Source organism: Barbus barbus (genome assembly GCF_936440315.1).
Source record: "Barbus barbus genome assembly, chromosome: 28".
In the NCBI taxonomy this organism is placed as follows: domain Eukaryota; kingdom Metazoa; phylum Chordata; class Actinopteri; order Cypriniformes; family Cyprinidae; genus Barbus; species Barbus barbus.
Window position 1 is genome coordinate 8,653,895 of NC_136756.1, and position 60,707 is coordinate 8,714,601.

At 35.8% G+C, this 60,707-nt stretch overlaps 2 protein-coding genes across 4 annotated transcripts; one reads left to right on the forward strand and one right to left on the reverse strand.

The window, feature by feature from the left end:
* Positions 1-21,911: 21,911 nt before the first annotated feature.
* On the forward strand, positions 21,912-38,503 carry LOC306848289 (adhesion G protein-coupled receptor D2-like; the record flags this gene model as incomplete). Its single annotated transcript, XM_079382741.1, has 25 exons — positions 21,912-21,978; positions 22,556-22,795; positions 23,311-23,958; positions 26,338-26,466; positions 26,592-26,677; positions 27,990-28,268; positions 29,354-29,465; positions 29,547-29,672; positions 29,788-29,896; positions 30,314-30,419; positions 31,329-31,381; positions 31,485-31,608; positions 32,336-32,439; positions 32,560-32,662; positions 33,398-33,551; positions 33,654-33,787; positions 35,112-35,227; positions 35,670-35,790; positions 37,139-37,180; positions 37,300-37,353; positions 37,439-37,589; positions 37,687-37,745; positions 37,916-37,977; positions 38,157-38,303; positions 38,416-38,503. 25 exons carry the CDS (start codon positions 21,912-21,914, stop codon positions 38,501-38,503), a joined length of 3,414 nt encoding a protein of 1,137 aa, XP_079238867.1.
* Positions 38,504-39,056: 553 nt separating this feature from the next.
* LOC306848047 (nuclear receptor subfamily 5 group A member 2-like) lies at positions 39,057-50,459 on the reverse strand. 3 transcript variants are annotated; one of them, XM_079382365.1, is made up of 8 exons: positions 48,928-49,207; positions 48,684-48,805; positions 47,940-48,081; positions 46,563-47,047; positions 45,411-45,569; positions 42,700-42,819; positions 42,442-42,586; positions 39,057-39,980 (listed from the first exon to the last, which is right to left on the reverse strand). In XM_079382365.1, exons 2-8 carry the CDS (start codon positions 48,780-48,782, stop codon positions 39,724-39,726), a joined length of 1,407 nt encoding a protein of 468 aa, XP_079238491.1. In that variant the 5' UTR covers positions 48,783-48,805; positions 48,928-49,207; the 3' UTR covers positions 39,057-39,723. The 3 variants fall into 3 exon arrangements, with proteins under 3 accessions (XP_079238491.1, XP_079238489.1, XP_079238490.1); XM_079382363.1 differs by lacking the exon at positions 48,928-49,207 and adding an exon at positions 50,264-50,459 and having other exon boundaries at positions 39,182-39,980; XM_079382364.1 differs by having other exon boundaries at positions 39,182-39,980; positions 49,064-49,219.
* Between the last annotated feature and the right edge of the window lie 10,248 nt (positions 50,460-60,707).

A 60,707-nucleotide genomic window follows, 5' to 3' on the forward strand; every position in this document is an offset into this window, starting at 1 on the left:
CTTGATTTACATCTAGGGGAGAAAAGGCATGATTCTGATTATCTTGATCAAACAGTAACAGCTTTTTAATAAATAGGCATTTATCAACGGTTGGTTCTGTATACAGACTGACGTGACCTCCATGTCCCAGAGGAGATGTATGCGTCCATTAGATCAGCAGTCTAGTCTGCGGCTGCAGGGTCTCGTCAGCGGTCATATTGGGGACTCATGTTGTCATCAGCAAACACGAACACTTCAGCACATTCATATCACACATACACAGACACTCACAAACACACCGCAGGCTCCATTAACAGTTCTGCTGAGTTCTACAGAGCCACTTAAAGTTCCTTATTGTGTGCTTTTGAAGAGCACTGATGCATTCACTCTGAGGGAGTTCATTTGTTTCGTCAGCACACGGCAAGTGGACCAATAGCCGTGCTTTCATCTGGTAAAATTAGCCTGTGAAACATCTCATCGTATTGCTCACACATTAACACATTAGCAACTCTGAAAACACTTTGATTCGCCCAAGCAGGAGAACATACCACATGTAACGCCCAAAATTCATACAGAACACAGGACGTGAGACCTACATTAACATAATGGTTGACGATCACTAATGATTTGCAGGCTTTGTGTTTGATATGCTTCCTCAAATCATGTAGCACATTAAGCAGATGTATACTCTTCTAAAGCACAAACATACAGTTTTTCACCTGGTGGATGATAAAAAAGCACAAAAAAATTATTTTGACTGAAGGAAGAGCCAAATCAACTCCAGAGACCAAGAAGACATGGGCTCCTTTAAAGTGGGCCAGTAAGCAACAACTTGGAAACTACCTTGCAACGATGAAGCAATCACCCAGAATATCCCAGTAACACATCTTAGTAAATATACTGAAACAGCCTCATAACCATTGGCAACACCTTGGCAACTGATACCCACATGTTAAAAACACTCAAAACATATTAACAACTGCATAGCAACACCTTGGCAACCACCCACAACACCCTAGCAACTGCATGAGAACAAACTTACAAGTAGGGGTGTGCAATATGAGCAAAATCTTATATCACAATAGGAATAATTTTAGTTCATGATAACGATATATATATCACAATATAGTTATTTTTATTTTTTTTGCTTTAAATAAGGTCTTTATTATATCCACGTTTTTGATACCATGGAAATTTCATAATTCTTGTTACCAGTGTCAATGTCACAAAAAACTAATACAGCCTAAATTTATACAAAACAAAAAAAAAAAAAAAAAAAAAAAAACCTCAAGCTTACTGAAGGCAAATAAATAGTCAGTGATTAAATAAGAATAAGAAACTAATTACAAGCAATATGACAAAAAACTACAGTAGAACATAAAAGAAATGCTACATACTTCGTATAATCAAATATCAGAATCAGAATCAGAATCAGAATGAGCTTTATTGGCCAAGTATGTTTACACATACAAGGAATTTGTTGTAGTGACAGAAGCTCCACAGTGCAACAGAAAGACAGTAACAGGACAGGACACAGGTAATGAAACAAAATAACAGGAAATAGCCAATGACCAATGTACAAAGCAGCAAAAAAAAAAGTAAAAAATACACAATATATAATATATAATATAGGCGACTATGTATGTACAGGTCAAGTATGTGCAAATTAGAAATGAGAAAATAAAATAAGTGAGTTTGGTGAATGGATAATGTATTAGTTGTGTGTTCTACGTTTATTTATTGAGTGTTCATGAGATGTATTGACTGAGGGAAGAAACTGTTCCTGTGTCTGGTCGTTCTGGTGCTCAGAGCTCTGTAGCGTCGACCAGATGGTAACAGTTCAAAGAGGTTGTGTGCTGGATGTGAGGGGTCCAGAGTGATTTTACCAGCCCTTTTGCTCACTCTGGATAAGTACAGTTCTTGGAGAGTGGGGAGGGTTGTACCAATGATTCGCTCAGCAGTCCGGACTACTCTCCGTAGTCTTCTGAGGTCAGATTTGGTAGCTGAGCTGAACCAGACAGTTATTGAGGTGCAGAGGATGGATTCAGTGATGGTAGAGTAGAACTGTTTCAGTAAGTCCTGTGGCAGGTTGAACTTCCTCAGCTGGCGAAGAAAGTACAACCTCTGCTGGGCCTTCCTGACAATGGAGTCAATGTGAATATCCCACTTCAGGTCCTGAGAGATGGTGGTGCCCAGGAATCTGAATGACTCCACTGCAGTCACGGTGCTGTTCATGATGGTGAGTGGGGAGAGAGCAGGAGGGTTTCTCCTGAAGTCCACGATCATCTCCACCGTTTTGAGCGTGTTAAGCTCCATAAATATAAAAACACTGCATATTTTTCCCTGTGTAAATTAAATATATATTTATTCTTATTAAAGTTATAAAAGTGATTTAGTCAAGAGCAGTGAGAGATTTTCTCTCTTTTGTTGTTTTGTCAGCAGGAACATTAGACTGCTGTCACTTTAAGAGCTGCCCGGATCCAATGTACTGTTTACACGTATGTTTTCTTTCTCAGCTGTTTTCTTTCCCTTAAGACCTAATTTACTTTGTTAATGAGGATGATAGCCACATATTAAAATAACACCTTCTGCTGCCTTATCAACTGCATAGCAACACCTTTGCAACCACCCTAGCAACTGCATAACAATACACTTAAAGTTGCTTATTACACCTTAGCAGCCACATTAAAACACTCTATAACATCCTCAATGCTTTGGATACTGATAACCACACATTAAAAAACACCTTAGAACAGCTTAGTGACTGCTTTTTATAACATTCTCACAAAATACTGCTTAGAGAAAAACCCTGGCAACTACCCACAACACTGTAATAACTGCATAGCAACTGTCTAAAAAAGTATTTACAACACTTTAACCACCATGTTGAAACACCATGGTAACCATCCTGAACACCTTAGAGACACTGAGAACACTCAATTTGAACACTCAGAATGCCTTAGAAAATGCTTAGCAACATCCTAGCAACCACATAACAACACACATAAAATTACTTAAAACATCTTACCAGCCTGGTAACCATCCAGAACATAAAAAGCCACACATTAAATAAACTTAAAACACCTTAATGACTGCTTTTTATAAGCACCTTGGCAAGCACCTACAATACCTTAGCAACCACATAGCAACACAATGAAATCACTTTGCAACCACATTGAAATGCCTTAGTAACCATCCTGAACATACTGAGCTACACATTTAAAAAAACACTCAGAATACCTTAGCAACTGGCAACCACATAGCAACATACTAAAGCACTTAGCAACCACACTGAAATGCCATAGTAACCATCCTGAACATACTTATAGCTGCATGTTAAAAACACACCCAGAAAACCTTTGCAACTGCATAGCAACACCTTAGAGACCACCCACAACACCCTAGCAACCACATGGCAACAAACTAAAATCACTTAGCAGCCACATCAAAATGCCCTAGCAACCATCCTACACATACTGATTGCTACACATTAAAAAACACACAGAAAACCTTAGCAACTGCATAGCAACACCATGGCAACCACCCACAACATCCAGCATCTCTTCCAGGCAGCAGATACCTACTAGAAACTACAGGAGTGTCAGAATGGTTGACTTTTTAAAGTATGACTCTGAGCTGCGTGTGTGTGCGCAACTGCATAGCAACTGCATAGCAACACACTAAAATCACTTAGCAACCACATCAAAATGCCCCAGCAACCATCCTGAAAATACTGACAGCTACACATAAAAAAAAGAATATCTTAGCAACTGCATAGCAACACCTTGGCAACCAGCAACAACACCCTATCAATCGCATAACAACACACTAAAATCACTTAGAAACCTCAATGAAATGCCATAGTAACCATCCTGAACATACTGATAGCTGCGTGTTAAAGACACACCCAGAAAACCTTAGCAACTGCGTAGCAACACCTTGCCAAACCCCCACCCCCACCCCACCCTAGAAACCACATAGCAACACACTAAAATCACTTAACAACCACATCAAAATGCCCTAGCAACCCTCCTGAACATAGTGATTGCTACACATTAAAAAACACATAGAAAACCTTAGTAACTGCATAGCAACACCATGGCAACCACCCACAACATCCAGCATCTTATTCAGGCAGCAGATACCTACTAGAAACTACAGGAGTGTCAGAATGGTTGACTTTTTAAAGTATGACTCTGAGCCGCGCGTGTGTGTGTGTGTGTGTGTGTGTGTGTGTGTGTGTGTGTGTGTGTGTGTGTGTGTGTGTGTGTGTGTGTGTGTGTGTGTGTATGTATGTATGTATGGGGGCAGCTGTCTAGCCTTTGACTCCGCCCCTCCCCTTCCCCTCTCTCCAGCCTGTGAGTCTGATCTCTCTGTAGTTCACACCTGATCCCAAACCACTGCACTTCACACAGGAATTTTCCATTTTCTATTTTCTCTAGCAGCCAGTCCGGCCCTTCCTTCCACCCCCAGCGGCCCCTACAACTGCCACACACACACACACACACACACACACACACACACACACACACACACACACACACACCATATATGCCAGTAACAATCTGTAAAAAAGTGTGCACACTAGATCACCACAACACACCACTGTGTACTCACACCTTCATCTTAAAGAGCAACAGCCATTTATGCTTTGTAAATTGTTTTAAATTCTGAGTGTTGTTGTCTTAAATTTGGGAGGTTCTTTCAGTTAATAGGAGGCTTATGACAACATCTGGTTTTTAAAAGACATGCACCTCATAAAGTCAAGAGATGCATTGCATTTAATATGCTTTGGTCAATAATTCCTTTACTTTCTGTTCTTTCAAAGTTTTCATGACTTTACTATTATTCTAAAATTATTAAAATAGTAATAATAATGAATTAAGTGTCCACGTGTTTCACTGGTAGTGTAAGATGTCAGAATGTTGATGAGGAGAAATTTTAAGAAAATGTTTTATGTATTTTATTTATTATTTTTATAAGATGATAATTATAACTATTTTATTTTATTTTCATTTATATTTTTTATTATTTTATTCCAGTAATTTTTGACAGTAGGCGGTCATTTAGCGTGGGAATTGTGTGGTTTTATTCGGGTCAGCCGGCATGCCCTCTTACCTGTCCCTGACCCCTGAACTCCCCGTCAATCTCTCTTCACCTTCCTTTTCTCTCATTCCTTCTTCCTTCTCAATGATCTCCTCACCTCCACAATCTAAAGCCGCATCTCTCACTGCAGTGACCTCTCAATCACACCTGCTCCAAAGTAAAATGCAGAAAGCGCTTTCAAATATTTGATTGTTTTGTGTGTATGTGTGTGTGTGTGTTAGTAATTTTTGAAATTAGGTTTTCCTACTCAAGTGTACTGCATTGTGGGATACAGTATTACACACATGCAGCTGAATTTGTAATGCTATTTAATAAATTTTTAGCATGCACCTGAACTCAGCAGATGAAAAAGTTAGACAAAGAACATGCTATCTTTGCCTCATGCACGCTTCATCCCAGCAGAAAAGAAAAGAGAGTCACTTTCTCAGAGTTTAAAGCTGAGCTTAGCATTATGTAAGCCACATTGTTAGTACACAGAGCTGAAGACAAAGGTAAACCTGACACTGAGGATGCGCTGGGGTGGCGGGAAAAAACATAGCTGCTGAATACTGAGCAGAGATGTACAGTCCTTGTGAAACATATATACACTTTTAATTGTACTGCCCTTGAAGTGTACTTCAAACCTTAAAAGTATATTTTAAAATATTACATAAAAGGCTACTTAAGTATATTTAAAGTCATACCCAAGTAAAAAAGTAATATATTTAAAATGCATTTAAGTATAGTTCAAATCTATTAACATATTTATTGACATATCACTCGAAACATTAAAATGATTCAACTTTATTTGGAGTACTTCTTTTACACAATGCACATTTCTTAAAATTAAGCCTAAAACGTGTTTTAGTGACACTGTTGATGAGGATTGTATGATCTTTGAATAATATCAATCTTTAAATGCAAGATATTTAAAGTGTGCATGAAGTATACTTGCAATAGTTCCACTTTAACACAATCAAATATACACCTCAGCATATCTATAGTTGGATCTCAGCACTACTTCAGCACAATTAAAGTGCATTTAGTACAACATTAGTTGCTACAATTTAGCAGACTTTAAGAATACCAGGTTTGTATATAACAAAAGTACAAATGCAGGGTATTTTTATTAAGCACAAAAATATGTAAATGTATTTGTAGTATACTTAGCATAAAATGAATGTATTTTTAATACATTTTAGTATATTTATTTGTCATTCTGTCCTCATTTACTCACCATCAAGTTGTTCCAAACCTGTATGAGTTTCTTTCTTCTGCTGAATACAAAATAAGATATTTTGAAGAATGTTGGTAACGAAGCAGTTGACGGTAGCCATTGACTTCCATTGTATTTTTCCCCTATAGAAGTCTATAAGTCAGTGTCTAAGTCAACTGAATGCAAACAAACAAAAAAACAATGTTTATGTAGTTATTTAGTTATTGGTTATTCAGAAGTTTGTGCTCCTTTAGAAACATCAGTGAAAAAGGAAAGTATTTTCAAAATATGTTTGAAGATTACGAATGACTTTTTAATTTTAAATATCATGTGCACAGATCAATTGCTCAAGGAATCGGCCGGGAATGTGTATTAGGAAAGTGAACCAGGTGAATTTTTCATGTTGACTTTAAACTTTCTATTTGAAATGTGAGATCACTGGACACCTTAGCATTTGACTTCTTGGAAACGCATTCGGTCACTTCAGATTCGTCTCTTTAAACACACCAAATCAAATGCTCTGTCCAGCACAGACATCAGCACACAGAGAGTGATGGAGCGAGGCTTTGATGCTGTGTGTGTGTGTGTGTGTGTGTGTTTGAGGTCGGGCAGGGAGCAGGGTAACAGAACACCGCTGCAGACAGCACTTAAACACTCAGTGAGAGACACTCTCTCAGCTCCTGTTTCCAGTCACCTGTGCGGATGTGTGCGCTGAGGTGAGCTCTGCAAGTTGCTACAGGACCCCCAACAGTAACAGCACAGGGGCCACACTCATCCCAGCACTAGAGTAATGAGAGAGAAAAGTGAACGAGAGAGAGACAGTGGTTACCTCTCACTGCTGATTATCTGGAAAAAAATTGAGAAACTTAGAATTTCATACTGAAGTGCTTTTTGTTATGTGCATAATATCACAAAATTATAACAAATTACCATGTTTACATGGTTACCACATTCAACGTACTCTTAAAAAATATTATGGGAATAATGTTTACTTTAAAATAATAAACTGACACTTAATTCCATGTTATTTGCAACTAAATAAAATGCTGTTTCAATTTATATTAAAAGCAATTTAAGAATGTTATTGACCCTCTATAAAATACATCTTTATATGTTATTTAATTATTACTTGTATTGTCTTTGAAATATAGTTAAAGTGTACTGCTGAATATACTGACAATCATTTATTGTTAACTAAAATGTCATGTATTTAAATATATTTATAATTTATTATGACGAAGTTGCAATTCAATAAATTTAAAATATATTTATTTTAAATCTAATATCAAATAGAACTCTGCAGTTAAAATGATAATAAATTACTATTATGTTTAACACATCAAAATAAGTTCAAGTTCATCTAAAACACAGTGATTTAAACATTTTTAAAGTCAAATTTAAACTTCAACGTACAAACTGGGAATTTGACATTATCGCAAAGTGCTTTTTTAAAATAAACTGTTTACTTACACTTAAAAGTACACTTAACTTGCGTTTTATTTCAGAAATGCCTGCAAGAACAGAAGTACATTGCACATTCAATACAATTAAGCATGCATAGATTTTAAAAAATTAAGCATAAATATAACATTTATATAATATAAATATTTCATCATGAAATCTATTTCATAATGACAGAATTATATTATATAAATGTTATATTTATGCTTAATTTTTTAAAATCTATGCATGCTTAATTGTATTGAATGTGCAATGTACTTAATAATGACAGAATTATCATATTTGACGTGACTTTTTCTTGAATGTGCGTAGCTTCACCTTCCACTGAATAATGTTTCATTGTTATATTGCTTGCCAACCTTAAACAAACTATTCAGGCTAAGAAACTAGACTATTATGTGGCAGATAATTGTTTATAAAATTAAACATTTTATCAACACTGCTTAATTGTGGTACAATCATTGTAGTGTACAATATCTTTGTGTACATGTAGCTGTAAAAAATGATCTGAAACTTTTTTTGCATCAGGGCATGGCGCACAGCTGCCAGAGTGTGTAACGTGGTTGGCCGGATAACATAAACACAGGTGGAGAGCTAGACAGCATGAACATGCTTGTACACACACACATCTCTGAATGGTCAATGGTTACGTGTCAGTCCTCTGTGACAGGAACATTCCAGAAGAATATCGGCCTCTCACAGTGTTTTTGTCTCCATGTCTCACACTTTCTTTCCCTCCCCTGTGTGTGTGTGTGTGTGTGTGGGAAGCTGTGAGATATGGGGAAAAGCCTAGCTGTCCATCATACAGTGGTGTGTGTAGTGCTTCTGTCACACTCTGTTTCAAATACACAGAGACAGACTGTGCCTCTCATCGTACTGTTCATTCCAGCTGCATATCTCTGATATTCCTGCATGCTAATATCACTAGGTATTAAATAAACTTCTTACAGTGTTGTTTTTTTTTTTGTTCAATTGGCATTGCTGTTTTAAGAAGTCACCATAAACTCTGACTGGAATGATTGCTATTTTATATTTTCTTGGCTTACATTAACCCAAGAGATTTGGCTTGAACTTTCCTGATAAATTGGCAGATGTCTTGTTTTATGTGCTGTTTTATGTAATATAAATCACACAGTAAAAGCTTTGCAATGCCTAGTACTTTGCACCTTCTGCTGCTGTACATTATACATGTTGTTTGGATATATCGTGTCTATAATGTTGTTTCTTCAAATTCTACTTCTTTATGTCCTGCAAATGAATTTTTATTAAAACTAATAGTTTTTTTTTTTTTTTTTTTTTTTTTGAGTACCACATTAAAATTGTATTGGAAATATTTTATGATGCCTTCATCTTTCGTTTTTTTTTTTTTTTCCCAGATTAATTTTATGTACAATTAAATCATTTTATTTCTTTTTTACCCTTTAAAAAAAAAAGAAAAAAAAATATATGGCTCATATTTAGGCCAAAATTTCTACCATAACAAGTAATTTAAGCTGTCATAAGGTTTTTTTATATCTATTTCTTTTTTTGGGGGGAACGTTTTATGAAGTATATGAAATTTAAGGTAAGTATAAAAATTTAAGGTAATTGTATCACTTTTGTAATTTTGTTAAATTATGCAGAAAAATGTTAAATATTATTTGTGTGCAATTACGACACATAATGCTAACCAAGAAACTACTTTTAGCATCACAAATAATTCAGCCATTTTATCCCAAAAATGTGTAAAATGTTGTTTTCACCACAGAACTTTATCAATAAACACAATACAACATTTGAGATGCTAGAACTGTGGAAATATTCCCAAGATTCAGGGGAAAAGCAGGCATAAAAGACTGTGTCGTAAATACAACTAGATATTTTTAGTGGACAAATTAAATAGTTTATTTTCTAAACATATAGGTAAAAAGTGCTGCATATTTAAAATAAAATAAAATAATAAAATAACTCACGCTCGTATTCTGCTGCACATTATTCACACTATACTTTAGAAAATAGTATTTCTTATAAAGGTTTTTAAATAAATGGTTTTACTACCAGTAAAAGACTACCAGTACAAAGAAATATTTTTGTGCAGCTATACAAATGCAGAGCTATTCAAATCATATTGAAAGACGGGTTAAATGCCACTGTCAACTTGTGTGGCATCTTTCTTTTTGTCTTTCTGTTTTTGTACAGCACTTCTATCCCTTGACCGTGTTTCAATACACAAATGCAGCTAGCCTTTGGAAGCAGGGCAGAAATGAGGTCTGGGGTGAGGGGCATCATTACAAGGGTTTGGTTTGTCTCCATCTTAACCGAGCAGAACGAGGTATGCTTTCCCAATCCGACCCACGCTGAGCCAAACAATCCACTCTGAATGGGCAACAGGGAAACAGCATGTCGTTTTTTACAAAAGCACAGTTAGAAACAATTAGTTCCCCAGGCGGAGGTTTGATTTAGGTGGTTAATTGTGGGTGGGAGGTGGAGGCTCAGTCAGAGGTGGGCCGAGAGGCCCAGGCACGGGCGAGAGCTAAGCGATGGAGTCAGGGCTTCACAATGGCTGCCTTTCTTTCACATTCAGGTGCGACAAAGCAGGTATGCTAAAAGACTTAATCCCACATTCAGACCCCTGACAGGACAAGAGAGGCCTTTCACACAGGAAGGTGGTTCGTTTGTGTTTCAGGTATGTCCTCTCCTCCCATTCTCGCTCTGCACCTAAACTCCCTTCTCACAAGACAGAAAAACAAGCATTTGCAATTCCTCAAGGAAATAGGCTAGTGGTTGCAAGGCAGCAATATAATGTTATGAAGGCTTTGGTTCTGTGTATTGTGAGTTGATGTCGTCACAAAACTCACACGTGTCTTGTTTTCGGTCGTTCGTACACATGAATCAACACATAGGCCCGTCCCAAATGCCAACCTCAATGCTCCTACGCTTTAGATGAAGCGTTGGGTAAAAGTCAGTCACCAGTGCAGCCCAGAAGGGGGGGGGGCACCTGAAGCTTCAAGTGACAAATGAGACAACCAACACTATTAAAAATAGGTTCTTTATTGGCATCGATGGTTCTATCTGGAACATTTCCATTGCACAAAAGGTTCTTTACAGTGCAAAAAGGTAAATAAAAATTGGTTCTTTTTACTCTTAAAATGAACACTGTAGATGTAACTGTTATGTTTCACAGTAAATTACATCATTATCACTTAACAGGTTTTAACTGTGATATTTCACAATATAATACCGTATTCAGAATTTGATTGTAAAAATAATGCAGGCAGGGAAGTTTCAGGAAAAAATACTGTATATTCCGTCTTCTGCATGAGTTCTCTCGTCTCCTCTCTGGTCTCATCCGACGGATTCAGTGGTAAGTGTTGAAATGTCTAATTTTATGATAGTGTATGTAATTTGAAAGTATTAACCAAATAGCATTAGTTGTAGGTTCTGTTGTCACATTGTTAGCCTACCCGATCTCATGAAAGTATGTATCAATACCACAAGTTTCTGTTTCTATATGGCGTGCTATTTAATCGCAGAAATTGACTTTGGCGTGCATATGATACGCAGTTGTTAGGATTAGGGGTGTGGGGTAGGTGTGTATTAAATGTATGCCAAAACTGCATATCATATCCATGCCACGACATTGTGTATCATATGCACACCAAAACTCTGTATCATATGCACGCCAAACACGTGCATATCATTTGCACACCAAAGCCCATTTCTGCGTATAAATAACATGCCAAATGAAAACACAAAATCGTGTTACTGATACACATTTTCATGAGACCAGAATCTCTTAATTTTATATTTTCTTAGTGCTAACAGCATTGGGTCTTGTAATTTTCATTAAAAAAATCATTAAAAATAGTGTATATATTTTATTAAAGAATAAAAGAAAATATTGAGAACATTTCACTAATAAAACGAAGAGATATGTTTTCCTCATTTCTTTAAAGGAAAGGCTTGAACATAACTTTTGAAGTAGATAGCATTTTTTTTTTTTTTTTACAGTTGGTGCTTATGGAAAAGCTGAAGCAGTACATAAGGACTTCTGTATAATATGCTGTTTGCTTATTAGGATGCTGATATACCCTATTTTTGTTTTTTTATTATTAATATTGCTATGTTTGTCTCAGCATTTGATTTGCTGTAATATTTTTCATAATTGCCTTAAATTATGTGTTCATTGTTGCAATAACTCTCTCTCTCTCACACACACACTTTCAGACTTGTTCTTATCATACTTTTTGAATGCTGGCTACATTCCCAGTCATACTGAACACAGAAAGATGTGAGTCTGTGTTGCACAGAACCTGATCTTATAGCTTTACCTATAGCAGCAAATTCTCTCTCTCTCTCTCTTTCTCCACTTCTCTCTTTTCCTCTCTTTTTTCCTCCAGTCAGGCTTCACATACTAAGTACCCCTTACACTGAAATATCACCTGCTCTCTGCTCCTTTAATCACTTGACTTTGCATTCCTTCATGCAATTTAGGAAAGCCTTTCGTGTACAGGTAGAAGCAAAGAATTTCCAAAACAAAAAAGTGAAGCAATCCATGCAAGCCACAACTGACATCAGTCATGCACTCAGTCATCATTTTGTCTCTAAACTCAAGTGTGACAACTAGCATTATTTTGTGTTAGCCTCTGGAAATAATATTTTTTACGACAAAGAATCAGGAATAAAAATAAGAACCAAAATGTAGGCTATGTTTAAAAAAGGGCAAATTCATTTGGCAAATTTGTTCAGAATTGGCCAAATTCAGAATTTAAAGATGATTGCTGTAATTTCTGCACTACTAGTGGCACCAAATGGAATTGCAAACACAATGACTGTTTTTAAAAAAGTTTTCGAAAACACTATGGGTCAGATTTATTAAACAGGGCAAATTAGCACGAGAGCACAATTAAAAAATAGCGCAGATGAGCGTGAAAATTTCTGCGGGTGATTTACTGACAATGGGCAAATTAAAGAACACAGACGCAACATCTCATTTATACATTGACCAACGCAATATTCCTCATCGTTTATTTATTCCACATTTTGCCGAGACATTGGCATGCATTTTAAAACAGTTCAATATTACATTTCCTTGTTTTTGTTATGTGCCTTGTTTTCAGGTTTCAGGCCACTCTTAGGCCTTCTCAGCACGAGACACCGGCCCCATCCTTGGTGCTTGCGTCAGCCAACTGAGACATCAATAGGTCCAAACATCAAATGTCCGGTGACATTAATGAAGTATGTCTCCTGTGATAAGTGAGGGCATCATCAGTCATGAAAAGTTCTTAAAACGCTCATTGATCAGCGTAATGGCGTAATAACCCCATTAACATTTCTCACTGTTGATTCATGCTTTCACGGCTTATCCATCTCGCCACATCAAGCCGTGCAGCTCACCAGCTCCTATTGTGTGCACAGTCTCACGTATGTGTTGTGGCTTCCAGTTACAAAGCGTGTGTTGGGGATGGGAGAGAGGTGTTTTCTCTGTCCTGGAATGCACCGTTCGGCAGAGCCGTCCATGTCGGGTCACCGGCTGGCAGTCCGTCCACAGACGCTGAACTGTGGGTGACACCGGAGCAGGAGAAACTCTCTGGAGGTGGGCAGGGGGGTGCAGATACACGCTTGTTTTATTGCCTGAACAGAGGGGGGGGGCACAAATGGCCCTGAGGTGAAGAGGTCAGGAACATAATTCTGAAATGCACAGATAAATCAGCGTGTGCAAGCACAGACAGAGCTGCTTCAAACACCTGATGTTTCCTTTACAAACAGATCAGCCCGCTGCCCCCCACCAGAGCTGGCACCTACCGCCAGCTTTCTCCGTTTAATGCATGCAAACTCGCCTCACGGAACCCCAAAACACAGAGTCGGTCAGAAAATGCACACATTCCAAAAACAGCAAACAGGCCAGTGTTACGCATCACTTGGGACAGGGCAACATGGGGACATTCACACCTTGTTAAGTTTTACTACTTGTGCATTTGTTTGGCCCAGTACTCTATTGCCCCCTTTGATGTAAACTGCGGCTGCTGTAGCCACAGGGAAACGAGCAGAAGATCAGTCGCTCCGGCTACATTGAGACAAGACAAAGAGGAATGTACTGCAAAAGACTCCATTTGAACTACAATATACTCTCCGGGGTAGACAAGGCAGTGTGCCAATTACAATTCTAGTTCCTGGATTTAAATTGAGGTTGCAACAGGCTACAGGATTTTAATTTGAATAAATAAAGTAAAAATCATTCAAATTATACGAAATTCCAAGAAATAAGTATAACTGTTTTAACTAGTTTTTAATTATACATTAGATGATAATAATTCATCAATCAATGAAATACCACCTATATATATATATATATATATAAACTATATTGTTATTTATATATATATATATATATATATATATATATATATATATATATAAATATAAAAATTCAGCAGGGACACATTAAACTGATCAAATGTGACAGTAAAGACTTCTTTCTATTTCTATTTCTTCTATTTTTCTATTTCTACTTATTTCTATTTTTTCCAATTCTATTTCTAATAAATGGGGTTAAAATCTATCCCCATTTCTACAAAAATGTGAAACAGCACAACTGTTTTCAATATTGATAACAATAATAAATATTTCTTAAAAAGGCAAATCAGCATATTAGAATGATTTCTGAAGGATCATGACACTGAAGACTGTAATAATATTTCACAATATTACTGATTTACTGTATTTTTGATCAAATAAATGCATGAAAAATATTGAAAACAATATTATTATTCCCAGTTGTGTAACCAGACCAGTAGTATAAAGTTATTACAATAACTTTTTCTTCTCACAATTACTTATGTTTCTTATATTTGCAATTCACTTTCTTGTTGTTTCTTGTTATTTGTACACAATGCAGATGAAGTATGGATTAAAGGGTTTGTTCACCCCCAAAACCCACAATTCTGTCATCATTTATTTACCCGCTGACTTTCTTTATTGTGGAGCTCAAAATATCATGTCCCAAAGAAAAAAGGGTGAGTAAATGATTAAAAATTTCACAAATTGACATTTGCATTACATAAGTTTGAGATACAATTTCTAAGATTTTAAGTTGCATTGGCTGTTACTAGATACAAGGGAAAGAGGAGGCCTCAAAGAAATTGGTGCCTAGAGGCGTTTTAAGGCCATAATTCATCTTTGGCAAGCACGTTTTGAATTTAAAACTATTTAAAGCAAGTAACTACAAATCAAAATTGTATCTATATGGAAGCAGCTAAGTTAAATTTTTCTGAACCAGTCCATTAAGTCACACTCAGGTCCTTGTGGTGGCCTAGAGCCGTCCTTTCCAAGGGTCTGTGAGGTTTCATGACTGAGCTTCCCAAAGACTTGTCCTACTGAGCCTCAAATTACCTCAGAGCGACAGCACACGCCCTGTGTGCACACGCTGACCCCTGCAGAGAGTGTAAACACGCTCACCTGGATCACACTCAGCCCACATCAAAGAGAGGTGCCGTCTGTCTCAATAGATGAAAACGATGAGTAAAACAACTGTAAGGCTGATGATACACAGGGCAACTTTTTGAGCAATTTTGCCGGGCAACTTTTTTGGAGAAATGTTGCTTGGGCACTTTCCCATTGAGAATGGGAAATAAATCTCCATCTGGATACTTTAGATCAGTCATGGGCCCTGTGTCTAACTTGGTTGCCAAAAGTTAACCAGCATCATCAGCCTAAAACTCTTTAGCCATCAGCCATTTTTGCACTGACATTACCTTGTAATGTTTTTTTTTACACAGATATGACAAAAGTCACATGTTAGAAATATAAAAATAGTTTTCATATATAATATGTGATTTAAAACAGCACAACTGAATAGCTAGGCTACTATCAGAATTTACTCACGTCTTTGATTATGCAGCGCTTTAGACCATTTACATTTACATTTATTCATTTAGCAGACGCTTTTATCCAAAGCGACTTACATTGCATTCAAGTTACAGTTTTTACATTTTATCAGCTCCAATGGTAATTACAATGACATTAATATAACACTCTGTTATAGAGCTCAGGCTAATTGTATTCATCTGTGGTTGTAAATAAAACAAAGGTCATAATGAGGATTCGTTTCTGTCTCATGTCAACCAAGTGCCAAGCAGCATGCAAGATGGTAAAGAGAGCAGTTGTTCAGAAATGGCCTCTTGTGGACAGTTCATCCATTGCAACCTAAAAGATGATCAAAACTGTTCCAGGGTTAGTAACAGAATTTAATCACAAAATCAAGTGCATTGCTTTTCTACATTCTTCAGGCACGTGGTGCATTATATTATATTACATTATATTACATTATATTATATTATATTATATAGCCCTTTATTTATAGGCTTAACTATAGTGTTATATGTTATATAGTGTCCACCAGATATAACTACATTAAATTCCTTAGACTGATTTTTTACTTTACTAGACACTTACACTCTGTTCATCTATGGCTTAATAGCCAATTTCCATATTTCATTGAAGGAAAAATATAGACGTAGTGTTGCACTGCACTTTGCGGCCACAAGGTGTCAGTGTGTGTCAGGAGGGTGCTGTGGACTGTAGAGTGTATATATATATATATGTGTGTGTGTATATATATATATATATATATATATATATTTAAAATTATAACCTGTGTAAATTTTAAGAAATTATATTTTTTAAATAGATTTAATTTAATTTAACATAACATATTCTGATTATTCTCTTTATATTAGAAGGAGATGCACACTGAAGCCACTCCAGCTCATCCCATCAAACATGTGTCCTCCCACTGGCTCATTATGACGGTCCAAGGGTCTGAAGTCTGGGGTCAGTTAGGACAAATTGGTCATGTGACCATTCAAACCCAGCACACCTAACACCGTTCAACGTTTTCTGATTGGTCCAGTTTTTTTTTTTCTCTCACACCTCTTTGTTTTGCCACTGACACCCTCGGCATTTATGGCAGACCTTCTGAAAGAGTGTCTCTATGGTGATTTGTTGGCTGTCAGAGGGCCGGACTGATGGTCGAGGGTGAGGACGGTCATAAAGTGTGTCTGCTGTGGTCAGATAGGCCTTGACAAACATGCCGCACACAAAGTGTTTGATAGGAATGTTTGTACACGAGAGAACATTCCATTATTTTATATTCAAAAAATGTACAAATGTCAGTCTTATCAAATAATACAGTGCTGGTCAGAGTTTGTCTGAAAGTGAGGATAGTTTGTGTTGTCTACTGTCTCTCCTGAGGAGTTTTATGAAACCAGAGGTTCTTTGCAGTGAATGAAGGTTTCAATTGCTTGTAAAACTGTAAAATTACACTCCTATAGTTGTTTAACCATGTACACACAGGGCTAGGATTTTAACTTGTCCAGTGACGCTACAGCTAATGTGGTTAAGCGTAGTGATATCAACTTTTTTATACAATATGTAGAAACATGGCATTGTTCATTGACAGATCATTCAGTCAGATCTATAAGATGGACCCTTTCTAATTGGGTTATGTGACCGAAATCATGCAGGGTTTGCTAGAATATGACACACAGTTTACCCACTGACACATGTAAGCTTGAGTCCCCTTTCATTCATTAGCTTCCAGGTTTCATCAATCCTTTTCACAGCTGAGAAGTCAACAACAGGTTAAGAATGCATTAAACAATTAGAAAGACAAAGAATAAATGTTTCCACAAGCTTCTGTTCATATCAGGTGACTCTCATGTTGCATGTCTGTCTTTCCATAAGCTTAAATGCTTGTTTCATTCATCACAGATCACATGGCAGGGGTGTGAAACTAAAAAAACATGTGCAAAACTCAATCCCGTGGATTCCAGTGGGTTCTCCTGGGAAGATCTGCTTCCTCTCTTTACATGTAGGTCATGGTGGCTTTGTCTTTCCTGTTCGAGGCTGGGATTCTATTTGACGTTGTCATGCCATTGATAGAAAGCTAATGTTGCCATGGAAATGTGCAACAAGTGATGGCGGTGGTGGGCTACAGTGGATGTGAAGGGAAGAGAAAGGGGCTTGTCAGTGAATTTAAGTGTAATGTTGAGGGAAGGAAGATAAATGCCTGTATGCTTTTGTTCGCTCTGGATGCATGGGTCAAGGCAGATTAAAAGGAGCAGCTGGCTGCATTCGGCATGTAGATGGAGCCGATGCGGAAAAGAGGGAGGGACTTACTGGAAGATGAGACGTGATTTGTTGTTCTGTTGTTTTAGGTCCCACTCAAAACTCTTGATGTATCATATATCAAGGGTTTGTCTGCTAATTGCAAATATGTACGGGAATGCAAATATAAATCACTCTCATTGCAAGTTAATACATTTTTTAAGTCATTGCTCAGAGATGTTTAACTTTCTTTTTCTTTTTTCCTTTTTTTAAGATTTGTTGCTACGTGTGTTGTTTATAAAGGTAATAAATCTGGATTCCCAGTGTTTAAACTTCCCAATTCATCATTTGAACCCCATTAGCTAGTATGGAGTCGTTTTAGAAAAGCTAATAAAACAGAAAAGCAATAAACTTTTCATGAATTTTCATTTTTAATTAAATATTTTCCTGTATTTTTCTTTCCAATATTTTTTCACATTCAAGAGAGCATTTTTTCTAGTTCAGAAATTAATATTGAATATTTTTCCAATATTTGATTTTCAATTTTTTTTCCTTCACATTAGGAGGGCTTTTTTCTAATTACATAAAAATATACATTAAAAAACATTAAAAAGTTGTGAAAGTTGCAGATTTTTTTTTTCTCCAATATTTGATGTTCTGGTGTGTTTTTTTAAACACATTTAGGAGGGCAAATATATATATATACTAAAAAAAGCCTTTTTGTGCCTTGTTCTGTAACTGTAAATATATATTAGTGCTTGTGTTGCTTGTGCTAATTAATAATAATTTAAAATATACACTATACACACATATATTATGTAAACAAAAACTTTTATTTTTAATGCGATTAATCATGATTAATCGTTTGACAGCACTAACATATATATATATATATATATATATATACACACACATTAACATGAAATTAGACCATTTCCCCCTTCATTTAAGCTTCCCAATTCTTCATTTGAACCCCTTTAGCTAGCATGGGTTTGGTCTGAGTCATTTTGGAAAAGCACTAATCAGCTGTTTAGCGAGTGATTGAGCATCTGCCATGACAAAGCGACTGTTTAAAAGGTACTTCTCCACTTTTATTCACACTGCAGTTGTCTGTTGCTCTGGGTTTCCTTTGGAAAATGCCTGAACTTCTCCTCCATCTTCTAAGGCAGTAATACTCATTAAAGCCCAAAGCAGTGTCTTGCGTTTTATGACCCAGGATTCATTGCTGTAACTTAAGTTACTCTATCCAGCATGGCTGCCATCTGTAGGTGTTACAGGAGGGTCCTCGTAAAGGTCAACTGAATGATGGAACAATAACGACAACAAAACTTAGCAGAGTTTTCTCTAGTAAATAGCATTTGTATTGTTGTATTACCCTAACCGCATTAGTAACTAATCCTCCTGTTTTCTCTCTGGTGCCCCAGTCCCCTGTTTGGCAAATAAGTCAAACTGCTGTGAGGGAGCCAATATGGTGAGGACGGCTGAGGCACGGAGCCCACATTCAGGGGGCAAATGTGTGGTCACTGTGGTCTGGGAGCTTTTGTTGAGGCCCAGGGGAATCAGGCATTATGTGGAGAGGGGAATTCTGCTGGCTTTCTGAATGCCTGTCCCAAGAGATCCTGAAGCTGTTTTATGGGAAACAACTTCAACTGAAAATAAATAAATAAACTGAATCACTAATCATTTTGAAAAGGAGGGTCAAAAGTTAAAAAGCAAAATATATATAGATGAATAAATAAAATAAAAAGCAATAAACTTTCTCCTCGCACCCTAATGAAGATTTCATACATTTCATTTTTCACTATATATTTTCAATATGTTTTTTTCCAATATTTAATTTTGAGAGGTATTCTTTCACATTTAGGAGAGCATACTATTTTTGTAATTAGATACAGATTGTGGTATAACTTACCAGAAATAAACATTTTACATTATATTTTCAGTATTGTTTTTTTCCAAGATTTGATTTTCTGTTTTTGTCCCCCCTCCACATTTAGGAGGGCATATTTCACATTCAAATATGCTAAATTGTGCTATAACATAATTATCTTTATATAGATTATTAGATTATATATTAAAAAACATTGCAATATTTGATTTTTGTTTGTTTGTTCCACATTTAGGAGGGCATATATTTTTTGTAAATAAACAGATTTGTAAACCAGTGCCAGAAATGAGATTTTACATAAAGGGGCAATATTTTATTTTATTTATTCTAATATCATTATTAAGAACATTTTGTTTTTTTACAGAATCATAAACTTTCACTGTAAAACAATTAATGGATTGCATTTCATGAGAGAATATTATTTCACTCTTTCGACTTCAAAAATGTTACTTGCCATTTCTGTGTAATTATTTGAATTTACTTGCAATTTTTGCAATTGATTTTTTTTTAGTATAGGTCTGGAATAAATGTTTTTTTAGAAATATCTCAGATGTTACAAATAAAACAAGGGTATTTTGCCCCACACATTTTGAATTTTAAAGGCATTGATCTTGATGTTTGAAATGCATTACGAGATCATTCATTAGATCGTTCGTTAGTTGTGATCTCAGAGCTCTTGCTGGTGTTGATGTTGATGCTGCACTCAATAGTCTTGCATGAGCTCCTGCCTACAGTGCATACTAATAGGAGGTTTTCTTTGGCCCACTGGTGTACACTGTGCATTAGTGATGTCACTGCTTTTGTTGTCCTGCAGGACACTAAAGCTTAACCTACGCAACACAAACCAGCTTTATAAAGAGGCTTTCAATGCAACAAGCAAAAAAAGGCTGAACAAACATCATGGTGGAAATTACTTTCACTAGTGCCAGTTTATGCATGCAGCTTACAGTGTGTGTTCATCTTACTGTTTGAACAAGCGTTGTAGTACTTTACAGTGTGTGTGTGTGTGTGTGTGTGTGTGTGTGTGAAGTTTGTTCACTAATGGGCATAAATAAATGGCATTCTTCATTGGTAGGTGTCCCACAGCTCTTGATGAACTCTGAATGCCAACTTTCACATTGCTTGCGCAAGAAGTCTACTTTAATAAATGACATCCATTAGCATTACAAAGCGCAGTACTAAAATGACGGCTGAGCTGGTGGGCTGGACATCTGCGAGGGGGTCTGTGCTCACCTCCTTCCCAGAGCCAGAGACACACACACACACCGGGATCAAGGAGGAGGACAGTCCGGCTGGGATGGATTTTGGAATGGATATTATACTTGCAAGTTGAAGTAATTAGAAAAGAAATAATGTAAGTGCATATAGATAATATGAGATAGATGCAATTCCACAGCACAGTCAAAAAAAGGGGAAGGATGCTAGGACTCGAACTGTGGACGATCATCACATGGCAAGCAGCACAAGGCAGCGCTACAAATACACCTGTAAGTCAAATCTCTAAAGTTCAATACAAAATCTGATACCAGATCTAATGTTTTCTAGTACGACTAATCAAATTTCATTACAAGTCGCCTTTCCACAAACTGTACATTTAACATTATTGTACTGTATATGAACTGACCCAATAGATCTAAATAGCTTAGCAGTGAAAAAAATATCAATTGTGGCATTTTTAAAGTCTTATACAGTTAAAATGACAATCATTTATGGTGTGAATTTAATATGAAAATATTTTTCAAAATCTTAAAACTTTGTTTATTTTGTTTATTAATAAAAATTTTTAAAATATCCATTATTTGATTGCGGTCTCATACTTTTGACTCCCTGTGTACTTCAGTTATATCTGGTTTTGTGTTTCATACGACTGTTCCTCATGCTTTCAGAAATTGTTTTTTATTTACTCTTTTGTTTTAAAAAAGAATAAGGAACTTAAATTTGAGGAACAAAGTGATAGTGACTGTTTTCCCGATAGTTGGGATAACTTTTTTGCTTTGCATTCTTCATGTTGTTATTTAAAGTATTTTTATTTATTTATTTATTTATTTTTTGTCCAGATGTGAAGATGTCCCCGGTGCTCTTTGGAGTGATTTTGGCTAATGCAGTGGTAATGTTGGAATCAGATTTGTTTATCTCATTTTTTAAATTCTTCAAGTGCGATCTTATTTTGGTGTCTTTTTCTTTATGTGTTTAACAATGAAGTTTAAGGGTATGTGTGAACCAACTCAATCATGGTCATACAGGGCAGAAAGAGGACTTTTAGGTGAGTAAGCCTTGTATTTGTGCCTCTCAGACAATAATTAAGCCTATAAAGACTAAATGTATTCTGTCGTCTGATTGATAGTGTATACTTTTTAGCAAACAAAAGGCTTTTAGTTGTAAAAACATCCACCTTCAGGTCATGGTTAATGTGACTTTTTGCTGTGAAATCTGATTTTTATAAAGTAAATGTACCTATTGTTATATGTTGTTAATATGATCAGTTACCGGACTGAAGCAGCTTATACTTGATTATATACCATAGATCATTTTTTAAATAATGTTTATTAATTACGATTCATTAGGCTGTTGAGGAATATTAATTTCATTGTGTTGCATTGCATTATATGTTGAAGCTTTGATCAGAAAACGAATCATTTAAACATCATATCTTAGGGAGATATAGTGTGACAACTGACATTTACATGCTATTTTATGTAACATTTGGCCATAAATAACAACATCTGCACTAAACTGGATAATTTTGCTCCGTTTGTGCCTCTGGATAAAAGTGATGAGCGCCATATTTCTCCCTATATGGGCCATAAAATCCTGATTCACAAGATCTCAACCTGTTGCAGATGTGCCAGACCCTAACATTCTGATCCAGAAGGATGCAGTGTACCATCTTGTGAACACATCGTTCACTTTCGAACAAGCTCTGCGTTACTGCCGTGGTCAGTCCAGTGTCCTCACAACCTCAGGGGTCAAAGAGGACGAGGAGGGGGCCCGGATGTTACTCTCTAAATCTAGCCTGCAGGGCCCAATTTGGTTTGAAACCAACAGAAAACAAAACCCGACACCTCATCTGCCCAAACAAAGTAAGTTTAGTTATGATGTTGGTTATAAAATCAATATGTGACCCTGGACCACAAAACCAGTCTTAAGTAGCAGAGGTATATTTGTAGAAATAGCCAACAATACAGTATTAACGATTTTTAATTTATGCCAAAAATCATTAGGATATTAAATAAAGATCAGGTTTCATGAAGATATTTTGTAAATTTTCTAGCGTAAATATATTATAACTTAATTTTTTATTAGTAATATGCATTGCTAAGAACTACATTTGGACAACTTTAAAGGCAAATTTATGAATTTTGGGATTTTTTTGCACCCTCAGATTCCAGATTTTCAAATAGGCCTAGTTGTATCTCAGCCAGATATTGTCCTATCCTAACAAACCACACATCAATGGAAAGCTTATTTATTCAGTTTTCAGATAATGCATAAATCTCAATTTCGAAAAAAAAAAATATTTAACCTTATGACTGGTTTTATGGTGCAGAGTCACATATGTCTTAGAAATTAAGTCAATATCTCTGCAACTCCACAGAAACGATCCTCAGAGGATTATCTTTCACGGCTATGGACGGCTATGCGCACGTGAACGCGTCTTTCCCGTCGCTGTCCGCGGTGAGCGTTTGCTTGCGCGTGCAGTGGGACCCGCGGCGCGATGAGGTTTCCACGGTGTTCTCCTACGCAGCGCGTGCTTTCGTCAATGAATTCCAGCTGCGCGGAAAGACAGACAAGTCCCCGCGAAGTCCTGATAGAAAAGTCCGCCTAGCGCTTCTCATTCAAGGACAGCATCATGGCTTCAAAGCCGAGATGCCCATTGATGGAGACTGGCACCATGTTTGCGTCACGTGGCGCTCGAGCGATGGATTTTGGGCCATTTACGTGGACGGGATCATGGGAGATTCAGAGAAAGGGCAGCCTCGGGGAACTGTTAAGGATGTCCACGGAGACGGGATATTTATATTGGGCCAAGACCAGGATACTTTTGGTGGGAATTTCACGGAACCGTTTTTTGGAAACTTGACTGACCTGAGCGTCTGGGATGAAGCTCTGAGTTCAGAACAGGTGACAGAGTTGCACACCTGCTCACAGCTGACCAATCACAGAGCCTTATTCAGATGGCAGGACTGGGGCCTCACTGTCCATCAGTCTGTCCAGAATGTGTCTGCAACACTCACCTGTCCAGGTTAGCTTCATTTACCCATCCATCTCAGAATATCCTAGAGGCGGTAAACATACAACAACAATAATTATTATTATTATTATTGTTGTTGTTGTTGTTGTTATACAAACAAATACCATTGTATTTGTTTGTAAAAACCTATACTAAATATACACACAGTTATAGACGAAAATATCGGCACCCTTGGTAAATATGATCAAAGAAGGCTGTGAAAATTAATCTGCATTGTTAATCCTTTTGATCTTAGACCCTTAGATCAAAAATCTGACCTTTCATTGGATAATAAGAATTTAAAATGGAAGGAAATATCATTATGAAATAAATGTTTTTCTCAAATACACGTTGGACACAATTAACGGCACCCTTTTATTCAATACTTGTTGAAACCTCCATTTGCCAGTTTAACAGCTCTGAGTTTTCTCCTATAATGCCTGATGAGGTTAGAGAACACCTGACAGGAGATCAGAGACCATTCCTTCATCCAGAATCACTCCAGATCCTTCAGATTCACAGCTCCATGACGGTGCTTCTTCTCTTCAGTTCACCTCACTCATTTTCTACAGGGTTCAGGTCAGAGGACTGGAATGGCCAGCAGAAGCTTGGTTTTGTGCTCAGTGAGCCATTTTTGTGTTGTTTTTAAGGTTTGTGTTTGGATTATTGTCCGGTTGAAACATCCAAACATGGCCCATTATAAGATTTCTAACAGAGTCAGTCACTTATTGATTTTTTATCTGTTGGTATTTGATAGAATCCATGATGCCATGTGTCTAAACAAGATGTCCAGGACCTCCAGCAGAAATATAGGCCCACAACATTAAAAGTACAGTGGTATATTTCATTGTACACATGGGGTACTTTTTATCCCTGTGTTCACCAAACCCATCTTGAGTGTTTGCTGCTAAAAAGCTCATTTTTTAGTTTCATCTGACCATAGAAGCCAGTCCCATTTGAAGTTCCAGTCGTGTCTGATAACTGAATATGCTGGAGATTGTTTCTGGATGAGCTAGGATGTGGTGACGTAGGTGCTGTTTGACAATCTTTTTAAGGTTTTCTGACCCCGAATCTCAACCTTTTTCTTCAATTCTCCAGCTGTGATCCTTGGAGAGTCTTTAGCCACTCAAAATCCTCCTTCTCACCGTGCATTAGGACGATATAGACACACATCCCCTTCCAGGCAGATTCATAACATTTTCTGTTGATTGGAAATTCTTAATTATTACCCTGATGGTGGAAATGGGGATTTTCACTGCTCTAGCTCTTTTCTTAAAGCCACTTCACTAATTTGTGAAGCTCAATTATCTTTTGCTGCACATCAGAAATATATTCTTTGGTTTTTCTCATTGTGATGGATGATTAAGGGAATTTGGGCTTTGTTTCCCCTCCTATTTATATTTCTGTGAAACAGGAAGCCATGGCTGGATAATTTCATGTTCATAATCACCCTGGAGTGCTCTAAATTGTGAATACGAATGAGAGTATACTTCAGAGATATTTTACTCATAAGAATTTCTAGGGGTGCCAATAATTGCGTCCAATGTGTATTTGAGAAAAACATTTATTTCATAATGATATTTCCATCCATTTTAAATTCTTATTATCCAATGAAAGATTAGACTTTTGTGAATTTTTTAAATAAAAGATCAAAAGGATTAACAATGCAGATTAATTTTCACAGCCTTCTTTGATCATATTTACCAAGGGTGCCAATATTATTGGCCATGACTGAATGTGTATATATGTATATATATATATATATATATATTTATGTGTGTGTGTGGTTAATATTTATACATTTTACATGTAATATTTTAATTTAATATTTAAAACATACTTCTATAAACGTATTTGCTATATGATTTACTTCTAAGTGCTGTTAAGTGTTGCTTTAAATGTCTTCTCCGAATTACATTTGTTATATATTTAATAAGATTATAATTTTGTATATTTGTGTGATGATGATTGTTATTATATTATTATTATTATTATACTTCAATTTTTCAATATTTACAATTGTAATATTTTTTAAAAAGTGTTAATAATAATAATAAACAGATATTTTAGTCTTTCAGTGTTTACTATTTTCATTATATATGTAATATTTTAAAAAAATTAAGTATATGATAATAATAATAATAGTAATTATTATTATTATTTGTTTACAGATCCTACTTGGATTTTCTGCTATAATTACTTCAGTGTTTACTTCAATATTTAGAACAAACTTCTTTTTGTTAAATATTTTGCCTAAAAATAAAAAAGAATCATATTTAGTATCATTATAATTTTTTTTGTTGTTGTTTTTCAGCTGAAATGTGAAAATGAATTAATTTTAACGTCCATCAAAGTTTCTGTTAACTTGTGGTGGATATGCCTGTTTTTCAGGGTCCCTGAAGACAACACCGAAACAGGAAGAGGAATGTAAGGTTTTTAATGGCTGGTCTAACCTTCAGCCTCAGTACAGAACTGCCCCCTGCACACACATGCTACCCTTCATCTGCAGAGTCAGCAAAGGTGTGTGTGAGAGAGAGCATGTATGTGGGAGGCGAGCTACTATAACTCAGTAAAGTGTGATTGTATTGAAGAATGTGAGCTATGTGAGTGTGTACACAGTGACAGTGCAGCTCTCTGATCCACAGACCATTATCTGAAGATGAAGGACTTGAAAGAATCTCTGACGTCCAACCCAAGCTCCTTCATGCAAAGTCTCATGCAGTATGGCGTGGTACAGTCAATTTCTGAAAAATGCTTTCTTAGCATGAATATTTGGTAACATTTTATTTTACGGTGTCCTTGTTACACGTTACAGTACTTACTATTATAATAACAATGAATCATGCATAATTACATTCAAGTAACCCTAAGCCAAACACTAATCCTAACCCTAACCATATAGTACAGCGCCGTGAAAAAGGTTTTGCCCCCTTACTGTTTTTTTTTTTTTTTTTTTTTTGCATATTTGTCACACAGAATATTTGCCCAAAAGTCTTGGGGATAATCAAGATATTTTTTGGCAAATGTGAGACGAGCCTTTGTGTTCTTTTTGGTCAGCAGTGGCTTTTGCCTCGGAACTCTCCCATGGATGCCGTTTTTGCCCAGTCTCTTTCTTATTGTTGAATCATGAACACTGACCTTAATTGAGGCAAGTGAGGCCTGCAGTTCTTTAGATGTTGTTCTGGGTTCTTTTATAACCTCCTGGATGAGTCATTGTTGCGCTCTTGGAGGAATTTTGGGAGGCCAGTCACTCCTGGGAAGGTTGACCACTGTTCCAAGTTTTCTCCATTTGTAGATAATGGCTCTGACTGTGGTTTGCTGGAGTCCTAAAGCCTTAGAAATGGCTTTATAACACTTTCCAGACTGATACATGTCAACTGTTTTGTTTCTCATCTGTTTTTGAATTTCTTTAGATGGCTCTCTGCTTAAAGAGCAGCATGATGTGTTGTTCTTTAAGCATGCTTCACTTTGTCAGACAGGTTCTATTTAAGTGATTTCTTGATTCAACAGCTCTGGCTGTAATCAAGCCTGGGTGTGGCTAGTGAAATTTAACTCCGCTTTCTAAAATAATGTGGTTAATCATAGTTCTTTCATGATTTAACAAGAGGGGGCAATTAATTTTTCACGTAGGGGCAGGAAGGTTTGAACAGCTTTTGCCCTTAATAAATGAAATCATAATTTAAAAACTGCATTTTGTATTTACTTGCATTATCTTTGTATAATATTAAAATTTGTTTGATGATCTGAATCTTTTAAGTGTGATAAATATGCAAAAAAAACAAGGGGGCAAAAACCTTTTTACTCCACTGTAAGTACAGTATATGTAGTTACTTAATATTACTCAGTACTTAAATGTATATTTACACTGTAACAAGGACACCTTAAAATAAAGTGTAACCAAATATTTTTGCACACAGTATTAGCACACTATCATTATAAATTCCAAAAACAATGAAAATGTACAAAAAATACAATTTAAAAAAATGTTAAAAGAAACCAATCTGTGTTACCATCTAACTTGTATTTTGTCCCATTTCTTTCAGACCGCAGACGATGTGCTCTCTGATGCTGTAGATGGGCAGAGCTGGACCTCAGTGTCCCGTCTGTTGGACGTGTCTGAGAAGGTTGTTCTGAAGGAGCAGAAGCAGCTGGAGGACAGGGACATGGTCTCTCTGATGCATGTTCTCTCTCGGGCTGCTGACCTGCCCAGCACCGCGAACCATAGCCGGCGGGATGCAGAGAGGCTCTGCCAGAGGTTCATCACCATTGCAGATTCACTCATCAGCCAAGACAATGTCAGTAAATGGAACAGCATTAAAGAGGTGAACGAAGTAATCTATTCATTAACTGTTTTGTGTTGATTAATTACTAATTATTAAAAGGAATTTTTGATGATTTCCTTGATCTCATTCTTTAAGTGACAACATTTTTGCAAATGCCTTTTATGCATTAGAGATCATTTTTTAAATATAATTATCATATATATGTATATATATATATTGCAATAGATTAGAATTTTTTTAATTATTTAGTAGTTTTGGCCTCATTCCAATCCATTGCATTTATTTATTTAATTCTGTAATAACTACTGCTTAAAAGTTTGGTATCAGAGTCAGTTTTTTTTTTTTAGTTTTTTTTTAACTTTTCATCAGAAAGTATCCATTGAATTGATCAAAAGCGACAGTAAAGACATTCATAAAGTTACAAAATATTTCCATTTTAAATAAATGCTATTCTTTTGGACTTTCTATTCATCAAAGAATTGTGAAAAATCTATCACGGTTTCCACAAACAATATTAAGCTTGCTTTCAACACCGATAATAATAAGAAATGCTTCTTGAGCAGCAAATCAGCATATTACAATTACAATGATTTCTGAAGGATCATGTGACACTGAAGGGTAGAGTAATGATGCTGAAATTTAAGCTTTGCCAACATATTTTAAAATGTTGAACTGTTCTTTTAAATTGTTTTAATATTTACTGTATTTTTTATCAAATAAATGCAGCCTTTGGTGAGTATAAGAGACTTCTTTTAAAAATCTTACTGACCACAAACCTTTGAACTGTAGTGTAAGTCATTATATGATACCTGATAGTCAGTAATTAATGCACAGTCAAAAATTAGTTTTTATAAATAAGCAATATTACAAGAGCAGTTCCACTGAATATCATCACTACTGCAATTGGTGTGTGGTATTTTTATACAGCTCCTCAATAAGTTCAGTAAAAAAGTTGATATTTGCTTGCGTTTTACATACAGTGGTTATTTCTGAGTTTATTTTTAATGAATTAATTAGTTAATTCATCCGTTCATTTGTTTTTGTTTGTTCATTCATTCATTTATTGGGTTTGCCATCAAAAGTGGTTTCAAATTAAACTTTCTTTACAAATCTGTGCTTTGTAGGTAGTGAAGGGCCCAATGGCAGTCATGCAGACTGTAGACCGCATGGTGAGCAATCTTAACTCTCTGCTGATGGACGACACAGACATTGTGCAGATACACAGCAACAATATCAGTAAGTTACACATGCATACAGAGGAACTTACTGGCACTGAAATTTCAACCAAAGTCAAAAAACTGTGGTCCTGTGTTGCAGAGCTGCAGGTCCAGCAGAAGCTGCTGTCTGAAGGTTCTCACGTTTCTGCGTTTTGTGGGTTGGATGTGGGAAATCGTGACTGCATCTCTGTCCCAGCTGAAAACATGGAGGAACTACAGAACAATGGTATGGATGTTTAAAACCAGGAGATAAAGTTTCACAGTGTTTACCTTTTTGATTGTCATAGTGAAACCAGGATGTTTTTTCCTTCCCATATTTTTTATATGCTGTGCTTGTTTAGGCTTCAAAAAGGTGACTTTGCTGTATACATGGTACAGCTCTGTGAAATGCTTCTCGGAGAGAAAGGAGAACATTACCCTTTTTCCTATAGTCAGTGATGGATCTCATAGGTAAGATATGAATACAGTATGCAGAGTCATTGAATTAAATCCGATCATCTGTGTCTGCGCTACATGAACACACTCTTAAAAATGAAGGTTGCATAATGGGTTTTCACAGCCATGCCAAAGAGCAACCACTTTTTATTTTCCCAGAACCTATCAGTGAACAGTTCCTAAAAGAACCATCGTTTTCGGATCTAAAGAACCTTTTTCACTGTAAAGAACCTTTTGTGGAATGGAAAGATTCCACAGATGTTAAAGGTTCTTCGTGGAACCATAGATGTCAATAAAGAACATTTATTTTTATGTGTGTGAACTTAAATGGCTTCAATTGCAGGAAAATCCCTTATTACAGAATTAGCATATTTCTTGTTATTACATATTTCTGTGTAATTACAACATGAATGTGTTGATTGTGTGAATCAGGCATGTGCGAACAGTCTTGGGCTCATCGGTCATCTCCAGTACAGTGCTGGCAGATGGACAGCCGATCAGCATGGCCATAAACTTCACACTCCAGCACAAGATTCAGGTACAAGAAATATAATGTATCATTTTTACGTGATAGCATATTTTCTAAAACTATGAACTCATTTCTGAAATTAGCTTCGGCTAAAGTCAGTGTAGAGATGGGATGCCAGAGAAACCATTCAAAAAATAATTTTAGCATAGTTATAGGAATCATTTAACCACATGTGAGTTCCTTATAAACCTATATGTCTTCCTTTTTTCCATGGAACAGGTGATTTTGTTGAATGTCAAAGCTGCTCTTTTGCATACAGTTTAGTCACGAGGCATTCGAGCTCCAAAAGGACAAAAAGCAGCTTAAAAGTACCTTAACAGTAGTCAGTATATGCATGTTATATTCCAAGTCTTTTGAAGACGTAGATTGATTTTTAAATTTACACTGCCGTTCAAACGTTTGGGAGCAAAAGAAGTATCTTATGCTGACCAAGGATGCATTTATTTGATCAAAAATACACTAAAACTGTAATAATGTGAAATATTATTACAATTTAAAAGACCTGCTTTTTGTTTTAAAATGTTTTTAAAAAACATTTGTTTTAGTTTAAAAAAAAAAAATTAAAGTGTCATTTATTCCTGTGAAGCAAAGCTGAATTTTAGCATCATTATGACAGTCTTCATGTCACATGATCTTTCAGAATTTTTTTAATTGGCTGATTTGCTGCTCAAGTAATATTTCTGACTATAAACAGATTTTTTTGTTTGTTTGTTATTTTCTTGAAATAGAAATCTTTTGTAAAATTATAAATGTATTTGCTGTCACATTTGATAAATTTAATGCATCCTTGCAGAATAAAACCTCAAACGTCTGAACCGTATGATCTGTCATTTTAGGAGTATTGATTAGGATTAAATTTACAGTGTTGATGGACAGTCATGCCCTTCAACTACTATGCGTCTCTTTTTCACTCTCTAGAACAGTTCACTGAATTTGACACCTATCTGTTCTTTTTGGGATTTTGACCTGATGTAAGCAATTTTCATGCACTTACAATTATTATATTTGTAAATTCTCAAATGTTCTCATTTATGTTTTGTATAAATGATGAAATCTGTTGTCTTGACACCTTAGGCCAGAGGGGGGAGGGTGGTCAACAAAGGGTTGCATCTCTATTTCCACGAAGAATAACTCAACTTCCTGTTCCTGTAACCACACTACCAACTTTGCCTTGCTGTTACAGATCTCCGAAGTTCAGGTAAGGAGGTTTTTAATAAGCAGTACCTGTAACAGATGAAAAAAAAAAAATGGAGACTGTAAATGAGTTTGCCCAATAATTATTTACTTTGCTTATGAAATAATAACAGGCTTATGCAGTCGCAAACAGTGTTATATTAGTAGTATGTGTTCATATTTTGGATTATCTTTTATTTTTAGATTTTTGGATATTTTATTATTTTTATTTCAGCTTCAGTTTTAATATTTTTTGTACATCACCATAAACACATTAGTTACACAGTTAGTTGCCAAGGCAGCATCTCTACTTTTCAAGTTTAGGTTTTTAAAAAATATAAATCTAATATATATATATCTTACTCTAATATTTATATTTTATTTGATTTCACATTTATTTCAGTTGCCAAAAATTATTTTCATTACAATAATGACCCTGGTTGCAGATGAGGACACCACTATAGTCTGACCACTATAGGAATGAAAGAGTTCAATTAAAAGAGCCAAAAAATGTGTTTGTATATAGTTTGAATATATAGTTAAGTAAATATAGTTGAATATATATATATTATTTTTTTATTTTATTTAATTTTTTATCTACAGAAGGCATATTTATGTTATATTTAATGTGTGTGTAATCTTTTGTAGGTAATTCATGAAAAAAATTTAAAAACCTACACTTACACCACTTTTTTAAAATCAGTAGTACATCAAAATTCAAATCCTACTTAAATTCTTTGCATGTGTTTTAGCTAAATCCCGATCATGAGACAGGCCTGCAGATCTTCAGCTTGATTGGCTCTGGTGTGTCTCTGTGTGGTCTCATCTTCACATTTATTCTCTTCGTGGCTGTTGGGTGAGTTTCTCTGTGTTTATAGGTGTGATTACACAAAAATAATCATATAACACAGTTTAGTGCTCATATCCAGCGTCTTACCTGGCGTTGCATTGTTTGTTGCTCTCTGTCTCCCTCTAGCGTTCCAAAGTCAGATCGAACTACAGTTCACAAAAACCTGATAGTGGCCCTGGCTGTAGCTCAGTTACTTCTTATCTTCAGCTACTGGGCTGAGGAAAACCAGGTGTGACTTCTGTATCTGTCAACATATTCTTTTTTTATTTATCACTGTAATTTTATGAATCAGTATGTCACGACACATAATAATTGATAAAACAGGCTAGAGAACTACAAAAATAATAGTAGTTGGTTTTCCAAAAGTTAACGGTCAGCACTGCCAGGTGCAAAAATACTATATTTTGAACATCACACATGTTAAACGCAGCAGCCATTGTGTACTGTGTGTGTGTGTGTGTTTAATAATGCTGCTAGATACTAAAATTACCTACTGAAATTAAGGGAAATTATCTGAAATACAGTCCCAAACTTTCTTTCTCTTTTAATTTTCATGATTGTGATGTAGAAAATAATATTTATTACTTTGTCTGAAATTATAAATAAAAAACATGATTGGTGAAATATGAAGAGAGGATATTAGGACTGAAGAATTTGATATTGGTGGTTTTTATACATTTCATAAATCTCAGATGGTATTGATAAAAAAGTTAGAGAAAGCTGGGAAATTAACATTTTTTATAATGTATATATTGTAAAAATGTTACAAAATGTGTTTCAAATAAATGCTGCTCTCTTGAACTTTATCAAGGAATCCTGATAAAATGTTTAATGTTCTCCACAAAAATATTAAGCAGCACAACTGTTTATAACATTGATAATAATAAGAAATATTTCTTGAGCAGCAAATCAGCAATTTTTTGTCAGCATTTGAATAAAGTATGTGTATGTTGTTGTGGAGCAGGAAGCCTGTTGGCTGGTGACGGTGCTCCTGCATCTGTTTTTCCTGTCGTCTTTCTGCTGGATGCTGGTGGAGGGCTTGCTGCTCTGGAGTAAAGTGGTCTCTGTGAACATCAGCGAGGAGAGGCGGATGAAGCTGTACTATGTGCTGGGCTGGGGTGAGAACTGTGTGTGTGTGTGTGTAAATCATTATGATTCATGTTCTGTTTGATTAACCTTCCTCTCATGCATTGTGTCTGTATTTGCTTTGTCTTTCTTAGGGCTGCCAGTTGTTATAGTTGCTGTAACCTTGGCAGCCACTTTGGATCAGTACAAAGCACAGCAGTACTGCTGGCTGAACCTTCAGTCGCATGTTATTTGGGCTTTTGCAGGGCCTGTGCTCTTTGTTTTGGCCGTAAGTATGTCACAAGTGTGCAGATCCTTGAATGAGTGTGTGAGTGTCAGAATAATTCACAGTGGAGCTCTTATTTGCTTTTGAGTGTATGAGTATAAACAATACAGTTCTGATGGTTTTATAGTCAGCATGAAATCTAAATGCATTGTATAGGTCTTTTTGTGAACGATTCATCTGTGAATATGTTTGCTTTTTTTTTTTTAAGAATGTTTTAACCTTGTAATGTTTAATCAAAATGTCATAACTGGACTTTTCTCTGGTGACGTATACTAGACTTCTCCAATCATTTAGTCAGTCTTCCTCCATCCAATCAACAACATTTGGATAGAATCAAGTCCTGCCCTATTTTTGTTTTTTGATAATACATTTAATTCAGATACACTTTCTACTTCTGTTTCATCATGGCTTTAAAGCAGTCTGAACTGCAAAGGATACTTTATATTAAAATGTCAGCTAAATGCATAATGTATGAATGCAGTGTAGATATTAAATGCTAATTATCAGATTTTTAAAAATGTAATTCAAATTCAAAGTTGTTTGCACATTAAATAAATTTAAGGGGTCACATCATCAGGAAGCATATTTTCTGCAAGCATAATGTACATTTGTGTAAATTATAAACACCAGATTTTCTTGAACCTAAAAAGATTATTTTTTTTAAATGATCTCATTCTGATGTGTGTTACTGTCCTATGCAGTATAGTGTTGAGGTGAACATATTTTTGTAGGCCAAACACAGAAGTTTGCCCAATAGGATTTTTCCATTGGCTTTTGGATTGTTGCAGAAAATAAGGTGTGTTACCAAAAAAAGTTTCTGATTGCTGCATGTTTAATCATGATAATCTTCACAAATTTGTGGTCATCATCCTTATCCTTAAATGAACTACACATGACTTCATCATTAAGCCTTCAACAACTCTTTCAGTCTTTATTTAAAAAAAAAATCCCTAAAAGTTTGAGAGAGAATAATTTACAACCATGTGATCATTACAAGGCAGTAAAAAAAAAAATCATAAATATAAATATATCATAAAATAAAACATAAAATATTTTGAGCTTGTGTTCATCGCAGATGTTATTTTAGGCATTTAACAAAACAAAAAAACATTTAATTGTTTACTTTGGGGCTATATGAAACTAAAATGCTAACTCATTTCTGGGCCTACAAAGATACATCATCCCTGCTGCTATGAACATGACAGAGATGTTTCTTAAAGGCACAGCATAAAAAAAAGAATGAGGCCACAAAACTTCACTACTATTATAAGTATTAATGGGAGATTTTTATTGTTTTGTAATGGGAGATGTGGTTCTCTGTTTTTAGGTCAACACTGTGGTGCTCTTTCGGGTTGTAATGGTCACAGTGGCCAGTGCACGTCGCAGAGCCAAAATGCTGACCCCCAGTTCTGATTCGAAACTTCACACGCTGGATCTTACCTGGTGAATGCTGTTTCACTTTTCAACTTCCTTTGAAATAAAAACAGGCCAGAGTTAAGAGATAGAGAGCAGTTTCAGCCAGTAATTTTTCATTATTGGTCACGTTTCTAGTTCTTCTCTTATCTTGTTGAACAGAGGAAGCAGCGAGAAAGCACCTGCCCGCCAGTAACTCATTTATTCCTATCAGCCACCTGGACTTGAGAAGATACCATACAAATAGCCACAGAAACTCGTTTGTCCTGTTATATGGATACTTCCTACATTGAATGAGCAGAAATTAATCAGAAGTGTCTGTACAATTAGCTAGTTAAGCAAAGACCCGGAGTGTCCTTAAAGAAGAGTTTCAGTCATACTGAAGTAAAACTGAGCAGCCTAGCCAATGCATTCAGCTTTCCTGGCTGTCAGTAATATGAAGTACTAATATTGTGTTTGTGTGCATGTGCAGGGCAGCGACGAGGCCAGTATTGATCCTGTTACCAGTGTTAGGTCTGACCTGGCTGTGTGGAGTGCTGGTGCATTTATCTGTTGTCGTGGCCTATGTGTTCATCACACTCAATGCTTTTCAGGTAACACGTGACACTTATAATATGGCTCAGTTTTGAGAAAATAATTATGTTTATCATGTTTGTCAAAATCGGCCAGCTCTGACTTTCCATGCTCATTTGGCCTTCCTCTTAATCAGACTCCAGTCTGTCAAAACATTTGAAATGAACTTCCTCTCTCTGTTTTCAGCTTCATGTAGCTCTCTTGGACTGTTCGTTTCTTTCTTCCTCCCATGTCTATAATGAATGAGAGCTGAATTCCCTCCCAGAGCTTGTTAATGTAGATTTACTGTGTGCATCTGGGAAGAAGATAAAAGAAGCAGAAGACAGATAGAGAAAATGGGGGAGAGGAGGAGACACATGAGCAGAGTCCATCACTGGAAGGAAACTCTTCTGATATAATTAGCCGGTGCAGATCTGCCTTGAATGTTTTATGTAGCAGAGGTCTCTGAGAACAGCAAGTGCAAAGATGCAGGAAGTATATGGACCATTCCTGTTAGCTGTAGTATATGGCTGATTCAACGCTAACTGCTAACAAGAGCAGAGAATAAAGCTTTTAAGATTTGAGCTAAATGTTCAAAAACAAAAGGTTTCTCCTGGTTATTTATAATAATATATTTGTATAATAATTATTACACCACAGACACTGAATCTTCAGATTGTACTACATTTTTGTTTAAATATATTTATAAATAGAGTAAACAATATTGTAAACATTATAAAAGTGTAATTTATAGTTTATTATACTATAATATTAATTCAAATTAATTCAATTATTTTCTGTTGCTTAAAAAAAAAAAAGTTCTTGATTGAAACTCACAAAATCTGATCTCCTGTCATTTTATACCCTAAAATTGAAAATATAAAAACAAGAAATGTTTTGTATACACACATTATTTGCATTGCAATGCAACACTTTTCCACTTCTCCAAATTCTCGTTACTGTAATGCCAAAAAATATTATTCTAATTAATGAAAAATATATATTTTTTATTATCATTATGATTATTATTTGTACGGTATAGTATTTGTTACATTGAATTTTAATTTTATTTTAATTTAATCCCTTGCGCCCATAGAATGATTAATGAGCCAAAAACAAGATTCATTTTCCCTAATTTTAATTTTACATAATTTGGAGATGAAATATGATCCATAAATTTATGAGACTGACACTATCAATTATTTACATTTGATTTTTATTCATGTATTATTGCTTTGACATGGTTGCAAAACGTACAGTAGAATGACGCATATATACCATGATAACTGTACATGTACACATCTTTTAGTGACTTTTATCAAATTAAAAGTTCTCGCTAGCATGAGTGAGCGTCAATGTTGTTTTATTAACCGTCTCCTCTCATTCTAGGGCCTGTATATTTTTCTGGTGTATGCGGTTTACAACAGTGAGGTATGACTTCTACAATATTTATCTATCAATTTGTATTGCTTATATTTCTTATCTTATATCTCAGTAGTACAAGGGAGTTGCAACATAATACTGTTTCTAAATGTTTCATGGTAATGTAGGTGCGAAACGCTATAAGAAGAATTCAGGACAAACGAAAAGCTTTGTCATTTACAGTAAGACTGTATTTTTGCTCATTTTAATAGTTTACATCTGTTTCTCTGTTGTTTTACTCACTTTTACTGTCATTTCCTCTTGCAGAACTGCTCACAGCCTATCAGCTTCTTGCCCTCCCAGAAATCTCCCAGTGCTTCATGGGTACACAGCCTGCCGACTCATTCCAGCCCAGAGAGCAGCGAGAGCTCGACTCCCATCACCTCTTCCACAGCCAACTCGCTCGTCTTTAAGAACGGTACATGAGACTCATGCATATCCACCATCTGCAGCTCAGTTGCTTTTAGTCAACATGAAATTTAGAAAATCTCTGTGCTTTCCTCTTTATATGTTAGAACGGTTTAAAGAGGACCATATTGTGAATTTCCCATTAAAACCAGCCAACAGAAGTCAGGTAACCTGCAAAACCACACATATTTTATACTGATATTATATATGCATCACATAATAATTAGGCTTGTCACAATAACCAATTGTTATAAATAGAAACAGTGTGTATTGTGAAAAGCGCTATACAGATCAAATTGACTTGGCTTGATTTTACAGCATAATCTCGTGTTTCAGGTGGTTCAGCTGACAGCCTTTAAGCCCTCAGGTAAAGAACTGTTTCACATGAACCTGTTGTTGTAAGATAATGTGTGTCCACACTGAATCTCTGGGGGGCGCACTAGTTCTTCACTAGCTCACTTATCAACAATTTGAATCCATCGAAATCTGAGCTTGATATTTGTCAAAACAGAATCCCAGTATGAAGTGTTGGTATTTTTAAATTCATGCTGCTATTTCCCGTTCTGCTTCACCACAGGCTGTTGAGAGGAAAACTAGACTACAGTTCTGCATGGACTCGTGACTTCTCCTGGGATGAAGATGTAGCTCGCCCTGTGGAGGAGCGAATACTGCCTCCTCCGCAATCCTGCTGGCCGTCTCATTCCCAGAGCTCAGTCTGTGTTGAGTGAGTAAATATGAAACAACTCTTTCAGCAAATGTTCAATGAGACTGCGCTCAGCTCGGAGTGTAAAGAATTCTTAACGTTGTGTATATGGTCATCATTTTATAATGTCTAGATGTTGTCAGAGCACAGAGGCTCACAGTACTAAAAATGGACAACATGAGCATCATCACACCATTAATCGTGACCAGACAACAGAATGAGTTGTTAGTGATTTTCGACTTCGGTTGGGAACGAGCATCCCATCCGTGGAGATTTACATTCAGTATTTTGCCGAATAAGAAAACTGTGGACAATGAAACCTATCAGCTGTTTGAAGAGACTGTATCTATATATAATTTCAATAACACATTATTTAATTTTTTATAAATAAAAAATTCTTTAGTGCTCAAAATAGCAAGCATGTGAAGATTATCTTATCATGACAGCATTTATTTTTAATGGTTTGTTTTTGGTTTACTCGTGCTGAAATTCTACTACCCAACTGAAATAACGTATTTTATTGTAATAGGCATTCCCTGTTTTTATTACAATGCATATAAAATGCATTATGTATTACTTTTTTACTCCCACTATTAAAACTAATTTGTTTGTTTTGATGTGGAAAGTGCATATCTCTGTAGTCATTCACGAACACCGAATGTTTTCAAATGATACACTTGATTAGAATAAAAATGAATAGAAAAATAATTGGTTCAAATGGATTTCAAAAGAAGCACTCTCTCTTTATATGTTCACAAAGGTGGCAACATGTGTGAATGTTTTCTGACCTTCCCATAACCTCTTTTTATTGGCACGCTGAAGAGACACTCAGAGCGGAGCAGCATGTCTTTCTTTAGAAACAGGCCCATTCAAAGTAAGACCGCCACACACACAGTCTTCAAACAACTGCAACGTGTCGTTTATTTTATTGCAACCAAATTTTTTCAGTTAAATGGAAAGACATAAATGTGTAATCTATGTAAAATTGTGCTTTTAATAGTTTAAGTGATACTGTTAATTACATTATTTCAATAAATACCTTCTTTTGTTTCATTCGATTCATTTTTGGACAGGCCCTTTTGGAATGTTTTTGAAATACCAACTCAATAAACGTATTTGAAAAACAAAGAAATTACAATACTCATCCATTCAAAAGCACAGGAGCATTAAGATAAAATAACAGCGATACATAAATAAGCGTTCAAATGAAACATCGCTCTTAGACTCCAGAGATCACGCTTAGCCAAGAGTGTAACGGCACAAAGACGAAAACACTACTATAAAAACACCTTCGCGTCCACCAATGATTGTCATGCTCAAATGATTTTTTGATGAAAAAATTCTGTACATTCATCACATAAGGTAAGAAAGAATTTTCTTTGGAAAACTGTTCACCATCCGTTTTGCGCATATGGCTTAAACTCTCAAAGCAGTGTCACTTTCACACGGCGGTGGACCTCTTGGCGTGAAGCATTTCTATGAGCAGATTGTTGCACGGCACTTCTCCGCACAAGTGCTTGTAGCACAGGAAGTCCTCGGCCTGCGCGCTGAGCGAGCGGACCTCAGGCAGCCGCTGTATGAGCTGACTGAAGCGGTCCAGACACTGAGGGTAAGAGTAGAGTGTGTACTCGAGCAGAGCGCTGTTCACCTGCTCCTGAAAGCTCTCCACATACTGCTGGTTCTCCAGGAGCTTCACATCTGCAGACCAGACACAAATCATTACACACCATGCAAGTCTTGGTGCTCAATTCTGATTTATTGCTCAGACATTTTTTGTATGGCTGTTCCCATTATTGTTTTAAATGTGGCTAGTATCAGATTTGAGTGTGAACTGATCAGTTGAATGCAACTGAGACTTGTGCGCAAAAAAAACAAGATGTCATATAGACATACACATAGAGCACGCTCAAATTAGTTTTAACCCTGATGTGCCATGAAAGCGTGAATTTGTGCGCAGGTGATGAGGATGAAGATGAGGACGTTCTGTCTAGTTTTCTCTCAAGTTTTGCTTGTATAGAGCTGTCACCTAGTGATTGGAGAAATGAACCTTTTTGAAGTTTGAATCAATTAAATATTATTTTTTGTTTTGAAGCATTTGAAACACACTGTTGATGGCTGCTGGTATAGAAGCCCGTTTCCACCTACTGAATAAAAACTTAAAAAAGGTAATTGCGACTTATATCACAATTCTGACTTTTTTCTTGCAACTTCGACTTTACAAACTCGCAATTCTGACTGTTTTTTCTCAGACTTGCATGATATAAACTCGCACTTGCGAGTTATAAAGTAAGAATTGTGTAATATAAACTCTCAATTTTGACTTTATTTCTCGCAATTCTGAGTTAATATCTCACAATTCTGAGAAAAAAAGTCAGAATTGTGAGATAAATGTTGCAATTATCTTTTTTATTTTTTATTCAGTGGTGGAAACGGGCTGTGTGAATGCCATAAAATCTTATGCCAAACATGCATAAAAACAGCTTTTAAAACCCTTTTTGTTGTTGTATTGAAAGATTAATCTAACAAATGCAGCCACTAATTATGTAATACCATTAAATATGAAGTGTCTGTGTTCTTTTATTAATTATCATCATTTATTTTTTTTGTTCTATGGAAGTCTTGGCTAAACAGGACAATAAATGACTATTAACTACTACTCTTCCTTTTAATTGACCCTTCACAAGAGAAGAAATCAGATTTGGGCAGTCTGAACATAGCCATATAAAGTAGAGATGTGTGTGTTTTATGCTGTAGTGTCTCTGTGTGTGTGCATGCATGTGTGTGTGTGTGTTTGGGCGACAATACCCGGACCCATTAACGGAGCACTTTAAAGCATTAGCAGAGCTCATCAGAAGAGCCATTCACATAGTAATTAACATGTTGAATAATCTTTTCAATACATTTGAAGGACACAAATTACTCAATAAAGCTGCTTCCATTTAGGCAAAGAATGAAAAAAATCGATGTGGCATAGTGAGAGGAGATGACAAATTCTTTCGCTTTCAAATCCAGTTTTCTCCTTTCAGCTGTTTGTTTATTGTGCCTAATGAAATTGAAATCGGACATTTCTAGGAAAGGGTTTGTTGCTAGGTACAAGTTAGAGCAGCTGTGTTTATTTAATTTGGTGTCTTCTATATTTATTACATATAGGATATAATGAGTATATACACTGGCATACGTTTAAAAGAGTCACTAAATAATGTAGGCCAGAAGACAAGTTTTTTTAGGAATATCAGGGTTTAACATTTGTATCGGAGCAATTCAAATGTTGTCACGTGTTTTAAATATTGTAATTTTATACAATGTATTACCTTTTTTTGTCCAGTCAGTGGTTTGACATTTTTGTGTTGTCTTTGACATTTCTTGCTGTTTCAGTCATTGTTTTGTTTAATAACTATTCAACTGTTCACATTTTTGTTTAATCTCTACTGGACTGTTTCATGACAGGCTCCACTGTGACAACTTACCCCACCTAGCCTTAAGATTGGGGCATGTTGTCACATAAAATCATCATATATTTAATCTTTTTCTTTTTAAGGCAGTGGTTCTCATCTTTTTTTGTCTTCAAGGCTCACTATTCTCCACAAAAAGCCCCATGACTTCCACAGTTGTTGGTGATCTACTGGATTATGGACTAACAATAAGAATATTTATATTATTGTATTTTATTCATGTTTATTATATTATTATTTGTATATTATATTATTATATTTGGTTTATTAATATTTTTATTAAATTCTACATGATACAACATTTTGGAACTTGGCATATTATATTCATAAAATGTATAAAAATGCTCATGAGGCTATAAGATTTCATTACTTTGCATGACTTTTGCATTAAAACAAGAAATGTCTTGTCTTTTTGTCACTTCGGTTTGTTTTAATACCTGTTTTTATTTTAAATCATCGAAGTTTGCTGAGGCCCACCAGTTGAGAACAGTCTATGATTATACAAAATGTATCACTTAATCATAAACCTACTTTATATTCAGTGGAATAAAATGTGTAACAACTTGTCTAAAAATTCCTAGTGGAATTTTAGAATATACAATCACACCTGTGTTTGGCTCTTTATGTTTTGCATAATTTTTCTTCAGTTCCACTCTGTAGACAGAGTCAGTACAGAAGTGTGTGAATAGGGACGCAGTCGTACTCACTGGGGTTGAAGAGGATGAGGAACTTCAGACAGGCCATCTCTCTTCTGTCCACCTGCAGCAGCTGCAGTCTCATGGCCAGCTCCTGTCCTCTCTGCACCATACTGGCCAGAGGAGGTCCCGCGTCAGACACGGCCGACAGGTCCACCTACAGCACACAGCACCTTCACTACACTCTCTCAACTAACTACTATCTTCTGCTTTTCTTCAAACAATGATGCTTTCCCGTATGTTTTAATGATGACGGTTGGAAACACTCACCTCCTGTCCTGTAATGAGTAGCAGACTGTTGTCTCTCCCATGATGCACCTGTCTGCAGATATGATCGAGAAGCAGCAGCTCACTCCAGCAGTTATGCAGCAGTCGCATCTGATCTCCTACCTAAATCATAAAGAGAAATGAAGAGTTATTTCATGCTTACAGTATTTATTTATTTTGCATAATATTGTAATTTAAGGCGATAGTTCATTCAGAAATTCTGTCATCATTTGTGACCCTGGACCACAAAACCAGTCATAATGGTAAATTTTTCCAAATTGAGATTTCCAGAGAATCTGGAATCTGAGGGTGCAAATAAATCAAAATATTGAAATGTCAAAATGAAGTTCTTAGCAAAGCATATTACTAATCAAAAATTAAGTTTTGATATATTTATGGTAGGAAATTTACAAAATATCTTAATGGAACAAGATCTTCATCAATTTTGACCCATACAATGTATTTTTGTCTATTGCTACAACTATACCCCAGCGGTTTTGTGCTCCAGGGTCACATTTATTCACCATCATGTCATCATGTTTTATCTGTGGAACACAAAAGTCTGTCTTTTTGTCCATACAATGAAATTTAATGTGGTCACTGTTGTTAAATAGTTTATTTTTTATTTGTATATTAAAACTATGAAGAATTGTTTTTTGTTAATTGAAATAAAGCTGAAAAACCTAAAGTTAAAAGATAAACAAAAATGAGAAATGTTTAACCTGAGTCTTTCGGTACAGGAGAATGTGAGTCACAATGGTGGACTACAATTGAAATGTAAATAAAAGATCAATATAAATATTTAAGAATAAAAAACGAACAAAAATGAAGCATGTAAAAAAAAACATGTAACACGATTACTAAAACTAACAAAATTCCTCAAGTAAAAATCGAATATGAGATTATAATATAATGAGATTTTACATTAATAAATACAATAATAGTATAGAAATAATACTAAAATAATTCTGAATAGGGTCCAAAGTTGTTTTGGACCCCACTGACTTCCACAATTGAACACAAAAGAAGATATTTTGAAAAAGTGTTTCTGTCCAAGGGGTCGAAACCATCATTGGAGACCTCTGACTTTCACTGTATGGACAAAAAACAGAGAGATGTTCCACAGAAGAACGAAAGTCAGGTAAACAGATGAGAGATCTCAGAGCTTGCCTATATGTGTATGTGATAAAAGCTTCAGAAACTGTATATCAAATAGCTGCAAACAGGAAACTTGGTGTAAAAAAAATATATATATTTTGTCATTCACCAATATTTCATAGCCTTGTCAACAATTCTCCTCTCAATAAAAAGTCTCAGCCTAAACAACAATAAATGTGTTTTACTCAAATCATACACTGCACAAGCCTGAGTGTGTCACCTCTGAGTCTAAAACCTAAAGAAATACAACATTTGTATACAGATGAACAGCTAGATCATAAAACGAGGGAATGAGAGTCCTTGTGACGAGCAGCCGTCGAGCACACGTCTAATGCGCTGTATTTATGAGCACCAAATTATGACCTCTGGCACCTTCTCACCTCTCGTCCTTCATCGGCCTCTCGTCTTCCTCCCCCACGAATCCTCTGTCCGTATACAGTACGCAGCGTTTTGAAGGCCACGTCTTGTCAGTATTACGCACAGTGGGCGGCAGTAAAGCCCTAATAGAAGCCTAGCGCTACATATATCAACCGCAGCCCAGAAAAAATTACTCAAACCGTATATCCACATCTAATCCACAGCCCCGAGCCCCAGAAACTTGACCTCTCTTGCGTTTGTGGACACAAACCCTCCCTAGTATGTACACAAACATGCACTAAATAGAGTTTATTAAAATGTTTTTCAATCCAAATGCACATTTTCCACATCGCACGATACTTTTCAGCAGTCAGAAACAATTACTGAGCTATCGCTGTACGGAATGCAATTAAATGTTTCTGAAAGCGTTGTGTCTGCAGGAGTCGGTCGCTGGCATTCTTTTCCAACTCTGACACATTTTATGCAAGCAATCGCAGAACGCTAGTTGCCATGGCAGCAGAATGGAATGAACTGTACGAAAAATATGCGACGGGCATGCAGGTGTGAATGTGCAAAAACAAAGTTTAAAATTCTACATTATTTGCTTGAATTCATTGGAACATGCAGTCATTTATCGAGCGAATATTCCGTCTAATATAAGTCGAGACCAACGAATAAGACATTTATAAGAGGTGAGAGCTTTGAGAGGGCAAATTCTGTGTATGTCAACACTGTATCTGTTTTGGAATCGCAGCACCAATGAATCTTTTGTGATTTGCAACACTCCCTGATGTGAATATAGCAACTGAGTGTCCAAATTAGAGATTCCAAATTCACAAATGCCTTTTTGCCAAATTCCTCACTGGATGTTAACATCCATCCAAAACTTTTTGGAAACTGAGCAAGAATTTAGACTTTGACACATATTAGTGGTACCACTACAATCTAAACATTAAATGTAATCTTACTTTTAAAACTGCTTGACAAACATGCTGCAACAAAACATTCACAATATCTGAATGCCTTGGCGTCCCTAAATGTTATCTTTCGGTAAGATACGTGGTTTGGCGACAAAATAGTAGACTTTCTCCAAAATAATATTAGACAAAACAATGCAGAGAATCATTTGGATGATCAGAGATGTGTCCACATGTATAAACACACACGCACATGCACTTTGTCTTATCTCAGAGCTGTACCTTTAGTTCCTTGAAGAAGACACAGCTTCTTGCCCACTCGACTATTGAGAACAATGTCTGATCTGCCATGACACACAACAGGCTGAACGGCCGCGGTTTGTCCAGCTTCCCCTTGCCGCTTTGCTCCAGATGAAGGTACGCACAGATCTTCCCTCTCACCTGGAAACATGAAGCGAAACACAGACACATATTTAGTGGCAAATGTTGTATGTATGTGTTGTAAAATGCGGTAACACTTTACAATAAGGTTCTATTAGCTAAAGGTCGTTAATAGCAATGACCAATACATTTATTTAAGTATTTATCAATTTTTTGATATTTATCAATTTTTTTATCAAAAAAGTTAATAATAATACATTGCTCATTGTAAATTCACATTAGCTCAGATCCATTAATATTCTTACCAGATACAACGTTTGATTTTTGTATTGTTTTATTTGTATTGGATTTTGTACTGTTGTATTAGTAAATGTTTAAATTATCAAAGATTAATAAATGCAATGCATTTTTACTGTTAGTTCATGTTAACTAACAAACAGTATTAATGTTAACAAATGGAATCTTAAGTGATACCAAAAAATATGATATTATTAAACCATCCAATTCATAAAAACATTAATAGTAATAATTGATAAATAAATAAAAAAATAAAAAATTACAATTGTCTTTGGTCTGTTTTGACCATCTAAGTTAGAAATGCCAAAGGTTTGAATTGAACAAAGCAATAAAACTGAACAATTGAATAAAAACCCAACAATTCCATGTTATTCCAAACCTATATGATAAATTAAGTGGCAAAAATCAATGGCGTCCAATGTTATTTTTTGTTTTGTTTTGTTTAAATGTTTAAAATCTTCTTTTGCTTTCAGAACTGTATTCTATATAAACTTTGTAAAGACATAGTATTTGAATTACTGTTCAATCAGTGATAGAATTTATTTTCATTATTAGAAAAAGTAATTTTTCAGGTAAACAAAATTGTGAGTTTAGTAACATCTAAGTGAACTGATTTTGTTCAAGTCATTTAATCTGACTAAATCAACCTGAACAATTTTGGTTACACCAATTTAAAGTCATTTTTATAGGCTAAATAAAGCTGATTTTTTCCCGCTGTTTAGTGTGAACTTAATCTTCAGATGATTTAACTCATACCTGCTCCTCATCTTGATCACAGCTGACCAGCTCAAGCACCAGCGGGGGCAAGCCGGGGTTCATGGGGCTGCTGTGCGGGGACGCAGGCATGCAGCCGTCAGGGTATGGGTACCCTAGTGAGGAGTCTGGTGAACTGGAGTATGCTTCTGGGTATTCGGCTTTAATCGATCTACTGGGTAAGGTGGGAGCAGTGTATTGGTACTGAGCCGGGAATGAGCCATAGCTCTGCAGTGCTACACCCAGGGCCGGGGGGCATAGAGGAGGGCAGTCGTACTCTGGAGAGGACAGAGAAGTGGGATGGAGACCTGAGAGCGATCCGGGAAGCGAGTATTCTGTCTGGGTGCTGGACAGGAGGGATGGGTTGGCCTCTATTTTAAAGCTGCTGGCTCTGATTAAAGCTCTCTTCTGCTGTTTCAGGGCACGGTCCCGCTTGTACATGGGACCGAACTTGTTCCTTCCTCCTCTCATTCGATCTGCACGGACAGCTGGGAGGAAAGAGGGTGAGAGTGTTGTAGGATGCAAATCAAACGTATAAAATATTACATATATTTTGTAGACACGCTGTTTGTCTGATACAATTGGAAGTGTAAGCCTATTTTAGGAGCACAGTGGATAAAAAGCCAAATAAAGCAAGGAATGCTTGGCATGGTTTTGCTTAAGTAAGTCAGGGCAAAAGCAAATGGATATTTCTCTTCATATGGACATTTTCCGGGCTGGTTTTTGTGAACTCTCAACATGAATCCGCGAGTCTTATCAGCGCGTGAGGAATGTGTCACAGGCATGCGCGGAAACAGGTGCTTCTCTGCACTCAGCCTGGGAATCGCGCGCACAGAGAGCAAAATAAGACACTTACAAGGATATTTTCCATCCCTGAAACTTAAAAATAAATAAATAAATAATTGTATAATAATTGAAATTAATTTGGAAGAAAATAAGCTTGGGTCACTTGTTCATAAATGGTAATGAAATATATATTTTTTGTTAACTGGTGTCAAAACACATGGTTTTTATTACTTTTAAGAAAATCAAGGCTTTTTTAGATTTTTATTTTATTTATTTTTATTTTTTTTATCTTTTAAGTTTAAACTCCATAATAAGTGTCATTATATTTGACATTAATTCAATCATGATAATGAAATTTTGCATTAAATGTTTTCCCTTTTCTCCAGATATATTTTATATTTTACTAAAATGTCTTTAATGACAAGCGATGCTTGTCGAAATATAACAGGTTCATATATCAGGTTCAACTGTTCAAGACAACAGTAATATAATCATGACATTCAAGGCATCTTATATTTTTGATTTGGGTCCTTTACAGCAAAAGTTTTTCTATTTTCTCCACATTTAACTTTTCTAACGAGAAGCACGGCTCACCCTCGAGTCTCATGCCGACGCTGAGGCACTTCTGGAAGCGACAGAAGGGGCATCTCTTCCTCTGGGTTTTGTCAATGCCACAGTCCTGGTTCTGTGTGCACGTGTATCTCTTGTTATTCTGAACCGTCCTCTTGAAAAAACCCTGTCATGATAATGCACAAGAATGAGGATTATATTCTGTCAAGCTCTGTCAACTGTTTAAAACAACAGCAATACAGCCTGTGATCATCTAATTTAACAGACCATCTGAAAAATGAGTTTTGGCTTTCTAAAAAGGATTATGGATGTAAATGTGAATAGACTGTCTGTTGACAGTCAAATGCAGTATGTATTTGGCTAATGAAACCCAAAAAAGATATTTGGTTACACTTTATTTCAAGGTGTCCTTGTTACAGTGCAATTACATTTAAGTACTGAGTAATATTAACAACACGTGCTTAGGGTTATTTGCATGCATTTATTCATAATATACTAAATAGCATGTAATACAAGGACACCATAAAATAAAGCGTTATTACTTAAAAATTACTAAATAATAATACATAAATGACTAAATAAATTCCATTAAAATGAACAAAGGCTGTTACGTAGTAATGATTTTCATAGCTACATAATGGAATCCTCCACTGTTAATAAAGTTTTTGGTTTATAGCCTAATTATTAAGCGTTTCCGAAATATTAGGATAAAAAAAGCGCGACACGCACACGAGTTCGTAACAAAAGAGAAGTGGTCTCGTAGCCTACCTTGCAGCTTTCGCAGGTAAGAAGGCCGTAATGATATCCGGACACTTTATCTCCACACACCGGACACAACTCCTCCAGCTCCTCATCTGTGAAGTCCATCACCCTCACAGATGCGTCTGTGACTGGGGAAACAAAGCATGTGCTTCTGTTAGAGGTGCTATATGATCGTTTGGGGAAAAAAAAGGGTTATTTTATAAAACTCTATTTTTTATATTATTGAAAAAATTTCTTAGAAATAGCCTACATTATTATTCTCTTTTCAAGACCGTTTATCTGTGCATGTGCATTCTGACCACAGTTAAATATTATAATTGTCTAAACATCACATCAATTCCCCAAGAAAACTTTATCACATAAAATAAAGCATGTATAAAATGCACCTTAGCGTATCCCTGAACAGTGATCAAATAGCCTAAAACGAAGACTGTGTAAAAGTATCAAATCTAAAAGATGTTAATGATAAAAAATAATAATAATAATGTGGAGATCTAGAGCTCTCGATGCATCTGTGTTATCGTGTATCTGGACACGCAGAGGAAAATATGGATTTGATATCGACTCTTGTCATGCCTCCTATATGGACGTGACCACCCACCCACCGACCGACTCCCACGCCCACGCCCACTTCACGACACACACACACACACACCCACACACACACACACACAAGAGCTTAATAAGATGCTTAGTTCACCCGTAGTTTTCGTAGGCTACTAATTAACTGAGCGGGCAATTATCGAAAGCTATTTTAATTCAAATAGCAAAAATGATTTGATTGTACTTTTAATATAGGTTACTTTTATTATTAATTATCATTTACTTACGAATGAGTGAATATTTACGATGAATGTCAACGATTCTTATATGAAAATTAAAACTGCAGACCAAATATCCAAAGTGTTGAAATAATATAAACGAGTCGAATTAATGATCTGAATGTTGTGGAATAACTAACGATACAGAAAAGGTCCTTGCTGCTTTGTGTTCATATATATTTGATATAGCTAAATTTAATATATTTCAATATTAAACTGATGCAAAAAGCTAAACTTGATAAAGTTTGACAGAAAAAATGGCTTAGAAATGGATTTTAATGAATGGCATAATTGTAAAATTTTCCTTTTAATAAGCTTTTCGATGTCGGTGTCAGTTTAATGTAATATTTGAACCTATTTAACCACAATTTAACTATATTCACTTACCTGCATAAATGAAAAAGAGATATGTTTAACTAGGCTACATATCTTTAGGCTAATTGAAAATAAATATCAAATCAAATGCAATCTATAATTCACCGGCAGAAAAAATAAATAAATAAAGTAGTCCTATTCAGTTGTATCTGCATCTGCGCCGTTTAAAACAATTGTATAGCATATTATAGACGAAACGCGTATACTCTCTTGTTCAGATTATCAATAGGCTATTATCTGTCTGTATTTCCATGCTTTGTCGCTGTCGCATAAAATTGGTTGTGCTTCACAGTATGAGAACTCAAACTTAAAATGTGACGAGGATGAATGAGGCAAAGCGAAGCGTATTTTCTGAATTATTGTTTTCCAAACCTTAATGTTGCGACTTACCATTAATGTGCGCGTCCAGCATGCGTCTTTATCATTCAGCTCCAGTGATATAAGGCGGTCCGTCCAGATCTTCAGAAACTTCAGGAGCGAATCAGACAGGTCTGAGGTCTTCCTCGGTGTCTGAACGTCTTCCTCCGCACTGGATCAGAGTATTAGAGAGGTCTTCATTGGATAACGCGCTCATGTGACAGCTCTCCAGAAGATGATGCGCGCCAGTCCTTATAGCCGCGGTATTTTATCAGTAGGCTACAGCAAAAAAAAAAAAAAGTTTGCACTCACTGATTGGTATACATTACAGTATTTACATTTTGTTATTTTATACAGTTGTTTTCATCCTCGCTTCGTTTTTTTAACATAAGTTTATTATTATCCAGTGATATGATTACTTTAGGCTACTTATTATCTGATGAGTATGTTGGCATCTCGTATACGAGCCAAGGTTGTCCTCTTTAAGATACAGCAAGACTCAAAACAGCTATTGCCTTCTTTCTCTGAGATATACAAAAAGAAATGTGGCAAAGTCTGAATTTATGAAGACATTCAAAATACATTGTCTTTTTTAAAAAGGTAATTCACGTAGGCTAACACTCGTTATTTTTCTTCCGACCGGATGTATTCACAAAAATAAATTAAATGTTAGCTATCAATATATTGTTAAGAAATGTCCATTAGAGGTTCATGTGACTCACAAAAAATATGATTTAGCCTACTTTGAGAACTTCTTCAAAAATAACTATTGTGTGAAAAGGAAAGAAACATTTTTCAGTACCTTTTTCCCACTTGACATTTCGGAGTCATTAAATCCAGTGTTGGCACGAAATAGAATCAATGTGCTTCACAAACCATTTTGATTACAAAGATTACATTTCTATGAACTTTCGTGTGTTTTGAAAAGGATTTGTAAAATATTGCTCCATTTAACATCTCAGGCGTCCTTTATTTGTCACAGACCCATCGTATCCGTGAGCAATATAGTGGACAAAATGGGTTGCTCTCAGGAGAATATATGAGGGAAACTAATGCAGCCTATTATTGGTCTGTCGCGATGTAGGCCTGTTTTAGGCTATGCAACTTTACAGAAGCATGCATATTATTTTATTTTGCATGTTTATTCGTAATACATAATATCCTAATATAAAGCTTTCGTTGATTTATTTACCATGAAGGCTGACTCTCTGAAGTCTAAATTGTATATGTGAAGTGGCGGTCGCTTCATGCAGTTAAACTGTGTCGCGGTGAGAGACGTGATAGTGTATCAGATCAGCTGTCAAGGTTAGCAGTGTTATGCCGGGCTGCTGTGGCTGCACTGCTCGGGTTTGGCGTTCTGTTCCTGATATCAAGCGTTTCACCGCGATGCTTTGACTCCGGAGAGACTATTTTTGCTTGGCGAGCATTCCTCCGTCTTCTGAAGCATCAATGTCTGATAGTGAATGAATACAATGAGGACGAGGAGCCACATCTCGTTCTTTGCATGGAAGATTTTTAAGAGGAGCAAAGGGATACTGGAAACCTTTGTGAATAAAAAGCACTTGTAGGCTACGTAACATCTTAAAAGTTTGATGAAATATAAGGAAACATAAGTGTACTTAAAGAGAACACGTTTTCATGACGTGTCATTCCACTTTAAAAACTTAGAAGTGCAGTCGTTTTAAATAATTATGTTTTAATCATCTTTCAAGAAGTACTCTTATTTTAATGTGTTTACTAACATAAGCACATGTAAAGCAGGCTACTCGATTGTCATTTTAACTGTAGTGTGTTGCTCAATATTACATTTAATGCTAATATATTATTAATTGCAACTTCATAGTTGCAAATGTAAAATTTCAAGTGTATTGAAACACATGACATAGCACTAAGTGACAATAAAAAATTAAATGCTTGCCAGTACACATATTTCTAATACAATAGAAGTAATTTTGAAATTACATAGACTATAAAGATGTACTTAAAGGGATAGTTCATCCAAACAGAAAAAATCATAATTTAGGCTACTCACTGCAAGCTGTTCCGAACCTGTATGAGTTTCTTTCTTCTGCTGAGCACAAAAAATATGTTTTGAATGATGTTGGTAACCAAACAGATGATGCCAGCAATTGACTTCAGTATTTTTCCCTTTAAATGGGTCAAAAAGGTACTTTTAAGTTCAAATAATTGCATTTAATATAGGCCTATAATGCATTTTCATTTAACTGAATATATAAATAATTACATAGGCCTATAAATATCAGATCAAGTAGCATCTGCAAACAAACAACTAGAACTTCACTTTTCTGAGCCATTTTCCCAAGAACTTTTAATCAATTGATCCCAAGGAGGTTATACAGATGTCAGTTCTGCTCAAGGTCACACAGGTGTCCTGTCAGAGAAACCACAGGTGTAGTTCATCACAAAATCCACCAACATTTGACAACCATAAAGTGTCACAATACCTTTGTCTTCGTTTAAAAGAGTATTGTATAATTTGAGACCTAACAAAATGACAAGAACCGCCATTTATACTGATATTTTGTTGAATATTATTAAATTGCATTCATACATTTTTAAATGTGGCTTTAGTGTCCAAATATACCTTTTGGATTTTTCTTCTAGTACAAGGGTTTCTAAGCCAATCCTAAATCTCCCAATGTAATCGGTTAGTTTTCTTAAGAATAATGCATAGTCTTGTATTAATAACTTCTATATAAACTCCCGGCAGTTTCCACAAGGACTGGTTTTAGCAGATGGATGGCATGAATGCATGAGCATTTAGAACTATTTTACAAAAGCAATAAGGCAAGTATATGCAAGCCAGTCGCTAACACCTTGAAAAAAAACCTTAAATAATACACACTTTTTTTGCATTGCAATATACACAATTATTATTCATATTATTATGAAGAGTGTGCACATTTGCTGCCGTCCAACTGTCACATCTTCAATCTTAAATGCTACACACGTCACCCTTTGTCCTTTGCAAGGGTTAAAACACAAAAATGGCCTCAACAATAGTTCACAACAGGCTGAGATGTTCTGGAAAGGGGTCGGGGTATTCTTGAGAAATTTCTTGCCCTTGAAGGGTTTCTAAAACTACGACGGGCTCTTTTCCCGTTGGTGCCCATTTGAGAGATTTACTTTGTCCATAAACAACAATGCCGTGTGCACGTTTTGACAGTCACAAGGCCAATTCCATAGGCAGCCTTGGACACATACGGTATAAATATATTTACCGTAGTAGTAGGCCAGTCTATTTTGACAGGATGTTCATTTCAACAAGGCACACGGAGTATGTCTCAATATAGAAACAATCCTCGTCATACATACTGTAATGCTGTTTTAGGAGCAATATCAGATTCTGGTAACAATGTTGCAATTGCCTATAAAACAGTTTAATTGTTGGCACTATTAGTGTAATATATAACACACTTTTGTCCTCAAAAGGAGCTTTGAAGTCCATGCATGCCAGCCTTTGGATATGAATAGTATCTTAAACAGAAAATCAAAATTTTGAGCAAAACTCAGTCCCCCTTTGGCCCTCTGCGGACAGTCTCTACACATGAGATATCTGGACTCCAGCAGCTGGTAAGATCCAGTGCCAGAAAACTCTCCTCATCCCCCACGTTGTCAAGGCCGCAGCGAGCCTGTAGGTACAGTACACACTCACAACAAGCACACACATTCACTCACTATTTCTCTTCTCATTCATCTCAATGAGTGACCTGACATGCCACATAAGAGAAACCCTTTAGAAAATACAGTCATGGCCAAATTAGTGCAGCCAGAAAATAAACATCTTTCTTAGTTTGTGGTTGCGTTCAGTAGTTTAAAATGCTGCTTCTGTATAATTTCTGTTCAATCCAAAACTTCTGCATTCATTTTTTTTATTTGTATTGACAAGTGTACAAATCACACAGCTCTCCGCAGCCCCAAATTAATCTCATAGGTCTATTACATGCATAAGATGATTAATTCTGGCAAACAATATCTATCTTTATCCATATCTATATCATCAATATTGTGTACTGTTCAAAAGTTTGGGGCATTAATTTGATAAAACAATACAGTAAAAATAGTAATATTGTAAAATTATACAATATCGGTTTTCCATTAGAATGTAATGTAAAATGCAATTTATTCCTGTGACACAAAGCTATATCTATCTATCTATCTATCTATCTATCTATCTATCTATCTATCTATCTATCTATCTATCTATCTATCTATCTATCTATCTATCTATCTATATATATATATATATATAGTAAATAACTAGGATAACTGAGTGTGTTTTACAAAAAATCTTTCTAATACTTTCTAATAAAGTATATATTTAATTCAGGTTGGTACTTGATGTTTCTTTGTACTAAATTTACTAGCAATTTCTGAGGGAAAATTGTTTCTCCATTTTTTTAGTGTATGCTGATTTGGTGCTCAAAAACATTTCTTATTATTATTATGATTTGCCAAGATTTTTGAAAGCTTTTTATACAATTTCTAAAACCAACACAGCACTTCAGTTGTGTGTGTGTGTGTGTGTAATTATTGTTATTATTATTGTTAATTATTATTAACCAGAGGGGAACGTTAAACTCTTTTTATACAATGTCTGAAATCAACAGACTTCAATAATATACAGCATAACCCTACTCATTTCCACCAGGGATGAGTTTAATCAAAACGATGACTCCTTTTTGGCCTACGGTAATGAAGTGTTTTCTGGCATCTAACAGGCCTCTCACAGGCGTCTGCTGTGTCCTTACAGACACGCTCCTGGAGTGCGCCGGCTACAGGTGTGGTCCTCTCCTCCTCTATATCTCTTATTTCTCCCCTCTCATCTAATTCTCTTCAACCCTGACACACGCCGAACGCCTGCCTTCTAACGCACCACACACACCGTTCACACACAGGCACGCTTGAAACGATGCCGCACACACGCATGTCCTTACCCCTCGACCCTGACAAACGCCAAACCGCCTAACTGATAGCAGCCAGCCACACCATTCCCCACCTAAATCCACCAGACCAACACACACACACACACACACACACACACACACACACACATACACACACTTCATCAAGCTGACATGCATTCCGACAGATGCAACCTTGTACGCAAACATTCCTCTAACATCTCCTCCATGCCTCACTATTGCTCCTCACATTGCATAAATGACATAAAACTCCTTTACCTGACTTGTTATATAAAAAGTATTTAGACAGACAACGGTTTGAATGTCATTGCATTAGAAAAAAATATCAAAGAAATTATGCCAGAGCTTTTTTCAGAACTACATTTTTCTAAGCCATTTTGTTGCAGTGATTTGATTGGATGCGTGAAGTCAGATGTCATGAACAAGAGACACAAATGTCTGACAGATCTAAATACTTTTTGTGAAATACTCTTTTTGTGGAATGTTTTTATTTAAAAGTGACTTTCTTTAAAAGAAAGGTCACTTGGTTTGATAAGTTCAAATTTGTAAGTGCAGCTGAAGTGTAAATAGGTCAGTAATGTGATATTCTTTAAGTTATATATAAAAATGTGTTTCATGCATACAATGGTTTGAATATTTTCTTTGACAGAAGTAGTTTGACTCAGTCTTTCATTGTTTGAAAAATCATCATTTAAAAAAGCTTTGTGAAAGTTATACCCTTACACCTACAAGGTCGTTACCCTCAGTAGGTTTTGTTTCTTTTTAAAATGATTATATATTTAACCTTGAAAAGGCATGTTTTGTTCAAGTTAAATGCCTTGTACAGTCAGATTTATTAAATGAAATTCATTTAAATGAGGTCATAACACTCAAACATTAGTAAAAGTCCATTGCACTTAATAAAAAAAAGTTATGTGAACTCAGAAACTGACTGTAGTAAGCAGAACTCAAACTACTTAGTTTTTTTGTAGAAGCAAATATTTGTTTTAGCTAGCAGGTAACTTTAAAAGAGTACCGTCAATGTGGTTAAATGGTTTTAATGGCTTTAATTAACAGCCAAGTTTCATCAACACAAAATAATTAATTCAACTGTATTTTAAGCACTTTTAGTGAACTTGAAATAATGTACTTGGATCAAAGAGTCCTGACAAACATATCATGTTATGACAATAATAATCATCCTTTCTAATCATCCTACTACTTGTCCACTTGATCCTATTCCATTTCATCTCCTTCAAGCCATTTCTCCTGCAGCTGTACCTGCACTCACTCACATCATTAACACATCTCTTCACACTGGTCTTTTTCCTTTAGCATTTAGACAGGCCCGTATAACCCCACTACTTAAGAAACCTACCCTTAACCTATCTCTTTTAGATAACTACAGACTGGTTTCCCTTCTTCCTTTCATTGCAAAAACACTTGAACAAGCTGTGTTCAATCAAGTCTCTGCCTTTCTCACACAGAACAACCTTCTGGACAGCAACCAGTCTAGCTTCAGAAGTGAGCATTAAACCGAGACTGCCTTGCTCTCAGTTGTTGAAGCCCTAAGACTGGCAAGAGCGGATTCCAAATCTTCAATACTTATCTTGCTAGATCTGTCCACTGCTTTTGACACGGTTAACCACCAGATCCTCCTGTCAACACTATTGGCAAAGGGCATCTCAGGAACCACACTCCAGTGGTTTGAGTCTTACCTCTCAGATAGGTCCTTCAGTTCAATTCAAGTTTATTTGTATAGCGCTTTTCACAATACAAATCTTTGCAAAGCAGCTTCACAGGAAATTAAGTTTCTACAATATATTTAGTAGTAGCTTATCAGTAGTGACTATGTCAAGTTGATGTACATATGGCAGAAATGTACAGTAAAAATCAGTTAATGACGTAATCAAACAGACGATGAACAATATTAACAGCAATGATTATATGTTGCAATCAAAATTATAATCGGAATTTAGATTGGGTGGCGTCTGGTTATTTGTTAATCAGCAAATCCATCGTGTCATCACAATTTCAAAATCCAGTTAGGCACATCAACTATAACACCTTCAAAAACAGTCAGAAACCTTGGAGTTATGATTGATGATCAGCTGACTTTCTCAGACCACATTGCTAAAACTACCCGGTCCTGCAGATTTGCTTTAATCAACATCAAGAAGATCAGGCCCTTTCTTTCAGAACATGCTTCACAATTACTTGTTCAGGCTCTTGTTCTGTCCATGTTGGACTATTGCAATGCTCTCTTGGCAGGTCTTCCAACCAGTTCTATCAAACCTTTACAATTAATCCAGAATGCGGCAGCAAGATAAAATTTGAATGAGCTGAAAAGAATTCACGTCACAGCTCTGTTCATCAATTTGCGCTGGCTACCCATAGCTGCTCGCATAAAATTCAAAGCATTCATGTTTGGCTACAAAACCACCACTGGCTCTGCACTCCTTTACCTAAATGAATTACTTCAGACGTATGTGCCCTCTAGAAGTTTGCATTCTGGAAGTGAATGTCGCTTTACTATGCCATCCCAAAGAGGCACAAAATCACTTTCACAGACTTTTAAATTAAATGTTCCCCCCTGGTGGAATGACCTGCCCAACTAAACTGAGTCCTTAGCCATCTTCAAGAATCGGCTAAAAGCACATCCCTTCCATCTTTATTTGACCCTCTAACTCTAGCACTCTCTATTCTAATTCTATTCTTAAAAAACTAACACTAACACTATACCTTCTCTTTTTGTATTCTATCTGTTTTCTTTTATTTATTATACAATTATCAAAAAACAAAAAAGGCCTCTAACACTAGCTTGCTCTATTCTTTTTCTGTTCTATCTGTTTTCTTTTTTATTTATTATAGCATTTAAAAAACCTTACTACATGTACTGCGTTAGGCTAACTGAGACTTGTCATAGCACATGCATATTGCTCGTTTGTTGATTTTGATTGCTTCCATTTCCTCATTTGTAAGTCGCTTGGGATAAAAGCGTCTGCTAAATGACAATGTAAAATAAATGTAAATAAGAAATACACCAAATCAACATATTAGAATGATTTCTGAAGGATCATGTGACACTGAAGACTGGAGTAATGATGCTGAAAATTCAGCTTTGATCACAGAAATAAATTACATTTTAAAATACACTGGTGGCCAAAATTATTTGAACACTTTTAGAAAACACTATTAGAAAAATGAGACCTACTGTTAAAAGTTTTAGGCACTTATGTAACAATCAGTTAACTTCTATTAACTAAATTAAATCAACTGTCTTTAAAGCAGCTTTTGCCGTAGGTGCACTTTTTTATTTCAGTTAGCTTTGCAGGTAGGTTTCTTGAAGCATCTTGAAGACATTGCCAGGGTTCTTCTGGATTTAGTCTGTCTCAGTTTGTTCTTTTTCTTCATGTCATTCCAGACAGACTGGATGATGATCAGATACGATCTCTGTGTGGAGCACTGGCTGTTGTCAGACTGCAAACAAAAATCTCACTGGATTATTATGTTTGGAAATGTAAACTGATATTTCTTCTGACACACTACAGCAAAAGATACAAATAACTGACTTAAAACCATTTTTTAGCTGGTGAAAATACTAGTGTTCTAATCATTTTGGCCATCACTGTATATTCACGTAGAAAACATTTATTTTAAATTATTATATTAAATTATTATGTTAACATTTTAAAATGCAGCCTTGGTGAGCATAAGAGACTTCTTTCGAAAACAGAAAAATGTATTAACATTAACCACAATCCTTCAAATATACTCAAATATACAAATAAGCTAAAAAAAAATACGTCTATGTATTTAACTAGATTTCAGAACAAAAATCTCTTTTCATATATGTTTTACTTTGAAAGATTTTAAGTTTTTCTGCTTTGAAGCAAAAACACTGGAGATCTGAAATCATGCATTTATTATTTTTTTTTTTCTAATAATAATTTTGTGTTATGACAGATAAGAACCAGTGGAGGAACAGCTGTGGCTGAGACCCCTGCAACCTGCAGCTCCCACCACAAGCTGAACCCACTAAACCTGTTCAAACTCAGTTTCATCTGCTTTAGGAGCACTCAGCTCTCTGTTTCTGAAGCTGACGACACAATAAATGGTAAACATATTGCAAATGGTCAAGTAATAGTGCTTTACATTTTGCATAGTGTGACCTTGAGCATGAAAACATAAGACAAAATTCAAAATTGCTTAAAGTCTATTCTCAGCCACTCCCTTCCATACAGTTTACACACTACACGATTATGACTGGATGTGCACCAGTACACACACACTTGACAGTACAGTAATACATTATATATGGGAGCTGGGAGCGAGCCGCACATCCTCAGCCTTGAGGAAGCGTGTAGTTGTGAAGGCCAGATATGAGAGGGGCTCATCTACAAAGCAGAGGAGGAGGGAGACGAAGGAAGAGTGATGGCGTTTGGCTGTAGCGTGTCGATTGGCCTTGAGAAAAAAGTTACATGCCCTGCACCCCCCGACCACGAACACAACTGTGATGCAAATGCTGACAACCAAGAATTAGTCCCATGATAACCCATACAGGACATGGTCAGAGAGGTCAGAAGTGAAACAAACTCTCTTTAACTCTTGGTCTTACTGTCCTTGTCAAAGTAAGAAGATTCAGAGATTTATACTCTTAACCCTGTAAAAGACTGACATATGAAATAAGAGTCAGAAAAGAGTCATTATATTGAACCTGAAGACAAAAAAAAAAAGAATAAAGTTTGCATATGTGTTTTTTGATGAGCATCACATTTGAGGCCCAAACTGAGCAGAAATATGGAAGTTGGTGCAGTTGCTGATATTTTATATAAGATGAAATTCTGATAGCTTGTGATGTTAACCAATGAGATCTTTATTTATAGCGGATTGCTTACATATAATACATATAAATATGTGTTGTACCTATATCTCCAAATAAAATGTCTTAAAATTATATTTAAATGCTTGTTATGATCAAAATTCTGTAGCTTTTATTGTTAAGAAATAAAATTTAAAAGAAGAAGAAATTAGCACATCGAATATGATACATATTTAAGGCTTAATAAAGGTTTAAAAATGTCCGTAATGATGCATGAAATCATGCATGAAGCTTCATTCATTCTTTACAGGCGTATATTAAAAGATGGTTCACCCAAAAAAGAGAATTCATTACATAAAATATAATTTTTATATACAAATATATATATTATTAATCTCTGTACATCCACTTGCAGAAGAAAGAACGTTTTACAGGTTTGGAATGACAGAGGAAAAAAAAACATTTTATTTTTAGATGAGCTCTTGCTTTGAGTTCACCAGGGTTTTCATGAATGAAGATGTGTTGGGACATTAAGGTTGTTTTGTCTTTGCGGCAGGATGACTGTTGTGTCACGTCTCTGCTCAAATGATAAGATGCATTAGAAAGACACTTATATCAAAGCTCACCACGCCGTATGATTCATAAACATACTCACACACTGAACGGAGCATGTTGTCTTCAGAAAAGAAAACACCATCATGCACCATTCCGATCCAAACACTTTTCTGAG

Coding starts and splice junctions, on each gene's coding strand:
- LOC306848047 (XM_079382363.1), bottom strand. CDS start 50,285: ATGCTGGACGCGCACATTAATG. Junction 45,570..46,562: donor GTGATCAAGATGAGGAGCAG/GTATGAGTTAAA, acceptor TCATGTTTCCAG/GTGAGAGGGAAGATCTGTGC. Junction 42,820..45,410: donor TCTTCTTCAAGGAACTAAAG/GTACAGCTCTGA, acceptor TTTATGATTTAG/GTAGGAGATCAGATGCGACT.